Raw genomic sequence first — 72,089 nt, forward strand, 5'->3', positions numbered from 1 at the left:
GGAAAAAGGATACACATTAAATTTAGTAGATTTCTTGAAATGATTTCTGCTGTTTTTCTTTACATGGCTTCTTAGGATGAGTACATGATGGCTGTAGACCACTCAGGTCTATGTTTCTGAGACAGGCGTTCATTTAATATCCATGTAAAATTTTATTGACCTATTATCTCCATGTAGAGATAAGAAATGCTGTTCCCACTGTAAGGAACAATGGCATTTCAAAAGGGAATTATTTTAATCTTCATATGATTTCCATGCAATAATGGTGTGTATACAAAGAAAGACTAGAACCCACTATTATTTTCTTCATAACGCTTTGGAAAGCTGACAAAAATAGTGGGAATCTGTATGTACTACCATCCTAAACTTTCGGTTTTTAACGTGATTTTCTCCTTAATATAGATATTTGAGTATTTCTTGGTCTACAAAAAGATATGGTTGGTGTCTTCCAAATGCTATCAGGCTGCTAACTACAATCCAGTTCTTTCATTGAATTTTCTTTTCTATATCTTTAGGAACATGAGACAGAAAAGATAGATGATTATATGAATTTCTCTAGTCTTTCATATCACTCAGATATTACATACCAATGCTAGTATTTCTCTTTAAATAAAATGTTTTATCAATACAAAAGCATTTTCTATATCTCTTTCTCTCCCCCATCTACTTATCTCTTTTTCTCTATATACGATATATGATAGTCACCACTGAATACTACACTAAGTGACTTCAGTGTTAAAAGTAACCCTTCTTTCTTCCCACAGTAGCAGAGAATTCTGGAATCTTTCTAAGGTCTTGCCTATCTTTAACATCCTCATTCTCCTCACCTACATGCCAGGAAAAGAAAAAAAGAATACTGCATTACTGCCATAGCATGAGCACTCTAGTAGGACCAACAAATGCCATTTTATAATTTGAAAATTGCTGTGAATGGCACAATCATATCTCAAGAGAAAAAATTTACATTACTAAAGACAACACCTTTCATGAAAGAGATTTTGCTGAGAATTCTTGTTATGGTGCAGGCAGCATATCAACAATAGTTCTGAAATCTAGTACCAACAAACTCAGAAAGAAACCGTAACAAGAACAGAAGAGAAACATGTGCTGTGAAACCTCGCACCACTAAATATATTTTACTCAAGTTGCAGCGTAGATGTCTAAGACTTCACATAGGTGAATTCTTTCTGTTTTACTTTAATAAGTCAAAATAATAATAATAATAAATTAATATTAATAAATTAACATATTTCAGTACAGTCAAAAGTATATATTACTAGTCACTTTAAGTAGACTCCTTTAAACATTTGGTTTGTGCCTCTTCAAAAAAATCAGAAAAGAAAATCAACTGAAAACCAAAAATCACATATTATAAAACATGAGACCAAGTTTTATCAGAATTTTGGGGCTTCACATTGTTCTTCTAGGAAATGATTAGATGAACATAATGAGTTGTGTCATTTTATATTTATCTATCTCTATCAATCTGTGATCTAATAAACTTGACAATGTTACTTGAAGTTTTTCATTATTTTTTCTTGATTCTACATATGAAAAATAAGCGCCTGATTTCATCATATCATTTAATGGCAAAAGTACCAGAGAAAAGTTTCGCACTTCTATCTGATGTTTATAAATTTTCATTGATTTGAAAATGATAGTCCACCTTCTTCCTAAGTTTAGTGGTAGCTTTCTGGAGCCTCTATGTAATTCTCTGTAATTTCTTTCTCACTTTACCTTCATATTGCCAAAATGACCACTGAGCAGTGGACCTTACCACTTTGGGAATAATGAAGCTGATAAAGAGTTGGAGGCTAAGAAAAAAAGTGACTACAATTGTTCTAATTTCTCTTCACACTTCCTATGAGTTGTAGTAGAGGTCACAAAGAAGAGTTACTGGAAGTAGGAGGTCTGCTAGTTTTAAAGGAATAAGAAATTTTATTCCCTGAGATTGTCAAAATGTACTGGAAAGCGAACTCACAACTGTGGTCTGAAAAATGTTTGCTTCTACGTACAGTTGTATACTGGGTGAAGCGGATATTTTCAATATCTCTGGCATGAAAATGTAACCTATGTATGTTCTTTTCAACCTTTTAATACTGGTCTGGAATTAAATCATCTGTCATATATTACAAGTTGTTTACAAGATATGTTTTCTTTCTTTCCAGTTACATTTTATACCATTCTCCTTTCCTTGGTCTCAGTAGTTTCATTTCCTATAGTCTATAAGCTTGCTCACTGGTACTGTTTTCTCCTACAGCACAATGATGAACATTGCCCGTGGGGCATTAAAAAGCCTGTAATAAGGTTTCCATAACCATTTTATTCAGATAAATCTTGTATGCTCTTTGTTCTCAAGTTGTCAGCATTTTTACAACCTGCCTACCACTATGACGTGAATAACTCTCAGTTACATTGTTGTATTTCCTAATGTATTTTTATCATAGGAGTCATCCTCTTCTGCATTAGGTTAAGCGACATGAACATCAAATATCATGGCCTTCAATTCTAGCCATACTTCTATGAGTCTTCATTTCTTATCATCTACCCTGTCCTCATTCTTCAAGACAGACTCGTTACCTAGCTACCTAATAGAAATGTCCTATGGAGAAGTTAACACATACATAAAAATTAGCATGCCATCAAGCTGGCTTTTCTCCTTCTTTCCAATGTCAATTGGTGACACAGTCAGTTCTTCCAGTTTTCTGGGACAAAACCTCTGAGGCCATCATTGGCTTATCACTTAATTTTAGCTTACATGCAATCAGTAAAATCTCCTGACTCTAATTGCAAATATTTGTAAATATTGATTTCTTCTTACCATTTCCATTGTTACTATATGGCTTATATAATTTTTACCTCTTAGCAAGATCTCTGCAAAACAGCCCCAATTCATTTCCTTGTTTTCACCCTTTTCTTACCTGGAAAAAATCTGTAGCAACAATGACAAGATTAAAATACAAATATGATGGTGTCACTAGTCTATTCTTTTAATTAATATTGAAAATGAAAAGCCATGAGTTAACAATGACCACCAAGGCATTGTTGTCATCTTCTTTTATTTAATGTTTTATTAAGTGACACTTCTTTCACTGGCATTGCAGAAACACTGACCTAAAAACTAACTTGTTCTTTAGGTATGCCAGACATTTTCTCCCTTCAGGCTTCATATTTGCTGTTCCGTTCACCTTAAAGCAGCCCTCCTCTAATAGCTTCTTGTTTCAAACTCATTTTGGTTTGAAAACTAAACTCACTAAAATCACAATTATATTCCATATCTGAGGACATCTGTGGCAAATAGTTAATGAAAAAAATGAACAAACAACTTGAATATTTTCAAGGTAGTATTTTAAAATCAAATAGATACTATAGGTGGCATTTAGTTAGGTGAATATCTTTTCCCCCCTGAAATAGAGAGTAAGTTCCTTAAACATAAGTGTACATTCTGAAAATTAAGAAAAAACAACAATATTTCATTTCTAGAAAGAAACATTGACATATATATTGGTTAGATTCAAGAGAAGCATTTGTATTTAACTTCAGGAACAAAAGCAGATGAATTAGTTTTTAATTATATTAAGTTTTTTAGAAGTTTCATATGTTCACTATTGATAACATTATATCTAGTGTGAATTCAATCTGGAAGTCAACAAAATAACATTTGAGGATATAATTCATTCATAAAATGAGATGCTATTCGCCCTCAGGAAAAAAATTAGAATATTTTTTAAAGAGCACAGGGTTTATTAAATATAACTGTCAATATCTCTGGCCTGCTGAGCTGCTGGGGCCACTCCCAAGGGAGCTGCAGGCATCTCAGGTTGTGGTTCTCCCTTAAGAATTATCTAGGGCAGATCCTTCTCTCAGGCAGCATGCAAATGGGGAGCCACTGTACTGATGACAAAGTTCCCCTGTCCTTAGCCTTCATCTCAAGGATCAAGTAATGGGCACAGGATGAAAGTCTCCTATATAAACAAGTAAGATGCAGTGATTCCAGCAGCATGGTCCCAAGAAGGGAGGCATGGAGAGGAAGGGAAAGAGGCTGGTAGGTAGGAAGGGAGAACATACAAGAGGGAATCACTTGTCCTGGGCAGTGTCTGCTGGGTCTCAGGCAACAAATAGGTCAGTGTTTGGGCTGAACTACCAGCTAAAAAGTCTTAGGTTAAGGGGCAACCAGGATGGTAGAAGTGTATGTGGCCTGTGTTTTTGAGTATGGCAAAGGCACCAGCTCTGACCTCTCTTATACTCTCTTTAGTGTAGTGCTGGCAGCCCTCCCTTCCAGGAACAAAGGAGAGGATTTCAGAGTTGACTTTGGGAAGTTAAACAATCCGTGTCTCCAACTCCTCTACCATTCCATCCTCTTGCCAGTCTGCAATAAATACCTAGTCCATGTCTAAATAAATAGTAAAATATCTCCCAAATATTGTGTGTTGTGGGAGAATGTAGCAAAAAGGCAATTAGAGTCCCAGCAGCACTTGGATCAAGCTTCTGACAGCAAAGGACTGGGAAGGCAGGAAGCCCTGTCCACTGGTATTAGGAAGCCTTCAGGTGGCAGCTGATGGAGCCAACTCCTGCTGGCTAGTCTGAGGAAAGGAGAAAAAACTTTTCTGTTAACCTGCCTTTATGACTTCCACATGAAAGGAGGGAAGGGATATGGTTAGAAACATCTACTTGCTGAACAGGGAGCAACGCAAGGCATCCAGCCCCAAAGCCATGACATAGCTGACCAGAAGGAGGAAGTCAGAGCAGTTGTCATCAGCAAAGAGAGTCCCATATTTGGACTACATAAGGCAGCAAGAAGCTCTGCAACAACAGCAGTGTCAGTCATTGAAAGACAAAGAACTGAGGCTTAATATTTTGCTCTTGCAGGTTCCGGTAGAGTTCCTCATCCTTACCTTTCAAGGTGGAGTACACCTTTTTCATCTTGTGCGTGGTGCTGCACTGGGAGTCATCCAGGCTCTTGATGAACTTGTCCTACATCTCAGCCATAGGTTGTTTTTTATTCTCTATTTCTATTTTTATTAATATGTATGTTATTAATTTATTCATATTACATCTAAATGGTTATCCCCTCCCTTGTATCTTCCCATTCCTCCCGCCCTCCCATTTTCCCCTTACTTCCCTCCCCTATGACTGTGACTGAGGGGGAACTCCTCCCCCTGTATATGTTCATAGGGTATCAAGTCTCTTCTTGGTAGCTTGCTGTCCTTCCTCTGGGTGCCCCCAGGCCTCCCCATCCAGGAGACATGGTCAAATATGGGACACTAGAGTTGGTGTGAAGGTCTGTTTCAGTGTGCTCTTCCCATTTGCTTTTGGGATCAGTGGTAAAAGTATAGTGTGGTGGTGGTTTGGGGTACAACTCATTAATTCCCTGCACATAAATTATGTCAGGGTTTAGCTTGGCATAGATGAATAGGATCTGCTCTACCACCTCCCAGTGGGCTTCAAAGTCATTGGGTGGGACCTCATACTCATTCAGGTTTAGTGGTGTGTTGTTCTTGTGTAGGGAGCTCATTTTTGTGTTCCCACTCTGATTTCCAGCCATTGTCTGGGATTTTCGTGTCGTCTACTCCACCCACTTATGAAGGGTCTCAAACTCATTCTGGGGTTCAGGATGAGGAGGCAGTGGTACTAAGTGGCTCTTTGAAAGAAGGATATATCTGGGCACAACCCCTGGACATATTTGTAGGCTCAATTTTCTTAACACTTATATGTTATTTTGAACTTATTAACCGAGAATACCTCACTTATAACCCGACTAACCTAAACAATAGGAGAAGATTAAAGAATACAATAATGAAACCATAAGGATATCAGTTCCAAAGAACTATTCTTCTGGTGTAATCAGCAGCATTTCTTCTGCTAGAACCTGGAGCAATCAGAACCCGGAACCTCAGCTGGAGCCTGGAACCCCGGAACCTTCCCTTGAGCAGTTCTCTCTAGGAGTGTCTCAAAGTGGAGCAATGAATAGCCAAAACTATCCCATGTCTCCAAAGGCGCCCCAGCTCCTGTTCTTGGCTCACATTTATATCTTCTCTCAGAATTTGTTTAAAGATGTTTTTCAACTGGTTGACAACCAATTGCTCCCACACAGTGGTTTGACGTCTAAGGGGATAAATATCACCTGCTCTCTCACAAGTCTTTTTCTTATGCCCCACTTGTGATCTAAATAAAAAACATGTTTATCTCTCCTTCTCATCTTTGTCAATCTGTAGTAGCATGTTGTCCTTAAAACACATGTTCCATTCTTGTCAACGTTTGTGCTGAGTGGATGGCTCTCGAAGGTCATATCTTCCCTGGATACTCCCATGTTGGCCTTGGCAATGCCAGGCGACATAGTCATCTCTCTTAGCAACTGAGAATAGAGCCTCTCTTCTTGCCCAGGAGAAGTCCACAAAACTCTTTCCCAAAGGGACATAGTTCAGGAGGATCTACACAGAGAACAGCACAGCTCTGGACAGTAACAGTGGCCTCAGTCATATCCCAGCTCAGCTCCTTTCTTTGTTTTCCTGAACTGCTATTTCAGTAGAGGTATCACAGTCTGCCCTCACAGGGATTGCCACTAACACTGGCTTCTGGAAGCTTTTGCAACACAATGGCAGGCTCTTTCCGGACCTCCTGGAAGAATGCAATTAGGCCCTGCCACCATTCCCTTCTCTCTAGGGACACAGGGTGCTCAAAAAATTGTAGGTGTTAACACTAAGCTAAAGTTTCAAGGGAAATGGGTTTGCATAATTCCAGAAAACACAGCAATAAGTATACCAGACCTCATCAAACCGCCAAGCCTTGCCTAGGTCCTGCATCCTTTGCTCAGGTTCACTCTGGTGAGTTTCTTGAATCTTACTTAGCCTGTCATCAACCTCCCTAATCCCCAGATATAACCCAGGTCACACAGTATATGCTACCTCAGTCTGATCAGTTCTGCCTACATTGCTGCCAACCTTTAGGTTTTGCCCAGGTGATACACTCTATGCCTAGTCCATTCTATAGTGTCCTCCAGAACCTAGTCTGCTTGTACCCCAGCCAAAATTCAGTCATAGCCAGGCATATACATCTGTTTATGAATGCAGGGTGGTCAATTCCTAGAACCTCGCCTGCCTGCACTATCCCCAACCCTAACGGCTTGCTTTGTATACATACACTTTTAATTAGCCTAGCCAGAGACAGCCTAGAATATCAGACACAAAAAAGTAAAAGAAATTGACATGTCCAGGTCTCATCATAAAAACACAAACAACATCAAAGACAAAGACAGCATATCTTGCCCCTAAATCTACCAGTATTATAATAATATTAACCCTCAAGAATTGCCTCAATGAACTCATGGACAAAGAACTTAAGTGAATAATCACAACCTCTATCAAAGAATACATGGAGTTTAAAGAAGACAAGAATAAACAGCTCAAAGATCTCAATGAGAATAGCAATACATGTCTGAATGATGTTCAAGAAAACACAAACATACAGCTGAGTAATATGACAGACAATCCACTAGTAGAAAACTGGGAACTCATTGGACTGAGAATTACCAATTTTTATTTTAGTCCACTGCTTGAGTTTTCTACAAAAGTGTGAATTTTTTCAGTATTTAAATGAAGTTTCCAAGGCTTTGTGGGTTATGCTAACTTTCAGTGATGAACAAACTCATATCAGCTAAAGAAAAAGGGAGATATTGAAAGTTCAAAGTTTCAGGATGTAGAACATTGAATTAAAAAGAATGTATCCCTATACCCACACAGAAGAAAAAGAATCATGGAATACATTTCTTAAGCTCATACAATGACCTGCTCGAAAACTTCTGTTTTCCTTTTTCATTCATTTTGTTTTAATTGAACCACATAAAAAGCAAGCATATTTCTTGTAAGGCAAAAAAACAACAAAAAAAAAAACAAAAAAAAAACAAAAACAAAAAAACAACAAAAAAAAAACCAACCACAAAAAAAGCTCCATAAAGGTTTTGGGCTTAAAGTCTGCGCCTTTAGCATGCACAGCAAGAACTCTCTTGGAAAATATTTGTCAGCGCGTGGGTATATTTAGAATGGAATTTGAAGGACCTTCTTCACTGAATACTGAAGTCTCTTGTTAGACTTATTCTTGTTTTCTGGAGATAAAAACTGTTTATGATTATTATTTCTGTCTGTTCACCATGTATTTGAATAAAGCTGTATGGTTGAGAGCTGCTGGGAAAGGAAGAGTCATTATTCTTTAATGATGTGACCTCTAGAAGGCCCCAATATCAAGACTAGCTGAACAACACATGCTGAACTCTATAGTGAAAGAAAAAAAGAAAATGAAAAAAGATATCTTAAAGTTGGGTGAGAAGGCATAAAAGGAAGAGAAGATGGTTAGGGGAGGAGTTGGAGTATGGGGCTGAATATATTTAACGTACACAGTGTGAAATTCTTTTTTATTTAATCACTTTACAGCCTGATCACAGCTCTTCCCTCCTTTGCTCTCAGTCTCACCCTCCTGCCTAGCCTCCTCTTTCTCTCCATTTCTTCTTAGAGAAAAGGAAGCCCCTAGGGGCTACCAACCCACCCTGGCACTTCAAGTACTGGCAGAATTAAGCTACTCTTCACCTGCTGAGGCCACGAAGGTACACGAAGGCACTCTGCATGCTAACAAACAAGAAATATAAATACAATGCCAGCCAAAAATACTTTTTTGTTCAATGGTGCCCTACTTTCAAGATATGCTAGTGCCAGGGTGGCACAAAGCTTGTGGGAGTAACCAAGCAATAACTGATTTGAGTTAAAGACCCTTCTATGACAAAGAATCTATATCTGACACTGCTTGGATGACCAAGAAACTGAGACTAGATAGCCCAGGAGTATAGGAGAAAACAAATTTCTACTGTTCTTAAAAAAAAATCTAAGTGCAATAACATTACTTCTAATGGAATTCTGCTGTACTTGCAGATCATTGCCTTGTTCAGCTATCATAAAATCTTTCTCCCTGCAGCAGACAGGAACAACAACAACAAACAAACAAACAAAAACAAAACAAAAGAAAACAAACAAACAGAAAACCCCAAAAGCCAGATGTTATGCAGAGAGTGAGAGACCTTAGAACACTTAGCTTAAATGGGCTATCTCCATCAAGTCTCTCCCCTCAGGGATCAAAGAACACTGTGGAAGAGGAGGCAGGAAGCATATAAGAGCCAAAGGAGATGAAGGACACCAAGAAAACAAGGCCCTTAAAGTCAACACGATCAAAGCTCATATGAACTCATAGATTCTGAAGTAGCCTACACAGTGCCTTCACAGTTCAGCATCAGGACCTCTGCATATTATTATTATGGATTCTAGTTTTGTCTTTTTATGGGATTCCCTGGGATCCATCGGGAGGCACCCGATGGAGACTTCTAATTTATACTCTCTCCACACAATGTCTGGCTGTGTGTCTCTGTACCTGCTCCCATCTGCTGCTGGAGGCAGCCTCTCTGATAATGACTGTAGAAAGCACTGATCTATGAATATAGCAGAATATCATTAGGTATCATTTCTAGTCTCTTTGGTGTGGGAAGGTACTCCTGGAGACTACAGAAAGAGAAACCTGGACGTGAACCCAGTCACAAAACCTTAGACCGGCAAGCTGTCCTGACTGCGAGATGTGCTGGGACAATGGTGGCACAGAACTTATGAGAATGATTTTCCAATGTCTGGTTTAACTTGAGGCCCATGTTATGAGAGGGAGCCCATACCTTACACTTCCTGGGTAGTAGGAATTGGAAATTGGATAGCCCAGAGACAGAGGATAGAACCAAACACGACTGGCAAAAAAAGAAAAAGAGAGAGAGAGGGAGAGAGAGAAGAGGAGAGAGAGAGAGAGAGAGAGAGAGAGAGAGAGAGAGAGAGAGAGAGGGAGGGAGAGAGAAAGACCATAGATTTGTTTCAGAGAGAGAGAGAGAGAGAGAGAGAGAGAGAGAGAGAGAGAGAGAGACCATAGATTTGTTTCAGCTTTGGAAATGCCTTTGTCTAGACCTAGTGCTACCTCTTGTTCATAGCATATCAGAGAACAGCGGAGATGACAGGTAACTTGTCAGCCAGATAGCATAATGTCGCCTAGCTGAAGGGGGACAAGAGCTTCACAAAAGGGTCTTCATTATTTTGTGAAATTTGAAAAGAGCCCTTCAGACTCAGACCTCTGGGGATATTCTATCCTCACAGGGATGATATAAGAAAAAGATGAAAACAAAAACCTGTTTGTTGTTTTATCCTTTTTCACATACCAAAAAGAAGAAACAATTTCTATCAGGCAAGGTACACATACATTGGATGAGAATCTTTAGTTAAAATCCAAAGGTATGTCAGATATAGCTGTTTTCGAATTCCAGTGTTACATCTGCTCTAAAATAAGGCAATTTGTCACTGAATTGAGGTGAAGTGCTTCTGACCTTTGAGCAGACAAGAAATACAAGCACACTTTCTCTCCTACACACACACACACACACACACACACACACACACACACACACACACACACACACACTTTTAAAATTCTGGAAATATATCAAGAATAATGTTTTAGAAAAACAACACTCTGGCTTTTTAAGCACAGAACAAAGCAACTTGCAAAAGTAACATAAATGATCCAACGAAAATAAACAACAATGAAGTCATTGCATTGTTCTAATTTTAGTGATGTTAACAAGATATGAACTCCGAACTGCAGGTGGCTGAGGGATGTTGCTAGGCAACTTTGTTTTTTATATAGGAAATTGCAACTTTTGGCTTAAAACTGTTTTTGTTTTACATCTTTATTTTGAGCAAATAGAAGGTGGGCCTACCTAACATGATAATGAAAAATGGATGAGACAGTTACAGCTGTACACATTGTTTGGTATTCTCTTTAAGAATCCACATAGGTACACAACTACATTGTTACAAATAAAAAAAAGATGACAACATGAAATATAGCAGCCATTTTTCTCTCAAGAAAAGGAGCTTGTAAATTTACTTGGTCCAAAGTATCTCCTGCTTCAGCAATACATCAAACTGTGCAGTCCCATCAGTCTGAATCAATTAGAAATTACTCACAAAGTAAATTACAGTGAGAAGCTTTGACTTTTTACCTGAGTTTGTTACCTTTGTCTTCAATCTTAAAAGACTGAAAGCAAAACTAAGAATGTAACTGTGATAGTGAAATGAAACTTTTATAGAGATTGATGATAACCTATTTGGTACAATATCTGCTTTTAATAATTTAATTTTTCAAACACTCCAGGGAGAGCTATAAATATTTGATTATGAAGTTTCTAGAATAAACTCTGGCTTGTGCTGCTTCTTGATGGTTTGAAAATACCTATATCACTCTTTGTAATAACCTCATTGACAGTGGCTTTAATTACTTAATTGCTTCCTTCCATTTGAGTAGCATATACTTTCAGGACCATGTGCTTTATGTACTTGTGAAATATATTATGGAAAGATATCTGAATTTTGAAAAGAACTAATTGAATGATGGCACTTGATACTAGTTTTCATCTACACAGAAATTTGTTGGAAAGTTTCCTTTAACTAGGTGAATTTGTGACCATTTAACAAACATTGTTTGGTGCTACCTGCAACATATGAGATCTAACAAACAGAAAGATTCTTATAGCTAGTAGACTGCACCGTGCATGCCACTCAGGTATTTACATAGATACAGATCTTTAAATTCAACACGTCTGAAACATGCAATAGTCATTATTCTATGACCATTTCTTGAGGACTAAAATACCTCACCCTGGGAGGCATAAGGTAGGTCATAAGAACTGGGAATCTACTACACTAACACAGGGTTCGAAGAACTCAGAAATCTCAAAAGCTTGGGGAAATTCAAAGGGTCATAAGTTTCACAAGGCATTGCCCTGATGTGGAGAGGGGGCTGTATCATCAGAAGTGTATTCCTGGGGAAAATTAAAGGTGCATTTAAATGAAAACCCAGAACTTCAGACAATATTCTAGACAACCACTTTAAGTCAGCAGTTGACAGCTGCCAGGACTCCTGGCAGCAGGTGGTCAGCACTGGTATGCAAGCAGGCACTCTCCTTCTATGATGGGTGCAGACATGAAGTGATGCCAGCCTACTTGATCCAGGCTCAGCTGGATTACTTTGGGGCTCACACCTATGAACTCTGAGACAAACCAGGAGATTTATCCACACCAACTGGACATCCTCTTCATATAATGCCCAGAAGGCCTATGACTTTGCTCTCTCTTCCCAAACCAGGACAGCCCCTGTGGCACACAGCACTCCTTTTTGCCCTAGTTCCTGCTGCGATCTTTTAGCCAAGTGTTGGCTGTGATCGCTGAAGATGGGACCAAGGTCTAGTGTCCAGTAGTTGCTAAACTACCATGTATTCCACTTGACTTTTCGTACTGCCAGGAACTAACCTAGTCCGCCACTGCATGACCGCTCCCTGACAGCTGTGCCATGTGGGTCAGACAGGCTGCAGCTCTTAGAACACAGAGCGGACCAGTGTGTGGGATTGTACAACCTGGACCTTGGCTCATGTGTGTGGGTTCTGATGTCCTCCACTCAGTAAAGACTATATGTTGTTACATTCTTCTCCACCAGCTTCTGGGTGTGCCTGGATATACCAACTGCTGTCCCACTAGCAGAAAGTTCTGCTTTGAGTTCACTATATGGGAATTGGTTTGTTTTATTTTTGAAGGCGATGATTATATCTGGAGAGAGGTGAGGAGGCACGGAGAAGTAGGTGGCCAGGGGCTCTCAAGCTGGGTCTTTTTTCCTGGGCACAGTAGGTTCCTGGATGTTTTTGTAGCATCCACCCTGTCACACACTTGTAATAAACTTTTTAGACTGGCTTGGTCAAAAACTCGATTGACCAAATAAGAAAAACAGATATACAAATAAGCAATATTACTAGTCTTATTGGGGTCTTGTATGACTCTTTCTGAAGTCAAAATGCTCCATAGGGAAAGAGTGAAGAAGGATTTTCATGGAATATTTCACACAATTGTGTTGTATAGCTATTGTAGGTTGTGCACGTTGTAAACTTTGTTTATGTGTGAGTACTGGATAGACAGTCCAATAAAAAGCTAACTTATCAATGAGCACTGACTTTCTATATCACTTCTATATTGACTATTATTTGTACTATGCTTTTTCCGTTTTACATGAAATCTCGAACTTTCAAGCTACTAACTGCAGAATTGTTATCAAGACATAGTTATGTTCTGTTGGTCTTAGATTCAGCTTGACGTTTTAAGACATGTTTCTATTCCTTTTGGTTTGTTTTTTCAAGTAACAGGGCTTTCATTTAACGATAAACCAAAAACACAGAACAAACATTCTGCAAGTGAGCATAGGCTGCTGAATAGGAGTGTTCAGCACAGCGGGTTGCTGTATTTGTTTTTGTCCTAGTTGTTGCTGTTTTGAGAATGATTTTTCAAAATTACTGTGATTTTTGAGGTTATATATAATTACAACATTTCTTCTCTCCGTTTCTTCCCCCCAAACACTCTCATACACCCTCCTTGCTCTATTCCCAATACATGTCTTCTTTTAATTGTTATCATATGCATATTTGTACTTTTTATTTTTATTAATTTATTCAGGTTACATCTCAACTGTTATCCCATAACTTGTATCCTCCTGTTCTTCTCTCCCTCCAGCTTTCACCCTATTCCCCTGACCTAGGTCTATGACCGGGTAGGAGGCACCTCCTCCCCCACTATATGGTCATAGGCTATCAAGTCTCATCTTGGTAACCTGCTTATTCTTTCTCCAGGTGCCACTAGGCCTCCCCACCAAGGGGAGGTGGTCAAATATAGGGCACCAGAGTTCAATTCCTAAACATTAACTGTTTAGTCCATATCCTGTTACTTATATATTTTTTCAGGACCGATCTTTTGGTATTGTATAACCAATTTATGTTCACTTTCCTGGTAAAGGCCACCTTTTGTCCTCCCCATCTTGCTCATTTGCATATAGCTCTTTGTGTATGTCACAGGCTTTATAAAAATTTCCCTATCCATCTCAGCATGCATGAGATATGTCTATATTATGTCATTTCTTATAGTCTAAAGGTGATGTATTTAAGGGTCTACATCATAAAGAAATATAAGCAGTATGGTTTTGGATAAACTAGTTGTTTGTAATAAAGTTGATAACTACTCTATTACTTCATGGATTATTGTTATTCTAAATTACTTTCACTTAGAAATGATTCTTCAGTGCTTTGTATTTGAAAATATTAGGTTAAATATTACAGTAACAAAGCTTGGGGGCTGGAATAACTGCTCAGTGATTAAGAGCATTTGATGCTCTAAAAGAGGATCCAGATTTGATTCCCATTACACACACACACACACACACACACACACACACACACACACACACACATATATACATGGTATAAAAAACATACATATTTCTCATTCTAGGCATCCTCTTCTTTCCTCCATGGTACATACATTTAGGCAAACACATATGGAACAATAAAATATAAAATATAAAACAGTAAATATAAATTATAAAAAATACAAAAATGTAAAACAATAAATAAATACATCAAAACCCTTTTTAATGATATAAAGCCTTAATGCAAATTTTAAGTTTTGCATGTATAGAGAAAGATAATATTTCAAATTCAGCACTTAGGGTGGCAAATTTTAAATACATCTTAAGTGTGGAAGAAGATGAGGAACGAACTGCTGGAAATGGGATGATATCTGAATGACCAAAAGGAATCGAAGAAGTCTACTTTGAGAAGAGAAAGTTTGATAAAAAAAATATACCATTTATTTTTCCAGAAAATATATTACCATTATTATTCAGTATTTAATATATTAAAGCATAAATAAATAGATGGAAATTCGGAAGTTGAAAAGAAATAGATTTCAGCTGAGTATAAATAAAATGTCTTAAAATTTAGCTGTAAAACATTATAGTTCCCATCTCATAGAAGCTTATCCTTGTTCATGATTTAATTGAAGTTGCATGATTTCTAAGGGGTGTCTGATAGATTTTAATGTTGTATGGATAAATATTTAATTTGGATCACCTTTGAGATCACCTTAGGCTCTCAGAGTTTAATAAAATAGACCACATTTATTTTCAAAGTATATTGATAGTCTTGACTCTTTCATCATTATTTAATAAAACATTTTAATCACAACAAAATATAGAGAGAAACAATTGCACAGGTCAGAATGTCTTTGGTTTGTTTGTTGTCCAAGATAAATTTATCCTGGGTAAATGCCTATTTTGAAAGTGTGTTACTATTATTATTGTTGTTGTTGTTGTTGTTGTGGTTTTTTGAGAACAGGTTTTCTCTGTAGCTTTGCCTGTCTTGGACTCATTTTGTAGACTAAGCTGGCCTTGAACTCACAGAGATCCTCCTCCTTTTGCCTCCCAGAGTGCTGGGATTATGGACATGTGAAAGTGTGCCTATTATAAAGAAAAATAGGAAATGAAAGACAATAGGCAAGGAAATTAATGAGGTCAAGGTCTTAAATATGAGAAAGTAAATAACCAATACAATACAAGAATAATGAGGTATGAGTGACTTAGGGCATTAAATTGGTAAAATTCAACAGAATGAATGAATAAGACAACACAGAGAATAGAGTTGGGCAAGTGGAGTAGTGGTAGAAAGGATCTGAGAGTAGTTGGAAGAGGATAAATCATGATAAGAATATATTGCAAGAAAATTATTTTTAAAAGAAAGTTTAAAATATAGGAATCAGGTCTCCCCCTGCAGGGGACATAGTCAAATATGAGGTACCAGAGAGGAAGGACAGCAGGCTACCAAGAAGAAACTTGATACCCTATGAACATATACAGGGGGAGGAGGTCCCCCTCAGGAACAGTCATAGGGGAGGGGAATAAGGGGAAAATGGGAGGGAGGGAGGGAAGAATGGGAGGATACAAAGGATGGGATGACCATTGAGATGTAACAAGAATAAACTAATAAAAATTTAAAAAATATATATAATAATCAGCAAAGTAAAAAAAAAAAAGAACTCGACTTTATTGCATAGTTTCATAATTACATAGACAACTCAATGTAAAAAATGGACATGAAAGCTATCCAGTCACATAAATTATATTTCTGGATACATGACATTTTTTATTTTTCTTTCTTATTATGTTTCTTTTTTAATGTATACATTTATATTACTACACATGAATAAAATAAACTACATACAGCAGGAAGAACAATGAGACAATCAGGAATTATATAAATGTTATATTCCTAGTGATTAGCTATTTGTATTTACCAAACTTGAAGTAAACATCTTTCCTATCTTTTTGGGTCTAAATTTCTGAATGTAGATCAATATCTATCATATCTCTATTATCTTAAAACATCTATCTTGATCTAAAAACATCTTAACCCCGCACCAAGTAAGCTTAATTGTAAGACTAAATATCTGGTTTTCAGCACCATCAGCGACTTGAGAAGGAATAAAACTTAAATACCTGTGTGAATAAGAATTGCAGGTTAGCAGCTTCTAAAATGAAAACATAAGACAGAGACAGTTTTCTACCTGAACAGTCACCTGACAATCTATATAACATTGGAGCTCTATCTTCGGCCTTCTAGCCCAATATATCTGATAGGCATATTTGTGAAACAGGAACTGTTGAGGACTTGGTTACCCTGTCTTGGCAGAATTTGGCCAATGACTCTGCCTGCATCCAAGCTTGCCCATTTTTAGGAAGAATTCTGTCTCTGGCAGAAATGAGGACTTTTTGCCCACTGGCTAGTTTGCCACATTTGAAGCCAACTCCATAAGGGGATACTTTGATGTTCATAATCGTCTTTGAGGCAAGGTGGGTGTTGCCAGGAATTAACTTCTCTTGTTGTCAAAGATTCTTTAGAATAATAAAAACATATTCTATAGGTCTCTGAGGTTTTGGAAGACATTATTTAACTATTTTACCTGTATATCTATAGAACATATCTATCTGTTAGACCTAGGATATAGAGTCTTGTGATAAAATTAGACTAGTATTTGAGTATAACATATTTTTATTCCACTCCCAGTCTCTTAATTTTTTTCTATTGTTCAATGCAATTATTTCATAAGTATACTCCATAATTGGATACACCACAATTAACTTGGATTCATTTTCTTAGAAGCTTTATTATTGATAAATTAAATCCTACTAAAGGGTTAATGGATGCCAAATTCTTAATTTGTTATATATCCCTGGCAACATACCTCATTTTACAAGAGGCCTTTAGGACACAGAGGCATTATCTGTTAACTATACTTTACACATCTGTAAAAGCATAAAGACTAATTCCATCTTATAACACTGTTGCAAGATTAGGCATATTTATAATATTTTCATAACTATGGTGTTCTATAAAATGTAAAGGCTGAAATTTATCATATAAGGCAAAGGAATAAAAGTTGGGAGGTTAATATAGGAATTCTGATGAAGAAAAATAGTGCTGAGTAAAAGGAAGAAAAATTCATTATCAGAAGATAATGTATGAAAAATATGTTCATATGAAAATATGTTTCATGTTCACATGAAAAATATAAAAGGACTTTAACAGTAGTGATAAAAAAGTCATCTGAATCTAGACAATATTTTGAAGATAGATTTAATTGGCCTATATGGCTGGTTAGATATGAAGTACATAAGCTAACAATGATTCAAAAAATTTTAGTTCGGCAACAGGAAGGACAATATTGTCTTTAATTGGTGGCAAATGAGTACTTAATCTCAAAACAAAACAAAACAAAACAAAACAAAACAACCAAAAACAAAAAGCCACAGAATGTGATTGATTACAATTTGGAAGTTGAACTACATAGTAGAAACCAAAATGAAGATGCTTAGTAGATAGTCAGATAAGACTGGAACTGGAAATGAATATAGTGTCAGCAGAGGATTAAAAAATATACAATGTATAACCCTGAAGAAATTAACCAAAACATAATAAGCAAATAAATAAATAAAGCATGATGATAGAAATTGTCCATCAAAGAAAAGTTGACAACTTAAAATTTAGACTATTAATTGTTGGAGCAAAGTGCCAGAGTTGGTGAGAGGGGAAGAGATCTAGTAAGAAATGAGGGACTGACCTTAAACAAAAGTGGATCTAGTTCTGCCATAGTAACATTTGGGACAAGAGAATATTAATATTTCAGACAAAAGATTCTGACCTTTGGAACATCAAATTCTTCAGAAAGCTGTGCAGGAAAATTTTTTGGAGCATAGGGTCTTGCAGTAATTCTTGTAACCTACTATGTAGAAAAACTAGGCCAGCGGTTCCACCAACTAGTTGGGTAACTTTTGATTTTTATATTTTACTTTCAAAACTCTGGTCTCATTCAAATAAAGGGACAAGACTCTAAGATGCATATCTTCTCCTAAGTTTGTAATGATATCATGTCTACTGGTTTGTGTTTAGCAGCTAGAAAATAGTCTTAACCCTCCCTAAAGCACTCACATGTGCTCTCTCTCTGTCTCTGTCTCTGTCTCTGTCTCTGTCTGTCTCTGTCTCTGTCTCTGTCTCTGTCTCTGTCTCTGTCTCTGTCTCTGTCTCTCTCTCTCTCTCTCTCTCTCTCTCTCTCTCTCTCTCTCTCTCTCTCTCTTTCTCTTACACACACACACAGGAAACAAAGATAGATTCTCCTCTCATATAAATATGGAATAACTTTTATGGAATAATTTTTAAAAGATGTATGAAGTATATTCAGAGATATTTAACTGCATTTAGAAAAGTGGAAAGTTAACTCTATGGAATTTGCAGGCCATCTGGTCTTTTGTCCCTCACACAGTGTACTCTCAATTCAGAGTTGCTTCTTTCTTATGCATTTTGGGTCGTGTGTGTGTGTGTGTGTGTGTGTGTGTGTGTGCGAACTTGATCTAATTACATTGGTGTTTAGTTGCTTTCCTGAAGAATTTATTCCAAATAGTGTTTCCCTTTGCATAAAATAGCTTGACTTTTGTTTGTTTACTCTAAAATATCTAATTTTACATGTAATCCCTAGAGACAGTGGATACCATCAACTCAAGCCAATTTAGCTCCCAGCTACATTTATAATCCACTCCACAATTTCAATATCTCACTATGGGTTCTTGAGGCTTTGCTTTTTTTAATTTTTTCAAATTTGAAACAAAATCTATTCATCCAAATTCTCAAATCTAAGGGAAATTGTTAGGATGTGATCTTGTCTGCTTTCTTATATACTTTAATTTGAACTCAAGCTTGATACATTAACATCACTGGCCATCCCTTTTCTGGAACTGGGATTGCTTTGCTTCACATATAAAACTAAAGACAAGGGAAAAAGCAGAGAAACCTTTCTTAACTGCAGTCAGAGCAGAGACAGATGCTGCATACACTTGAAGGGTTGCTCAGATCTATTGCTGGGTCCTCCTCAAAGAAAACACTGTTGACCTTGAGATTCTTCACCATTAGTCTTCCTGCAGACAATTCATTAAGTGGCGCTGTTAAAACCTGACCACTGTGTTTCTCACTCAGGTTGTTCCTGTGATGACAGTGGGAATCAGTGCCCTCTTGTGCAAAACAAAGTACAGGTGCAGACTCCCTGAAGTCTCAGAACATTTTTGTGTAAGTCGGTTGGTCTGACAAAATGAAGTGTGGGAATTGTCATTATTAGGAAATACCATTACATGTATTTACTTGTAATAGATATAAACCAAGTTTATTTGCTGAACTTAGGAAACTGATCCTGGTTTGGATGTTTTCAAAAGATATTAATACACCCAAAAGAAAATATAATGGATAGTTCATCATTTCCTCATAACTCTGGGATCCTATTATTATAAAGAAGGAATAATAGTATAAACAATTTATAAAATAATATGGTAGCACACTATGCAAAAGTTAATTGTTAACTAAATCCTTATCAACTGCTTAATTTATATGCTCAAAAATCCTTACAAGTAACTCTGCATCGGATAGATTGAAGTGCTTGAAGTAGATATGCTATGTTAACTTGAGAAAGCTTTCATAATAGTTTAGTTGGTGAGTAAAGTTATTTATTGAATACCATAACAGCACAATCCCACTTCTTATATACGTATATAGATATGGATATATATATATATATATATATATATATATATATATATATATGTATACATTTATGTGAACAAGAATAGAAAAGCAGCATAACAATTACTGTGTTTAAGACAAAGTTGGAACTAAAATAAAAACCGGGCTAATTTATGTTTAAAATGTATTTTAAACAATTTGTAAAAGTTGACATTCACTAGACTATGTTTTGTACTCTTTTACATGTGGTATCATTATATTTAATGAAATAACAAATTGATCCAAACATAGTTATTTGTTGAAAATCTTTTCATCTTAGCCATAGACTTTAAAAGATAAAGACAGCTTGCTTTCTATTGTTATGATAAACATCATGACCAAAAGCAATTTGAGGAGGAACACTGCTTACTGCCTCAATTCTCATAGCTTGTTCATTCTGTTTTCTTATAGCACCCAGGAACAGTGCCCTGGGGGCCTCTGCCCAGAGTGACATGAACCCTCCCACACCAATCCGTAATCAAGAAATTGTCCTACAGACATGATCATAGGCCAGTTTATGGAAGTGTTTTCTCAATTGAACTTTCCTACTCCAAATTAATCTTAATATGTAACAAGTTAATAAAACCAACCAATGCAAAATGCACAGTATGTGAAATAAGTAGGTGTATTACTGCTCTGCTCTGCAGAAATTCGCGGTAGGCAAGCATTTGTAGAGTGGAGGAAGTATGAATCCACGAGGGATTCAAAGCAGGGAATGTGAGCTGGCATTCTCAACATTTTTATGGAATTAAGATAAATTTAAAGATAAAGGTAACTTTCTTTGGGGAAAGCAGATAATGTGTTGTATAATCAGTTATTTTACGGATAAAATGTTACAGTTGAATATATTTCCATTGTAGTATAAAACACCAAATTTTCTAAAGAAAATTAGAACATGTCTACTGTATGTTTTCTTCTTAAACTAGTTTTCTTAGGTAACCTCAGGAGCCCAGCTGATTGAACCTATAAACAGAGCCTTGTTTTAAATGTGAAAAAGGACACCAATTTTAATTATGTTCTTATAGAGATCTCTAAAGTGGTTTTGGGCACCATTTTCACTACTGATCTTACTGTGTTACATTTGAGTATTCTCTCTAGCTGAGTAAAAGCTCTGGAGCTAAAACCTAAGATTATGCTTTCCCACTGTGCAAAAAAGTTCCTTTTTTAGAGAAGGAAAAATTCTGCAGGACCCCTTTTGAAGGAATGTTCAGTTGATTGGAAAGGAAGTAAGTAAAAAATGAGAGCCCCAGTGAACACTATTTTAACACAGGCCAAATACATACCCTGAAACTTCTGGCACAGCTTCTGATCTTCTGTTATGAGTGATTATATCTGACTGGAGAACTGAGTGGGAACATGTTTCCTCTTGGTAATGAGCCTAACTGATATGTGCAGGACAATTGAATTTTGGAAGTAGAGTCTAAACAACTTGTAGAATAATATAAAGTTTTAAACTCAGAACACAAAGCTTGTGGAAATTTTTACCTATTCTGGGGCACAACATATTATTTGAGAATTTTTAATGCTATTTGAAAACCATACACATTGTGTGGTTTTGGCTTCTTTGTCAAAAATCAACTATCCATTGGTGTGTGGTGTATTTCTGTGTCTTAAATTTGATTCTATTCATCAGCAAGTTTGTTTCTATGCTAGTATGAGGCAGTTTTTATTACTATTTCTGTGTAGTACAGCTTGAAAACACAGATTGAGATGACTCCAGAAGTTATTTTATTGTGCAGTATTGTTTTAGCTATTCTGCTTTTTTTTCATATAAAGTTGAGAATTGTTCTTTCAAGGTCTGTAAATAATTGTGGGATATGCATTGAATCTGTAGATTGCTTTTGTTATGAAGGCTAGTTTTACTATGGTAATCCTACTGATCCATGAGCATGGGAAATCTTTACTTCTTCTGATGTCTTCTTCAACTTCTTTCTTCAGAGACTTGAGGTTCTTGTCATACATATCTTTCACTTCCTTGGTTAGAATTACACCAAGATACTTTATATTATTTGTGGCTACTGTAAAGATTTTTAAGATTTCTAGAAACCTGGATTTGACCAAATACTACATTAGTGTTTTTCTACCTTTTGTTTCCCATATCAACATCTATATCTATGTCTACATCTATATATCCATATTTATCTATCTCACACAAACATATACACACTTTCATAGTTTTAATTAATGACTTTTATATTTTAGCTTCATGGTATTAGAGCTAATTGGACTCACTGTTGAAATGGGAATACTTAATAGGAGAACCACATCAAAATGTAGGAGATAATGAAGATTTTTAATTACTTTGTAGCAATAATGATGTATCTTACAATGATATTTAATAATTTCAGGGATATAAAATTATTCAAATGAATATGGTAATGTGAGATGTTCATGTTTAATGCTTTCCATTTTAGTAGTTAAAAATTTCAGTATTGTCTTGGACTCCTATGAGGGAATATTTGTGTGGGTTTCATTCTTAAGTGAGTAATGTTCTTGTTCTAATATCAAGATACTTACCTCCCAATGGTGCTGAAGTTTTATGTATTGTTATTATTGTTGATAATTAATAGTAGCAACAGCAGTAGTAGTAGTAGTAGTTGTATAGCAAAGTATTATGATATCACAGTATTTATGTATGTGGAATATAGGGAATTCTACTATCTTCACTAGTAATTCTGATAAAGTTATGTTTCTTGGCTGTCCTATGATATGCTAAGAGATGTACATACTGAACAGTTAGTGATATTATTGAGATATTTTTCAAGGTCATTTGTCTTCTTGTAGCTTCACTTGAATTAGTGCTATTTTGATAAAGCTATTTTTATATAGCCTTCCTTCATCTTTTACCAACATATTTACTTTTCTAAAATAAAATTTGTTACCCAGTAAGAAATATCTGCTGGGAGTTGGTATATACGTGCTTTCTTATTATAGGTTTTGTGGAATGACTGGACATTAATAGATGCTAAATCACTTTTTAATCCAGACGCAAGAGTTCATTTCATCTAAAGTTTTGTTCTGTTTTGGATTTTTAAAGCTGCCATGTCAAGTATAAACACAACTCTGTCACTTCTGCATTTTGTGAGGGAATTTCAGTATTAGCTTAATGTTTCTTCCCTACTAAATCTGTTCTTCTCTTTGAATATTATTTTATGCTATTTTTAATTCTAAATCTACAGAAAAATAATACAGTGAAATATCACCCAAGATGAAATAATGAGACAGGATTAAGGAAGACAAATTTACAAGACAAGTCAGTCAATATGAGATGAATGTGTTAGCTTTTCCTCTTTACAATACTCAGTTTCTGTTAGTTTAATATTTAGTGTAATCTCAATATTGATTACCTTGATTATGTTCTCTAAACACATTAATTTGTGCTAAATGTAGTAAAATGTTCTTTCCCACTCCTTTGTATTTATCTTTTAAGTTACTGTTATGTCTTCAGATATTCTTGAATGTTGAGTGCATTTTGGAAAACAGAGAAGCAAATATATAATTTTATAATGAAAAGCCAGTAAGTAAAAGGATTAGGGCATATATATTCACATTAAGACAATATTTAGATGTTACATCTATTTCTCTTTGAAGTTTTACTGAATGATTTGAATAGATAATTCTAATGTTTGAGTGAGAGCAAAATATTTTGCAGTTCTTATGTTTTATTAGTTCATTTTTGTTATAAATATAATTAGGAAGAATACTTAAAAGCATATGAGTGTAAACAAATATCACATTAGACTGAAAAAACTGGACATTTGAGGTTTTAAAATTCATTGGGTTTAAAAGTGGTTCATTAGAATCCAAAACCAAATGTCAATTGAGTCATCACTCCATTAATCCACAGTGCCAAGCTTTAATAATGCTCATTAGTCCTGGAATGGACCTTTTAAACCATAAAGTGTTTTGTCAATATTAACACATTTTACTAGCATGAAATTGTGATTGAGTTAGTATTTGTAGTCCCCATTTACAGAGTAAAGAAAAGAGGAAGTGTGTGTTATACAGAGTGATTGAATCACTTTGGAGAGAGTAAAACGTCATTAACTACATTGAAAGACTAATATAAACCATTAAAAAACACTTGATAATGTAAATTTCTGTGAGATATTCAACATTCCCAGGGTTATTATTAGGAGCAAAAAAATAAGAAAAGAGGTTATTCCAATGCAGAATTAGGGTTATTTACATGTTATTGAATCCTCACTGTAGAATACTACATGTTGCATAGTGTAGATACATATTCATTTTAAAAAGACGATGACAGTGATGAAGAATATGTGTATATCTGCCTGTATGTGCCCATGTATGCACATAAACACACAAGTATGCATGAGCATGCACACATATTTACTCATGCCACTGTATACTTGTGCATGTTAGAAAACAACACTGTAGAGTTGGCTTCTCTCCTTCCATCTTTGCGTTGGTTCTAGAGAAAAAAAATCCAGGATGGTTTCATCAATATTTACCATGGTTGTTGTATGGGGCCTATGAAGACCCGCCTCTCCCTTAAATACTATTGATTGTTAAATGTTATTGAGGCTAAGTTAGTCATTCTTTTTCATGGTGTAGGCATGCATATATTGTCCTTTCCACAGTAAATAACATCCTAAGAAAGCTTGGTCAAGAAATTGTAATTATACTCAGTGGGCCACATAGAAAAAGAAAATATGAAAGTTGCAGGGGAGTTTATTGATGATTATACTATGAGTGAGAAGGAGTTTGAGAGGGAAATAGGTGGTATTGAAAAGACAAAAATTTGTTCTGTAGAATATGAACCTATGTAACAATAAAAAATTAAAAATTTAGTATTCAGTTTTTCCTTGATTGAGGATTATAGGACATTTAAGAATTGGAAGTTAAAAGGAATAAGTTAGGCATCTGGGATCCCACCCCATCTCATTCTCTTTCTCTTTCATATCTGAAATATCTATTCCTGTTTCTTTATTTTTATGTAATATAAAGAACAGCTCTTTCTTCTATGTGCTTCTTCCATTATGTACAGTGCTATTACAGGCCCCAAAACAAGAATGACAAAAACTGTACAACTTAAATCTAAGAAATTATTAACCAGAATAAAAACGTCCCTTAAAATTTGTTTTCTTCTGATATTTGTTACATTAATAATATATGGCTAATTCACAATGCCAATTTTACTGTTATAGTTTGCTTTTGTAAATGACATATTATTCGAAAAATGAATAATTACTGACCTTGACACAACAATTAGAGGTAACCTGCAAGCTCTCCCCCAGCTTCATCATTCCTGAAAAGGCATGTAGAGCCCCCAGTAACATACAGTTTAGACATCCCCACCACATCCCCCAGGCTCCAACATTACAGGTCCAACTGGGGCACAGACAACAGGGATGAGCTACATGCTGCCCTCCAAGCCTCATCACCCACCTTCCTAAAGAGGACTTCAGTGCTCCAGTAACATCAAGCCTAGACCCTTCTCCATCTTGCACAATGGATCCTTCTGAAGCATAGATAGCAGAGGTGAGCTGTGCCCTGAGTGCCACTGTCAGGCTCGTAACTCTGCCTCCCTTCCTATGTAGGCCTTCAGAAACCCAGGAACATTCAGGACCACTGAGGCACAGCCAGAAAAGGTGAGCAGCTACCTGTTCTCTGAGCCTCATTGTCAGGCTCAAGGCTCTTTCTGTCTCCCCAAAGAGTCCTTCTTGCATCAGTAATATCCAGCCAATATCAAAGACAACCATATTGTGAAAGGTCAGTAAAAGAACATAATCAACAAGAACCATGACAATATGGCACCACCAGAGCCCAAGTATCCTACTATATCAACCCCTGGATATCCAAATACATGCAAAACACAAGAAGATGGCCTTAAATAGTACATTTTAAAGAGGAAATTCATAAATTACTTATGGAAATATAGGACAATACAATCAACAGATGAAAGAAATGAAGAAAACAAAAACTGAGGGAATCTTGGAGACAGAAAGCTTAAGCACTGAACAGAAACTACAGACACAAGCATCAGAAAAAGAATACAAGAGATGGAAGAGAATCTCATGCATAGAAGATACAATTGAAGAAATTGATAAATCTGTCAAGGAAAATTATAAATCTAAAAAGTTCCTGACATAAAACGTCCAAGAAATCTGGGACACTCCGAAAAGACAAAACCTAAGATAAATAGGAATATAAGAAGAAGAGTTTTATTTCTAAAACCCAGAAAATATTTTCAGCAATTCCTATAAAAAGAAAACTTCCCTAACCTAAAGAAGTAGATGCTGGTAAACATACAAGAAACACCAAATAGTTAGGATCAGAAAAGAAACCCACCATACACTAATCAAAACATTAAATGTACAGAACAAAGAAAGAATATTTAAAAAGTGACAAGGGGAAAAGGCTAAGTAAAATATAAAAGCAATTCTATCAGAATTATACCTGACTTTTCAACAGAGGCTCAAAAACCCAACAGATCCTGGGCAGATAGTGTTCACTCAAAGACACCAAAGATGTCAGCCCAGACAACTATACAGAAAATCTTTTAATCACTACAGATAAAGAAAACAATATATTCTACAAAATCCCTCAAATATAAACATATCTATCCACGAATCCAGGCCTACACAAGATAATAGAATGAAAACTCCAACACAAGGAGGTTACCTACACCCAACACACCAAAGGACATAAATATCTCTAAATAAGACCACACTAGCAAAACCAATAGAAGATAATCTCTCTCTGTCTCTCTGTCTCTCTGTCTCTCTGTCTCTGTCTCTGTCTCTGTCTCTGTGTCTATCTGTCTGTCTGTCTGTCTGTCTGTCTCTCTCTCTTTCCCCAACCACCAACATAATAACATAATAATAACAGGAACTAATAACCATTGGTTATTAACATCTCTCAACATCAATGTAATCAACTTCCCACTTCCCATAAAATAGATACAGGCAGAATGGATATGAAAATAGAATCTGTCACTCACCTGCATACAAGAAACATACCTCAGCAACAAAAACTACATTACCTCAGAGTAAAGGCCTGGAAAAAGCTTTTCTAAGCAAATGGACCAAAGAAGCAAGATGGAGTAGCCATTCTCATATCTAGTAAAATAGGCTTTCAACAAAATTTAATCAAAAGAGATGGGGAAGGATACTTTATACTTATCAAAAGAAAAATCCCCCAAAATGATGTCTCAACTCTGAACCCTTATACCACAATTGCAAGAGCATCCATATTTGTAAAAGAAATATTACTAAAGTTTAAATTACACATAAAACCCCATACATTAATAGCAGGAGACTTCAACACCCCTCTCTCACCAATAGACACATCATCAATACAGAAACTAAGAAGAGAAATAATGAAAATAACTGACATTAGGAATCAAATGGACCCAACTGATATCTACAGAGAATTCTAGCCATACACAAAATAATATCCCTTCTCAGCATCTTACAGAACTTTCTCCAAGATTGACCATATAGGTGGTCACAAATCAAGCCTCAACAGATACAAGAAAATTGAAATAAATTCTTGTATTTTATCAGATTACCATGGATTAAAGCTGGATTTCAACAACAACAGAAACAACAGAAAGGCTACAAACTCATGGACACTGAAAGACTTTCTATGCAATGACCACTGGATCAGGGAACAAGTAAGGAAAAAGAGTTAAAGGCTTTCCAGAGTTCAATGAAAATTAATGCACAGCATTTCCAAACTTATGGCATACAATGTAAGCAGTTCTAAGAGGAAAGTTTATAGTACTAATTGTCTTCATAAAGAACAACTGAAAGCTCTAGAACAAAAAGAAGTAAATACACCCAAGAAAATAATCAAACTTATGTCTAAAATCAATAAATTAGAAACAAAGAGAATAATATAAATAATCAACAAAAGCAAGATCTGAGTCTTTAAAAAAAATCGACAAGATAGACAATCTCACAGCCAAACTAACTAAAAGGCAGAGTGGCAGCATCCAAATTAACAAAATCGGAAATGAAAAGGGAGACACAACAGACATCAAAGAATTCCAAAGAAACTTTAAGTCTTAAATTACAAACCTGTACCCCACAAAATTGAAAAATCTAAATTAAAAGGAAGATTTTCAGTATACATATCAGTTAACAAAGTTAAATAAAGATCATATGCACAATTTCGATATACCTATAACCATTAAGTAGATAGAAGCAGTCAATAAAATGTTCCAACCAAAAACAAAACAAACAAAGAAACAAAAACATACCTTGGTCCAGGTAGTTTTGGTGGAAAATTCTATCAGACATTCAAAGAAGAGTGAATACCAGTACTCCTCAAACTATTCCACAAAACAGAAACAGACAAACATTGTCAAACTCATCCTATGAGACCACATTCATCCTGATACATAAACCACACAAAGACTCAACAAAGAAAGAAAATTTCAGACCAGTTTCTTTAGTGAACATCAATGCTAAAATGCTCAATAAAATACATGCAAACAGAATCTAAGAACCCATCAAATACATCATCCACCATGATCAAGTAGACCTCATCCCAGGTATCCATGATGGCTCAATATATGAAAATCTATCATTGTAATCCACAATATAAATAAGCTGCAAGGAAAAACATACAGACATGATCATCTCATTAAATACTGAATAGACCTTTGATTAAAAAAAAAACAACACTCCTTCATGTTACAAGTCTTGAAGAGATCAGGGACACAAGGCACATACCTAAACACAATAAAAGCAATATACAGCAAGCCAACAGTCAACATCAATTAAATGGAGAGAAAATTAAAGAATTCCACCAAAATCAGAGACAAGAAAAGGATGCTCACTCTCTTGATATCTATTCAATATAGTACTTTAATTTCTAGCTAGAGCAAGATGACAACTAAAGGACATCAAGAAGATACAACTTAGGAGGAAGTTAAAATATGTTTTCTTACATAACGATAGTGTACATAATGATAGTGTACATAATAAGCCCCAAAATTTGTACCAGAGAATGTCTATAACTCATTAAAAACCTTCAGCAATGTGGCTGGATAAAAAATTTAACTAAAACACAAAACAAAACAAAACAAAACAAAACAAAACAAAACAAAACAGTAACTCTCCTGTATACAAATAAAAAATGGGCTGAGTTGAAGAATGGATAAAAAACTGTGGTACATTTATACTATGGAATACTACTCAGTGATTAAAAACAAGGAAATCTCAAAATTTGTGGATAAAGAAATGGAACTAGAAATTATCATACTGAGTGAGTTATCCCAGAAGCAGAAAGACTCACATGGTTTATACTCACATATAATTGAGCACTAGCCCAAACCACACATCCCACGAAAGTCTTCACTTACTAGGAGATTGGGAGAGATGTGAGCACATCCTACTAAGACTCTAGGTAAGAGATGGGGAAAGAGAAGAACCCAGATGGTCCTAGAAACCTACAAGAAGAACATCATGATGAGTGGATCGGGGCCCAGGGGGGTCTACTCAAATTATTGCACTAACCAAGGACAATACAATAGTAAACATCGAACCCCTACTCTGATCTAGCCAATAGACAGGACATTCTCCACAGTTTTGTGGAGCATGGGGACTGACTTTGACATGAACTGTGGTGCTCCATAATTGACCACCTCTCCTTGGTGGGGAAGCCTGTTGGCACTCAAAAAAAGTGGAACATTGTCTGGGTTTATTCCAAGGAGTGGAATAGCTGGGTCTTGAGGAAGCCCTATTTCCATTTTTCTGAGAAAGTGCCAAATAGATTTCCAAAGTCTTTGTACCAGTTTGCATTACCACCAGCAATGAAGGAGTGCTCCTCTTTCTCCACATCCTTGCCAGCATGTGTTGTCACTTGAAATTATGATCTTAGTCATTCTGATGGGTGTAAGATGGAATCTCAGAGTCATTTTGATTTGCACTTCTAAAGAGTGTGATTTTTAAAAATCAATGAAACAAAGAGCTGTTTTTATTTGAGAAAATCAATAAGAAAGAAAAACCCTTAGCCAAACTAACTAAAAAGCAGAAGCAGAGTATTCAAATCAACAAATTCAGAGAAGAAAAGGGAGACATAACTACAGACACCAAGGAAATCTAAAGAATCATTAGGGCTTACTTCAAAACCCAAATGCCACAAAATTTGAAAATCTAAATGAAATGGAAATTTTTCTTGATAGATTCCAGTACCAAAATTGAATCAAGATCAGGTGAACAAATTAAATATTCCTATAATATCTAAGGAAATAGAGGCAGTCATCAAAGGTATCCCAACCAAATAAAGCCCAGTACCAAATGGATTCAGCACAGAATTCTCCCAGACCTTCAGAGAGGAGCTAATTCCCATTCTCTTCAAACTATCCCACAAAATAGAATCAGAAGGATACAAAAATAACTCAAAAAATCAGTAACCCACCTGTATACAAATGATAAAAGGGCTGAGAATGAAATTAAGGAAACCATACCCTTCATAATAGCTATAAATAATATAAAGTATGTTGGGGTAACTCTAACATCACAAGTGAAAGACCTGTGTGGGAAAAAATTGAAGTCTCTAACATAGGAAATTGAAGAAGATATCAGAAGATGAAAAGATCTCCCATGCTCCTGGATCGAGATAATCAATAATGGTCACATTCCCAAAAACAAACTATATATTCAGTACAATCTCTACCAAAACACCTACAAAATTCTTTACAGACCTTGAAAGATCAGTTCTCAACTTATATGGAAAAACAAACAAAAAACAGAATAGATAAAACAATCTTATAAAATAATAAAAAAAATTCTTCTGGAGGAATCTCCATCACGGATTTAAAGCTGTACCCTAGAGCAACAGTAATAAAAACAGCATGGTACTGGCATAGAAATAGGTTGGTTGATCAATGGAATTGAATCAAAGACCCAGAAGTAACCCACACACCTATGGACACTTGATTTTTCACAAAGAAGCCAAAACCATACATTGGAAAAAAGAAAGCATCTTACAAAAATGGATGTCCATATGTAGAAAAAGGCAAAAAGATCTGTATTTATGTCCCTGCATGAAACTAAAGTCCAAGTGAAATAAAGCCATCAACTTAAAACCAGATAACACTAAATGTATTAGAAAAAAAAAAGTGGGGAAGAGCATTGAAGTCATTGGTATAGGCGACAATTTCCTAACAGAACACCATAGCTCAAGATCTAAGGTCAAAAGTTAATAAATGGGACTTCATGAAACTGTAAAGCTTCTGTAAGACAATGGACACTGTCAGTAGAACAAAATGATAGCCTAAGACTTGGCAAAAGACCTTCACCAACCCTACATCCGAAAAAGGGTTAATATCCAAAATATATAAAGACAGCAACAAAGGAGTTAATCCTCTTTAAAATGGACTACAGAGCTTAACAGAGAATTATCAACAGTGGAACATAGAGTGGCTGACAAATACTTAAAGAAATGCTCAATGTCATTAGTTTTCAGCATTATGGAAATAAAAATGACTCTCAAATTCCATCTTACACCTGTCAGAATGGATAAGATAAAAAACTAAAGTGACAGCACATGCAGGTGAGGATGTGGAGAAAAGGGAACATTCCTCCATTGCTGGTGGGAGTGAAAACTTGTACAATAACTTCAGAAATCAATCTGATCCTTTTCAGAAACTTAGGACTAATTCTACCTCAAGATCCAGCTATACCATTCCTGGGCATATACCCAAAAAATTCCGTCATATAAGGGCATTTTCATGGCTATATTCATAGGAACTTTATTCGTAATTGCCAGAATCTGGATACAACCTAGATGTCCCTCAACTGAAGAATGAATAAAGAAAATGTGGTACATTTACACAATGGAATACAATTCAACCATAAAAAACAAGGAAGTGTTGAAATTTGCAGGCAACTTGATGGAACTAGAAATGATCATCTTGAGTGAGTTAATTGAGATCCCGAAATACAGGCATGACATATACTCACTTATAAGTGGATATTAGGCCAACATAGATGTCTTCTGAGAGACTCCACTCAGGGAAGGCTCAGGACAATTACTAAGATTAGTAACAGGACTCTGAGTGCACAGAGGAAGAGGATGCAGGCTATACAAATGAGACCTGACAGGCTGTTGTCAGAAGGAGGGGAAGGAGAGCTCCAACTGTCAGAGATCTAGGGGAATGGAATATGGCAGAAGAGGAAAGGAAGGTGGGAATGGGAAGACCAGAGTGAGTAGATAACAATTGAGATTTAATGTGATTAAATTATAATAAAAATGAAACAATAATAGAAATTAAAGATCTTTATGTCAAATGATAAATAAGAAAATATTCATTTTCAAGGATATTGGCAATCAATAACAATTTAAAAATAGCAGCTTGTTAACAGATTTTGAAAATGGGGGTGAATAGAAGTAGAACAATGTTAAACTATAGTCAAAGGCAAAATAATTGAAAGGTATTAATGTTTAGAATAACACACACATTAGCATTTTGTGTCATACATATTAAAGTTACAAGATTCCATATGGAACTATTTAAATCACAATTTCTGGCCAAGGGGTTGAGAGCAAAGAAAAATATTCAGGACAAGGCAATTATATATAAAATACATAAATGTGGTCATTCTACAGATGATGTTGTGAGTTACAATGCTTAAAGGAGGTTGTCTACCAATTAGTGACAAAGAATGGGTATGAAAAACCAAAGCTAATAGAAGAAATATTTCATGCATATAAAGACAAAGAGAAAAAGGTTAGGGGAATCAAAATCTATCATCTGAGTTTTTCTTGAGATAATGATGTAACAAAAGGAAGAGAGAGCTGGAATTATGGTTCAGTGACTATGAACATATGATGGTCTTTCAGAGAAGCTGCTTTGAAATTCAGTATCTATAGTAGGTGGTTCAAAGCTACCAGTAAATCCCACTTCCATGGAGTCACCACATCTGGCATCAGTGAGCATCTGCACTCATGTAAACACCATGCACACACACACACACACACACACACACACACACACACACACACACACAAACACAAACACACACACAAACACACACACACACACACACACACACACACACACGCCTACACGCACTAATATATAATTTAGAATAATTTGAGGAATAGAAACAGAAATATGGATGTCATATTTGTTTCATTTTATCTATAGTTCAAAACACTGTGGCATTCAAAGTACCTTGTATATCCCTAAGCAGCAGTTTCAGAAGCTATGTTATTAAGAAGCCATCTTTAGTCAGAGACCTGCAGCGTTCCTTCATGGAAAAAAATCAACCTTTTATTGCCACAAAATTAGCAAATAATCACCACCAAATCATGTGAACATCCAGTATTCTCAATGACCAGAAACAGACTTATTTTAAAGTCACTGACCACCAGTTTTTCAGTAGTCTCTTAAGCTCATTATAAAAATGAAGGAAAAAAAACTTGTACACTGCAAAAAGAAAAAAGTAAACTCATTTTAACAAGTTTTCCAAATTTAATAAAAAGCATTTCTGAAAAATCACAGTCTCTAGGGCTTATTCAATCCCTTGCTTTGCACTTTAGGTGAATTACTTTAGCTCTTCTCTAAAAAAAAAAGAGAGGAAAGATATTTTTGGTGTTAGGTCATAAATGTGTAAAACTATTAATATTTTATAGAAACTCTTTCTAACCCTTGCCTCTTGGGATAAGACTAAAACCGCATTATTGGCTAGACGTATTCTAGCCTTCCTTTACTGTATGTAGTTATATTTTGGGAAACATGATTTGACCATCAGTCAGTGTCTTTCTGAGCTATGTACCTACTTGGCTCAAAAATAGTGTATCAAACACAAAGCTGTGGTTTCATGTATACCACATTGCTGATTCCTAAACATGGTCGGAGATTCTACCTGCTGGTTCAGGAGCTGTCAGTATTCATTTGTTCAGTCTGACCAAAGAAAATGAGAAGGAAGGTTTCACAGTAGAATTTGCTTATTTCACAATTTCACCTGACCATAAAGCTCTTTCAGCAAGTAAACAGACAAAAGTGACTCTCTCTACCCACTGGGATACATTATTCATGGTCCTCCTCCGAACACAGATCAAATGTAAATGCGACAATGTACATGAATTGAGTAGATCATTTCCTGGCACTCAGGAGGCAAAATATTTCTTCCCTGGCCTACTTCCATTTCTTTTACTATGATGTTTGGAAACATAATAGTCGCAGTCTAAGCTTTTTTGAAACAATAATTTAAACTTGTTGTATTTTTCCATAATTTATAAAACACAGATTAGAGGAAGTAACTGTCAGAAACACATAACCTAGGTCCTAGGAGGAACTGAATAACTTTCATGGATCAACGTCATAATTTCTAATTGCTAAAAGTAGACTCATAGAATTATATCTGATTTGAATTTATGTCACAGGACATATGATTGATTTATTTGATTTAAATATGAAAAATAATCCCTTTCATACAAGATGCATATGTGATATTTTGAATTAAGGTTCTTAATTTTGTATGTATGCACATGGTGTGCTGTCACTGAGTCTACAACGGACTTTCCAGTTCATGATAATGTATCTGACTATTATATCTTATTGATATATAGAATATTGTAAATATTTAACTACGAGTATTATTTTACTATTGAAAGTGTCCAAATCTGCGTGTTAGGCATAATGAGAATTTCCTGTGTTATTTCACTTTTGGAAGGCACAATATAGTGACTTTAAAAGGAAGTTTCTACAGTTGGACTGTCTTGGTTGAGAACTCTAGATATGCATTTACTACCTTTGGGAGCAAAGAACTTTAATCCATAAAAGCCATTTTTCCCTTAATATTCAATTGGTTAAAATGGTAATAGTTCCTTCCATATTGTATATAGGGAAGATTAAATGTATTACCATACATATGCAGTTTAATATAGGACAGAGATAGTTATGCTTATGTTATAGTTCTATGTTTGTATTATAAAAACAAAATAATTATGTTTATTTTACATTAGATAAAAAATTAAGTTACGATGTTGGTGGCAATGAAGATAATCAAACAATTGGAGACTTTTTTTTTAAGAGCACTGGAATTTGATGGTAGAAGGCAAACGTGGCCTTTGATCTTTAAATATTTTGGGTTTTAGTTTTGATGTTTTCATATTAAGACAGCAATCTGTTGTTTAGCCTCCCTAAAAGAAGGTCTTGCCCTTTTAATTTAGTGTTCCATTTCCTTGACAATCAGAGCATTCCAAAATAATATACCCCTCTATGTAACAGAACATCGTGACAAATGTTAGTACTTCATTGCCAGTGGGAATTGCTGTGTGGTTCATGAGAATATGGCCTTTGCTGGCCTTTTTTCCTTTCTTAGCACTCATGGGAATATATAAAATATGAAAGCAACTTTTTTACCACAGAATTAACTTTGAAAAATGTAATTACCACTTTAAAAATCCATTCAGCTAGTATTTTCACACAGAAACTAGTATTTCCTCGGCTTAGGAAACGAACTCCAAAGTGTGCCTATTAAGGTAGTAAAAGTTAAGTATTTTCTTGGATTGTGTAAATACCATATGGGGTTATGGGTCATTCTTTTTGTTTTGGAAATTTCACCAATATGATACAGTTGTTAGAACTCCTTCCTGAAGTTTATACACTTGAAAAGTATTTTCAGAAACCTGGTTTTAAATGTTGTCCCTACCATTTCCCTGAATAATCTGCATGCAATCAGACATCCTTAAATCTTTCATCTCTTATTTTCATACTAGGAAAGAAACAACATAAGATAATGCTCATAGTGTAACTGAACAGGAGGTCTCATATGTAATAAGTACTCAGTAAATAATTATTAATATTTTTATAAAAATCTTTATATGTTCTGCTTCCTGGATTCCCTCTCTATTTCACAAACACTTTATATAGCAAGGCAAAAAACAAAGAGATAGAGATTCATTCTGTTTTCTGGTTTATTATCAATTACTTTCTATTTCTTCTCTGTTTTTGTTTCCTTCAAAAGGGCCACTGAGTCACCCTTACTCCTATTTCCTGATGCATTTCCATCCCATTTCTGGTATGTATACACGTCATTGTAAAATAACATCTTTTTAATTATTGTAGCTATTATAGAATTGATTATTATCTAATAAGCAGGTTCATTTGACCATTCAGAATAGTTAGAAAGATCTTACAATCATATAGACTAGAATTCTTGTTTTTTAAATCCAGTTTAATTGTTTATATAATACAGATTAAACAGTAGATTCAAACTACATGTATCTTCACTTCATTTTATTCTTCAGCTTGAATGTAGAATGTAAAGATAGTTTTCAATGCAATTACCCAATGGCAATAATCTACCTGCTCTTTCTTTGATCTGTTATTTAGCATAGACTATAACTATGACTCAGTGTATGAGCCTCAAATTCCACTGTGAGTAGGAAGAACAGGATTTAATATATACTACAGGACCATATAGAGTGAGAATAGTTTTCAAATATCTTTTGTTCATTCACTTTCATGGTACAAATGCAGACATTTGAATGTCAGCTGAGTAAAACTGGAAATGATCTAATTCTTGCCTACCAAGAGTGTGAAATGAATATGTTCTGACAATTTCAATGATTTTATCAGCCATATAAGGTTTTCTAATCATCAATAAATAATGTTAATATTAACAAGATCATGAACATAATATCACAAATACAAATATACCATGGCTTTTTTTTTCATTGATTCAATTTTCAGTTGAATTCATTCATTTAGATAAGTTATCTGTTTGGTTCATATGTGCTCAAGTTCAGACTCTTCCACCAGATGACATTTTGCCTGCAGCATCACTACTATCTTCAAAGGAGCCACCAAAGTAGCAAAGATTTTTCAAAGACTCATCTAAGTACCACCCAAAAGGGTAGCTGCCTTTGGCCTTGACTTAAACAATAGATAGTAGCACCTGCAGGGTCCTGCCCCTCCTGCTGGCTATAAACAGTTCCTAAAAAGCCTGCTTAACTCTACACAACAGGGAGTTAAAATAGAGAGAAGGAAAATAGCCTACTAAGAACAGTTTGACTTTTGGAGTTTATTTCAGGAATTCTTCTCTTGTCAGTTCCAGACACCAATTCCTGTGTTTTCATGCTCTAGTTGGCTCTTCAGCTTTAAATTCCTCATTTTCACTTCTTTCTAATATCACTCATATTAAAAATGTGGAGTTAAGTGAAAGAAAGTAAAGCTTCCTTCAGTACACTCCGAATTTTTGTGAGGTTAAAAAAATAATGAAGTCAGTCATAAAATTGCTTTCATTTCAAACAAATTCATGTCTAGCCAGCCCGCTTGATAGTTCACAAAGGGTTATCCTCTTTTTGGAAGCACATATATAAATTATCCCTCTCTCTTAACCAAGAATTGGCCACAAGCACGAAGAAACTATACTTCATGTACAAAACTCAGATGAGCACTGTTATTAATCAACAATTCTTCAATTTGATATGTTACTTATGTTCCTAACAGTTTCTTTAAGTCAACCAACAAGACTGGGTATATAAAAGGACAATATAGTGACAATTTTAAATTTAAGTTTAACTTAGTGATAATTACCAAGAGCACCATAAAACTATGCAGAGTTTTACTATTCAATATACAGTCTAAGGCAGTATTTTCAGATAAGGAACCATATTTTATTTATCTCTGGAGCTCTTATAATATACAGAAGGCACCACTCAGGAGGATATTGTTTGAAGAAGCAATGAACAAATAATATATACTTCCATTTGGCAAACTTCCTGTGTAATAATCTGTAAGATATTTTAATGAATTCCAACGTAATACTTCTTGAAGTGAATGTTAGGCTATGAAAAATGCAGATTACACTCCATTTCCAAGCAATCATTTTTTATTTTTAACAGGAAAATTATTCTAAAATTATAGCAGGCAATAATAAAACATGATTTAATATATAGAAGCACATTCTGAGACATTTTCACAGCTATGTTCAATATGTTAAATGAGGTCAAACCTTAAAACAATGGATGGTACTAATGACATTACTATGTAAAGATATTGTTGATTATTCAAGGGAGACATTCTTTTCTCTGCTTAATAATGCCAACTACAAAAATTCAATAGCTGTAGGACACAATCAAAACAATTATGTCTTTTGTACTATGATAAAGTTCCAGAATTCTAAATTTGCTGTATATTTTATTTTAAATTCTCTAAGGCAGATCTTACATGAAAGTCTAAACAGTAAGTACTAATAAACTTGTGTAAATTTATACAACAACTTTTGGATCTTAATCTACAAATTTTCTTTGGCTAAAGTTGTGTTGTATTTTTACTTGATCAAATAAGAAAAGAAACAAGGTGTGGTGGTGATACACACTTTTAATCATCCCAGCACATGGGAAACAGAGGCAGGCAGATCTTTGAATTTATGGCCAGCCTGATCTACAAAGCAAGTTCTTAGACAGCCAGTACTACACAGAGAAACCCTGTTCAAAAAAAAAAAAAAAAAAAAAAAAAGGAAAGAGCTTGATACTATGAGTATATCCCTCTCAAATAAAACTAGAGTTTGATTTAAATTAGCTTCTGTTGTGCAGAAATGAAGATTATGGTTCTGTAATGCCTGCATAAACTAGGAATGTTTTGAACAAAACCCAATTATTAAATGGCATTCAACATAAAACATATTTTTCAATTTTTCAGGATACTTGCAGCTAGTGAATTATAAGTCACTAGTAGGAAATGGAAAATATAAATATGGTACATCTTAATATTTTAAGGAGTTCATTTGAAACTAGTATAGGTCAGTTTTTCTTCAAATTTTAACACTTCAATCAAGTCTCAGCCAAAGTTTACTCCAAAAGGACGGAGGAAAAAAACTTATTTAAGATTCTGTCTCATTCTAATCAAAATTGTTATCATCAATGGAAAATAATGACAGTGAAGATGTTTGGAAAAATGGAGTCCTATACACTCTTGGTAAAAATGTAAACTTATACAGTCACTATGAGCATCAGTATCATTTAGAAACTGACACATGACCCGGCTATATCTGCTTAATGTGTTCCCAGATAACATGCCATCTCAGAAACACTTGCAGAGCCTTAATTGCAAATATACTACTCAAAATAGCTAAGAAGAAGAACTAGACTAGATATTCATCAATCAATGGCTATCTAAAGAAAGTGTGCATAAAGGCAAAGGAATTTTGTATATTTGTGAAGAACAGGGACATCATGACATTTCTAGGAAAATTAATGCAACTGCTACACAAAATAAGCCAGATTCAGATTAAAAAAAAACCACCACATTTTTTTGTCTAAATGTAGAAACTAAATTTCAATGTATACTTGTATGTGTGTTTATATATGTGCATTTTAGGTCATACACCCACATGAAGTGTCATTAGAAGGGAATCTAGAAGTGTCATTAGAAGGGAATCTATCTTTTAAAATATTTTATTACAATTTATTCATAACCTATCCCAATTGTTATCCCTGCACTTATATCTTCCCATTCCCACCCTGACTTCTTCTTTCTATTCCCCTCCCCTAGACCTCTGATAAAAGGGGCCCTTTTCCCCCCACCCTATGACAACATCCTATCAAGTTTCATTTGGATATCCTTTACCTGTTTCTTCTGTGTGCTTGCAGGGTCTTCCCAACAAGGAGAATTGATCAACCTGGGTAATCCAGAGTTCATGTCAGATGTAGTCCCAACTCCCTGACCAACAACCACGGAGAATGAGCTGTCCATTGGCTGTATCTGAATGGGGAGTCTAGGTTCACTGTATGCATTGTTATTGGTTGGTGCAACAGTTGTGCAGGCTCGCTGTGTACAGATCATCAGGTTCAGAGCTTCTGACCCTCTGGGACCTTCCACCCCACCACTCCTCCATACCAATTTCAGCTCTCTGTCCAGAGTACAGCTGTGAGTCCCAGCATCTGCTCTGTTCCCCGACTAGGTGGAGTCACTCAGAGGACTTCTAGGTTGGGCTAATATCCACTTATAAATGGGTATACACCAAGCATGTCTTTCTGGGTATGGTTTACCTCATTCAAGATGATCTTTTCTAGTATCATCCACTTGCATGAAAATGTCAAAAATTCCTTGTTTTTAATGGTTGGGCAATATTCCATTGTGCCAATGTACCACAGTTTCTTCATCCATTCTTTGATTGAGGGACATCTAGGTTGTTCCAGACTCTGGCTATTATGAAAAAGCTGCTATAATGATAGTTGAGCAAAAGTTCTTGTAGTAAGGTAGAACACCTTTTGGGTATATGCCCAGGGGTGGTATGGCTGGGTCTTGAGGTAACATTATTCCCAACTTTCTGAGGAAGCACCAGATTGATTTCCAAAGTGGTACAAGTTTTCAAACCCACCGGCAATGGAGGAGTGCTCCCCTTTTTCCACAGCCTTACCTGCATGTGCTGTCTCTTGAGTTTTTTTTATTATTAATTTATTCTTGTTACATCTCAATGGTTATCCCATCCCTTGTATCCTCCCATTCTTCCCTCCCTCCCATTTTCTCCTTATTCCCCTCCCCTATGACTGTTCCTGAGGGGGATTTCCTCCCCCTGTATATGCTCAAAGGGTATCAAGTCTCTTCTTTGTAACCTGCTGTCCTTCCTCTGAGTGCCACCAAGTCTCCCCCTCCAGGGGACATGGTCAAATGTGAGGCACCAGAGTATGCGAGAAAGTCATATCCCATTCTCCACTCAAGTGTAGAGACTGTTCTGACCATTGGCTAGATCTGGGTAGGGGTTTAAAGTTTATGGCCTGTATTGTCCTTGGCTGGTGCCTTAGGCTGGGACCCCTGGGCCCAAATCTGCCTATCATAATGTTCTACTTGTAGGCTTCTAGGACCCTCTGGATCCTTCTACTTTGTCATTCTCCCATGCTTTTCTCATCTAGAGTCCCAATACGATGTCCTCCCCTCTGTCCCAGTTTCCTGGTAACTGGAGGCTTTTGTGGAACATGCCCCTTGGGCTAATATGCAGATATAAGTGAGTATATACCATTTGAGTCTTTCTGCTTCTGGGTTAACTCACTCATTATGATCATTTCTAGCTCAATCCATTTATCCACAAATTTTGGGAATTCCTTGTTTTTAATAGCTGAATAGTATTCCATAGTGTATATGTACCACAGTTTCTTTATACATTCTTCTACTGATGGACACTTAGGCTGTTTCTATGTCCTGGCTATTATGAATAAGGCTGCTATGAACATGGTTGAGTTTTCTTGTTGTGTGCTAGAGCATCCTCTGGGTATATTGCAAGGAGTGGAATAGGTGGGTCTTGAGGAAGCCCTATTCCCATTTTTCTGAGATAGCACCAGATAGATTTCCAAAGTGGCTGTACTAGTTTGCATTCCCGCTAGCAATGAAGGAGTGTTCCTCTCTCCCCACATCCTCGCCAGCATGTGGTATCGCTTGAATTTTTGACCTTAGCCCTTCTGATAGGTGTAAGGTGGAATCTCAGAGTTGTTTTGATTTGCATTTCCCTGATGATTAAGGAGGTTGAACATTTCTTTAAGTGTTTCTCAGCCATTTGATATTCCTCTGTTGAGAATTCTCTGTTTAGTTCCAAGTCCCAATTCTCAATTGGGTTATTTGGTTTGGTGGTGTTTAATTTCTTGAGTTCTCTATATATTTTGCATATTAGACCTTTGTCAGATGTAGGGTTGGTGAAGATCTTTTCCCAGTCTGTAGGCTGTAGCTTTGTTCTGCTGACAGTGTCTCCAGCCATACAGAAGCTACTCAGCCTCATGAGGTCCCATTTATTAATTGTTGACATTAACGCCTGGGCCGTTGGTGTTCTCTTCAGGAAGTTGTCTCCTGTGCCAATATGTTCCAGGATCTTCCCCACTTTTTTTTCTAAGTGACTTAGTTATCTTGAGATTTTTTATCTTAGCCATTCTGATAGGTGTAAGGGGGAATCTCAGGGTCGTTTTGATTTGCATTCCTCTGATGACTAAGGGCATTGATAATTTCTTTAAATGTTTCTCAGACATTTGATATTACTATGTTGAGAATTCTCTGTTTAGCTCTGTACCTCATTTTTTAATTTGGGTATTTTGTTTGGTGTTGCTTAATTTCTTGAGTTCTTTATATATCTTTTGATACTTGTCATTTATCAGATATAGAGTTAGTGAAGATCTTTTCCCAGTCTGTAGGCTGTCGTTTTGTTCTGTTGACAGTGACTTTTACCTTACAGAAGCTTTTCAGTTTCATGAAGTCCCATTTATTAATTGTGGGTCTTGAATCCTGAGCTACTGGTGTTCTCTGTCCAGAAAGTTGTCTCCTGTACCAATGAGTTCAAGAATCTTCCCTGCTTTTTCTTCTAATAGATTTAGTGTGTCTGGGTTTTTAATTTTTTTTTTACATATACATTTATATAAATTCTTACATGTATACACAATAAACTACCTACAGCAAAAAGAACTGTGAAACAAATCAGGAATTATATAAATGTTACATTCTTAGTGTTTTGGCTATTTGTATTTGACAGCCTTGAAGAAAACATCTCTCCTATCTTGGTGTATCTAACATTCTGAGTATAAATCAATCTCCATCACATTTTGTAATTATCAGCTTAAAACATCTATCTAGACCTAAAACCATCTTAACCCCTAAACAACTATGCTTCATTGTAAAACTAAGCTACCTGGTCTTCAACTTCATCAGAGACATGAGAAGGAATAAACTTGATTACCTGAATATGCCGGGAGTTCAGGTTAACAGCTTTCCAAATGAGAAGATGACAGAGACAGTTTGCTACCTGAATAGTCACCCAAAACTCTCTATTATGTTGGAACATCATCTTCAGCCTTCTGGCCCAATACATCTGACAGACATATTTGTGAGGCAGGAACTATTGAGGATTTGCTTACCCTGTCTTGGCAGAGTTTGGCCATCGACTCTGCCTGTATCCAAGCTTTCCCTTTTTTAGGCAGATTTTTGTCTGTGGTAGAAATGAGGACATTTTGCTCAGTGGTTTGTTTGCCATATTTTAAGCCATCTCTATAAGGAGATTCTTTGATGCTCTTTATCCACTTTGAGGTAGGCTGGGTGTTGCTAGGAGTTAACCTGTCTCATTGTCAGTGAGTCTTTAAAATAATAAAAACATTTTTAAATGTCAGGTTCTGTATGTCTCTGAGGTTTTAGAAGACCTTATCTAACTATCTTATTTTATCTTTCTATAGAATCATATCTATCTGCTGCACCTAAGATGTATATTCTTCTGATAAAAGTAGACCAGTGATTGACATGACCATGATTTGATCAGCTAACAATTAACTTGTAGAACTTATTTATCCTAAACAGCGTGCATTAGCACTTTCAAAGTCATGGAAGTAAATGTTGTTTTATAATTGAGTTATATGGGTATAATATCTCATATTAGAGCAGAAATATTTATATATAATGTATGAAGAATAAACTTACCTTTAAATTCTATACAACTGTATCTAGACTTAAATTTATTTTGCATCTATATACATAATACTCTACCAGTGAATAAAAAATAACCTTGTGAGTGACAATTGAGGCATTAAGCTGAGTGGTAGATTCACTAATCTACCTTTTGTTCTATCTTCCCTATATATTTCCATATTCCCCCTTCTTTCTTTTCAACCCCGATCTCCAAATCTAAGAATGTAATATAAGGGAAAAGAGAGACATCACTGAAATTAACCTTGTTTTCTTTCTAAACAAGACCAATAATAACTTGTAACCAATTCCCATCTATAATAACCCTTTATAGCTCAAGAAAGCAACCAAAATCCTACCCAATCCCCCCTTAAAACAAATTGGGCATGCTATCTTAAGGTATTTTCTGGCTGATTTGGGGCAAATAATACCTAGTAGGGGTCTATATAAAATTGGGGAATGGTTATACAAGCTAAGAATCACATTTGTGGTCCAGTTTCTCAATGTTGAGAAATTCCAGGTTTAATTAGAGTCCTGTGTGGGACAGTCTGAAATGCCAGACCAATTGAGATTGGAAGCTTTCTTTGAAAGTGTCCTAGGAACTCTCTTGTTCTGATGAGGAACAGCAATTGAAGCACTTGGTGATAGACAATAAAGGATACAGGATATCAATGTCCAGTATGCTGAGAGGAATTAATCCTGTGAGGTCTGGTGCAATGTCAGTGTCTAGTTCTCTTGTTCTGTAAGCATATAATTTCTTTAAAACATAATACAGTCTTAAAATAATAAGTGTATGAGGTGTACATGATGCACAGAACAATTCAGGTTGGCTTTCTGCTCTTTGTATGAGCAGGAAAGAAAGACATCTGGAAATCTTCAATCATGGCATAAGAAGAATGGCATCTGATAGTAATTCATAGGGGCTCTGTAGTCAACAAGAAGCATTGTCTATGCCTAGACATTCATGTCTCATCCAGTCTCAGAGCTATTCCCATATAGTAGGATTAGCAATGTAGGTTACTTGCTTTTTCTACAGTTTAAAGTATTTACATCCTGATTGTAGTCCTCTTCCTCATTCTCTCCCAATCCCCCTTTTCTCCCTCATACCCTCTCCCTCCCTCCCTTAGTACTCAGAAATGGGAGACCTCTTCCCCTAACAGCTGACCTCAGCCTATCAAGACTCATCTATACTACCTGTAACCTCTTCCTCTATAGCTGGGCAAGGCTGTTGTGCCAGGGAGAAATGATCGAAGTTCAGTGACAAGGGCACATGCCCAAAGTAGTCCCTACTCTCCAGACATGGCTTCCACAAGGAGACTGTGCTACTCCATCTGAGCAGAGAGTCTAGGTCCACATCATACATGGTCCTTGGTTGATGTTTTAGTCTCTGTGTTGTAGTGTAGTTATCCTATATTATGTGGCTAATATCTGCTTATGAGTGAGTATATGCCATGTGTGTCTTTCTGGGTCTGGGTTACCTCACTCAGGATGATCTTTTCTAGTTCCATTTATTTGCCTGCAAATTTCAAGATTTCCTTGTTTTTAATAGCTGAATAGTATTCCATTGTGTAAATTGGTGTGTCTGGTTTTATGCTGGGGTCTTTAATTGACTTGGACTTTAGTTTTGTGCCAGGAGATAAATATGGACCTATTTGCAATTTTCTACATATAGACTTTCAGTTAGACCAGCATCATTTGTTGAAGATGCTCTCTTTTTTCACTGTATGAATTTGGCTTCTTTGTCAAAAATCAAGTGTCCATATGTGTTTGGGTTTATTTCTATGTCTTCAATTAGATTCCATTTATCAACCAAAATATTAAGAGAAGTAAGAATAGAGATGGTGAAATACATATAACATAAAATCATAAAGAAAGACTAACTGGAGGGAGATACAGAATGTAGTTAGAGTGAGTAAGGAATGAAGGAGGAAATTGGGATAGGGAACAAGTAAAGATAATGCATAACTACAGCTGTGTATGAAGGTGCCATGAAAAAAAGTTGTTTTTTATTCTAATCTAAAAGCAAAGTTATAAAATAGACACATTCCTTTATGCTGGTACTTGGGAGAAAAAGGCAGGCTATTTTCTGTGACTTCCAGGCTAACTTGATCTATAGTGAGAGTGCCGAGGACAGCCAGAGTTACTTAGTAGTTGGGCTCTATCATCATATATATTATAATATTCCTTTTTCTCCTTAAGTTATTATGGCACAAAATGTTTCTTTACTATTTATTTGACTAATATCTATTGTATTTCTTCTATGATTATGAAATACCCTGAACCCAGAAACAATGATTTGTTATCTAGAATGCATGTTGAACATTAAAATTCATCATAGCTAGTTGATGACTTCAGACATTCTCACCATGCTTCCATTAAAAAACTATGATATTTCTTAAATTATCTTCAGTTATATTGAGGCAGTTTAGAGAGCAAAGACTGACAAAGGTCATCATTACATCATTGTGTAGGCTATTACCTGATATAATCTATTTTCCTCTATCAAGATAACTTAACAAGTAACTTCTACTGAGTTTTAAAAATTTCATTTCCACCTCCTTCCACTCCTATCTTGTAATCAGCCATCTGCTTAATAAATGATAACATCAAGGGTTCAGTTTTAAATTTTAAGTGCTTAATTACATTGCTAACCTACTGTGTAGGGTGTGCTTTGAACTGCTTTAAATTCTATGAGTACCTCAAGAAATAACGTACATTGTAGTTGTTATTCAGTACTTTAATTTGATAACCCAGATATGGAGTTGACTATCTGTGCTCCTATTTGGGCAATGAATAGTAGGCTATTAGTAGTTGGAGAATATTGTATATAGATTGCCCTTGAACAATATAACAGCAAGTTTTCAAAGATCTCACAAAGTAAATACACGAATAGGTGTACTTAGTGCCATTTTATGGGTATAACTTTTTGGCACACTTTTGCCAATTTTGAATCTATGCACCTTTCTCAATGGACTTAGAAAATATTTCTTTGAATATCTCTAAATATATTAATGTCATCAACTCAAGATAACAATAAGTCTGGATAGCAATAAACATCAGTAGTATATAATCCATTATAACTTCAGCTACAAGTAAAATTACATTGAATATGATGATAATGTGATTCAGTCTCTACTGACTGCTTTGAGATGATCAGCACTTTCCAGTAACAAATTTCTAGACATAAATTATCATCCACTCCAAGTTTTCTAAAAAATGTATCACTCTAAAACCATGTAAGAACAATTTACATTTAAGAATTTAAAATGAAGCCACCATTTGTTAGTTTATATAAAGATTATAAAAAAGTATAACAATGGATTTTTATTTAAACTAATTAATCATTGCAAAATATTTGCAAAACTCTTTTCCCAGTCTTAGCTTTTGTACATTTCTCTGTACTTTGTTCAATGTAAACTTTATTGGATTTAATTTTTGGTGAATTTGTTTATACTTGGAGATTTTGCTTAATGCTAGAAATCAACCATTGCCAAAACTTATTAAACACTTTTTCTAACCCATTGGCTAAAGCAGCAGACAGTATTGTGGTTAGATTCCCATGAATGCTTCTTTGATGTTGAGGCAATAATAGGAGCAGTGTAGATATGCTTGTGTATATTTATTAATTTCTATTATATTAAATGGGAGAATGAGCCTTCTGACACTACTTAGTTAAAGAAAATCTAAACTGTGGTTGTTCAAGCACTGCAGATCTACCATACTCTCTGGATAAAGGGTCAGTATTAGTGACCTTAGTTAATTGTAAGCTTGATGTATATTACAGTAACTATTGGCTAAAGGTGTTGCTATAAACACAGACATCATATTTCTTTCTTTGCATGGTTAAAAATGCTGGGGTAAAACAAAGTTTATATAACTAGCTCTAGCAAAGTAGGAAAAAAGAACCATAAATTCTCCATGTTCACATCATCTTAATGTGCTTCAAAGGTTGGATAATATATATATATAATTTCACTCAATTCATATAACAACTTTGTGGAGTATATTATGCTACCATTCTCTCTTGATGTGTAAAGAATTTGAGTATTTTGGAAGTTATTGAAATTAACCTATATTATGAATACAGTACCTAATCTATATATATATTTCAACCTTGAACTCTTTATTCATAAAGTGTTTTTCTAAACCAGTGTAATTTGTGGTTGGCAGTTTAAAATATAAGGTCACTAATTTCTAATTGAAAATAGGAAATCCTTGAATATTAATAGGGTTCTTTAAAACTGTAAAATGTATTGAGGATGAATTAATTTCCTTTCTCTATATATAGGACAGACAACTTATAAATGGTACCACCATACACACATCCTCAAAATAACTCCCACATGATACTTGGGATTTTGAATAATGTCAAAGTATATAAATTACCCCATGATTAGGTTATACTACATAACACTTATTATTTAGATTGGAAAATAATGTGTGTGACTAACACAATCACAAAGACTTTTCAAAACTATCACTTAAAAATAAGTTTGGCTAGTTGAAGAAAAGGATACCTGAAGTTTAAAACATAGAATTGTACATATTGTTGCTAGTTTTACCCTTGTTTGGCAGTCTACCTTTTGTAATGAATGAAGGTAAGCTTTAGTAATCTGAAAGTGGCCCTTAGTTGACAACTAGTAAAGCAACAAAGTTGCCTGTTTACAATTGCATAGAATTAAATTTGGTGTGCAAGAATGAACTCAGGAGACAATTTTCTGCTATTCCCTCAGGATAAGAAATCCCATAGCATTTATGCCTTGTGATACAATAAACTAAGAACAACAGTTATTTGTTACAACACCTGTAATCTCTATAATTATGAGAAAATAAAGTGCTATATTATCTATTAAATGTGGAATGACTTATGTAGCAATAGAAAATTAGCGTGCTGATATTTATTAGATATTTGTACAGCATGTGATCTTTATTTTATTATGAGAAGTGGCTTTTTTTCCTGGAAGACGGCTGAACAAGAGCTTTAAAGTTTTGTGCATGAAGAATATCAAATCTAAGGAGAGTTTTTTTTATTGCTAATCTTCCTTACATTTCTGAAAACACCTCAGTGTTTTCTTAGTCAACAGCAAATTAAAAGGATTATATTTACCTTTTTCTTTAACTCTTGCTTTTCCTTAACCAGTATACTCCCTCTGCTCTTTCACCAAGGTAGTATGACTCAATTATATTAATCATTATGTTCTACAATATCTTGTACAGATATTTTGAGAAGTTAAAAATCACATGTCCAGATATAACTTTATTAACTGCATCTTTGGTTGCTATTTCTGTAATTCATGATATACAGCTTAAGAACTACTAATAAATATAGTTATGTGTAATAATGAGAATTTGTTTGAAGTTATAGAACAAATAATCTATGTGATTAAATTGGTGTTTGATCTTCTCTCTCTCCAATTCCCCCCACACACTTACTCACACACACACACACACACACACACATACACACACACACACACACACACACACACACACACACACACACACACACACACACCCAGGCACTCACTCACGCATGCATGTATGCACATGCACACAAACATACTCACATACATTTAGTAGCATTAGGATTTTTAACAGTTATGAAAGCAGTAAATATTTTGGGAATGGTGAAGGTAACGCTAATGAAACTTTTGGCTGAAACTTCCATTTGACATAATAAGTGATAGTATAAGAGGTTAAGTGAATGCAGTGTGATTTTACTCTGTTGGGAATTTTCTGGACTGAGTTCTGGGAAGAAAATCTTTTATCTCTTAAAAAAGAGCAAATTATTCTGGAATTATTTCAAGAGGATAAATATAGAGCCTCCTATATACCATATTTTGTAGTTATTGCTTTTTCTTAAACACACTTTGTAAAATATGAAAATGCAGTAGCTTTACTGACCATTGTAGCTATACCCCTTCAGTGTTCTTTCTCCACAAACACCAGTTTCATTAAAAGCAGAAGATGTGTTCTTGTTGTTGTAGGACTAGTTTAATCAAAGGTCCTGACCATGACCAGAAAGTAATTGAGATAATAGACTTATTTCACAATCTGGATAATGTTTTCCAAATAAAAAATACACACTTTCAGCATTTCTTAGCCTCAATGCCATTATTATCTTTTCTTCTGGGAAGTTTGGTGTTTTTTTTTATCAGTTTATGTTACACAAGTTTGAATTTCATACATTTAAGCTGAACCCAGGGACAGTACACTTGGTCATATGATCTATATTTTGCAGAGTAAGGTCACCACATGGTTTCAGTAAAATAAATTATTCAGAAAACAGTTTAGGCTCTCTGAGAATTCTCAGCATCTCTATCTCCTTCAATGACCCATGTCTTCTGACCTGCATTACTCAAAGCTTCAAAAATAAGAAGTAGTTTTAATTTTCTATGGGAACATTTTCCTACTAACACAGTCATCTGGAATTTATAGGAGAAGGCTATACAGAAAGGATTACCCTGAGCTGTAGCCATAAAAGAAATAGAAAAAAAAACAGGTACTTGTAGGGAGGAAGTTAAATATCAATAGGTCCTGGCATTAATTTTGGCTCAACAATTTTCTTAGATAATGTGATATTGACTTGGCAATATTTCATATTTATCTAAGTATTGTACAAATGAATGCAACTGTATTCAATTAGAAAGTGTTACTAGGGGCATTTAAGAGTACTGTTTAGCTCGATTGAGGAAAGGAGATGATTAGAAGTAGAAACGGCTGACTCTGTAATTCCAATTTGTTACATAAAATAAGCAGAATGTCTGGCCCTAGCTTTTGCTTTGCTTTCTTAAAATTTTTTCACCCTTCACTTGAAATCATTAAAATACTTTCTTCCTCCAACATAATTAACCAATTAAAGCCACTCTTCTACTTATTTTTTAGCACAGTATAAATCATTTAATACCTAGAGTTCCTTTACCATTTAAATGAGAATAAAGTAATGGTATTGTTTTCAAGGCTAAAATGTTTTTAAAATTCATTATAGAAAAGTCTTGAATTCTGTATTTAAAAGTTAGCTTTCCTTTATGTTACTTCTGAACATTTTCTTCTTTACTTTAATCAACTCTTCTGCACTCAATTAAAAGCATAAGTTATCTGTTTAAGTAGATGGTATTCAATACTTTGCCACCAAGTATTAGATTGTCTATAACTAAAGTTCTATTATTCTATATTGATAAGTTTCTAGGTGTATTGTTTAGTTTTTACACTAGGATTCAGATAATATAGATATGTAACATGGTTCAAATGTAACTATCTAGGTTTATGTTGTATTCTTCATCATTACCATGTTCCAATTCCTATGAGCAAACCTAATACAATAATTACAGTTTTACTCTCCACTGGGCAGAATTAATTCCTCTTTTTTTCTTACCACTTCATACCTGTTATTTACCCATGCACACCATGTCCTCTATCATAGCCAACATTTCAAAGTATAACTATTTTAACTTTTAATGAAATGCATTGGATGGTGTATTAGGCTCAGAGTAGTCCTTGACTGAACTTATATAAATGAGTCTTACTAATCTAGGTATATAATTCAGCTTCAGCAGACTCATCTGCCATAATAGTCATTTTAAAAATATTTATGTTAGAAATTTTGGAGTTATGATCTACTGGAGTCATGTTCATTACTTTAAAAACTTTGTCTTTGTGCAATTTGTACATTGATTGTGAAGCGTTCTCTTTTTCTTTACAATTTAGAACACGTAATTTGTAGTTAGCAGCCTTCAATTAAGAGACCGATCTCTAGTCTTCTTAAGAGAAGGGAATGCATACATTAAACACTAACAACATGGAACAAAAATAAGTAAATATATTTTAAATTCAACAATTAAATAATGAATGACCATAGATTACAAAAGAACAAAAATAAGGTACCATGTTTTGACTATCAATTTTCAAATTAATTTATGTTGTTACATTCTGGAACACTCTGTGAGTCAATGGGTACTGTCTTTCCCTCAAGGAACTTTCCCTAATGTCCTATGGGAAGAACTAAATGTCACCTTAACAATACTAATCTCTTTTAAATAACAGCCACTTTATCAATACTAGCCACATTTTCAATATTAACAGGGCTCAAACTCTTTTCCTTCCCAAACTGAATATTATTGCTTACAACAGTATGTTCACATGATTTTCCCCACCAAACTGCATGGTTTTCATATTTTTATAATATGTTTCCTTTCACTATGAATTAGTGTGAAATAAAAGTCTGTGAGCAATAATTATTTCACAGCCTAAACACTATGAAGCCTTAAACTATTCTTGACCAAAGGAATTGTCCATTACTTCTTCATTCACCATTATTTAATTTTTGATTAGCTGAATGTAGTATTATATATTGCCAGGATATGAGTAGCTTTTACACTATTAGTGTATTTTTTCTCTTCTAAACTTCCATGACTCTTACTTCCATTTTCTACATCTCCATCAGTATTCTGGTCTTTTGAACTCCCATGGGAATAATCCATTGCATTATGATTGCAACATTCTTGGGCTTCTTTGACTGGCAATTCAAAGCTCATGTTCCCAAGCAGCTACAACTTCCTTGGAAAATAATACATAGGAAAGGGTTATCACAGCAATAAGTCCATCAACAACAATGCTCTCTCTTAATTATCTTTCTTATTTGAATGAACATGTGCCTGACAAGAAAGCAACTTAGGGAGGATGTATTTATTTCATGAAGCCACAGATTGAAGGTATTTTCATCATGACAAGGAAGGCAGTACAGAAGGAATGGTTCATAGTTGTGGTAGTAATGGTTTTCTCACATCTGGGTGGATCAAGATGAAGAAAATGTTGGATGGCTGTACTCAACTTACCTTCCAATTTTTCCTTTTATATTCATTTTGTTTATGGGCTAGTGTCACCTATATTCAGGGTTAGTGTTTCTTTCAACAGACATTCTTTCTGTTAAAGTTCTTACAGATATTGCTAGTGGTATTCTTCCTATATAATTATAAATTTAGTCACATTGATGATGAAAGAACTTTGTTTATACAACCTACTGAGTTTATTTAGTGTTGCTAATTTGTGCATGTGTTTAGGGCTAATCGCTTGGAGTTAGATAGTTTTATGGAACTGTGCAAAAGAGGAGACGGAAAGACTGTGAGAATCAGAGGGCATAGAAACCCAGTATGATATACTGTCTTTTAAACATGACAGAGAATTCACATCCATGAAATCTCAAATATATGTTATCTAAAAAGATCTGCATGACAAACCAATCAATGTTACAACATATAAGGGGGCAATTTCAAAAGCTATCATGCATGACTTGAGGAAGAGCTACAGGCCTTTGATGGCTACTTAGAGAGAGAGGATCAGATTTTTCCATCACAAATAATAAGAATATAATAAGAGAAGAAACCTATAGAGTCAAGGCAGTAAATAAACAATAAACCCCTTATCAGAAAAGCAGTTTCTTTATGAGAATGTTTTAATATTAGAGGTTAACAGATAGAATGAATGGTGAGTTTATGTGGGAGACTGTTTTAGCCCATTAAACTAGTTCTGATCACAGTCCCTGTTGTTTAACAGTGCATCAGTCACTACAATATTTTCACTTATTTGCATAACAGGAAGTAGTTTTGACTACCAGTAGCTTTGTAGTCTTTAGGGTCAAAGGTTCTCATGTATTCCAGAGACTTCCTGGTTTTTACATATTGTGGTAGCTAATGTTTAAGCTAAGGAGTTTTTTTCAACTGTGTTGGGGTACAGCTGGGGCAGGTGGAATACTAAGTTATGTTATTAGAGGATTCATTTAAATGTTTTATGATCTAGCTGTTTCTTAAACACTGTGTAGGAAAGAGGAGGCTCTTGAGAATTGACTTCCAATTTGCATTAGTGAAAAATTACGAGACAGAGAGAAAATCATAGAGGTATTGACACTTACTTGCTAAATTTTCTTTAGGGGCTTTCAGTTGCCTCCAGTTACCTAGAGTATCAACCCCAAAACAGTAGAACTAATGAACATCAGGCTGCTAGACACTTGGCCTATTCTGAGCTTTTCTGCATGTCCAGACCCCTTCTTCGTTAACAACTGCCATACTTACTTGTCACTCACATAGAGGCTATGGCTGGAAATATCCCAGATACTGGATTTGTCACAATATCTTAATTTTAGTTACTTACTTTTAAGACAGCACTTGAAATACAAAAGAGACAAAATAGTCTTCTCCAAGGCAAATGTGTTATACATGCATGAGTCACAATGAATGTGAATTCATTATGTGGATTTAATAGCCAGACTTTGGGCAGAGGGCTGAGAGTTGTATGGAGGAGTGGAGGGATGGAAGGACCCTGAGGAGTCAGGAGTCACATAAGGAGACCATCAAGATTATCTGCAGATCTGGACACAGAGGGACCTGCACAAATTATACCCAGCTAAGGACAATGCAAGCAGAGAACCTAGACCTCCTGTTTCGATGTAGTCCACGGATAGCTAATTCTCCATGTGGGGAGCAGAGGTGGTAGTGGGAAGGGGGACTGAAGAGACCCTCTGATGTATACTCTGGTCTACAATTTGATCACTGCTTTTTGGCAGGGTGGCCTTACTGGCACACAGAGGAAGGGGATGCAGGCTTTCCTGATAAAACCTGATGGACTGTGATCAAAGGTTGGGGGATGAGCATCCCCCTGTTGGAGGTCTCAGGGATGGAGAAGAAGCAGAAGGGGGAGGGAGTGTGGGAACTGGAAGATAAGAGCAATTGGATAATAATTGGGATGCAATGTGAATGAATTATAATTTAAAGAAAATTTAAAAATAATTACGAAGTTTGTCTTATGGTTAGAAATGATGATGAGTCTCTTTTTAAGTCAGAATTACATGGCTTGCCTTGTGAAAGAGTATTTTTTTCCTTTTCTTTATTTCTTGCTTTCTTTTATTACATTTTTATTGCTATGCCTTTTCCTCTTTACTTTCTATGGATATTTTATCTGTTAAAAAACCCTTTGTGACTTCTGAAGTTCCATTTGTGGAACATCTTTTAATATTTGCAATGATATTGTAGGTTATATCATAATTCTAAGAGATTTCATAGTCCAGGTTGTCTCTTTCTTCCTAAAATTGATAATTCTATAATCCTACATAAAAATGAAACTTTTGAAGGATTATGAAGATATTCTTACAAACATTAATGGAAGTCTCCCATCATAAGTTATATGAGAATTTATCCTCAACTTGATTATCAAATGGATCCATATCATTTAGCAAAATTACATATTGCTATGTCATTTCAATCTTACCATGTTGTAGGTGATTTCTATAAGTACATTATTATTTGTATACCGCTATATTCTCTATTTTCTACTCCTTGAGTCAATATCACACTTTCAGAATGCCTATAAAAGATGAAGACCCTGATAACATAAATGATAATACATCATTATTCAGAATTTTCTTACTTATCATTTGCTATTTGCATTTCTATGTAAATTTTAAATTCAGCTCATCACATATCAATAGAAAAACTTGTTGCAATTTTGACTGATTTATTTTTAATAGATAGGTTTTTGGGAAGTGATTTCTTACCAATATGAAATTCTCTTATTCATGACTTCATGTTAGTTCACAATGCTATAACCTATTCTCAGTGAAAGTTTGCAATTTTTAGTGAAGACTTATGGATTGTTCTTTAGAATTATTGTAAGGTTTCTAGTACTATAATAACCTAAGTAAATTTGTATTCAAAACATATTGCAAGTATTTGGAAAAAGGATATTTATGTTGATATTTTTATTCACCAGCATTTCTAAATATTTTTATTAATTCTAACAATTTCTAGATATTTTAGATGATATATAAACATACACACACACACATATATATACATATATGGATACTTTACGAATGATTTTTAAAAATAATTTTATTATATTTTTGTTGATTTTTATTATATTTATATTAGAACATATTTTTATCATGATACTAATATTTATTTTATTTGATAAAATGTTCTTTTAACAACAAATAATGGTAATAGTTATGGCCAACTTTCACTAGTCAAAACCTCATGAGTATTTTTTTGAGTATTCTGTTTTATTTTTAAAATGTTTATTTTTTACATATACACTTATATTATTACACATATGTGCAATAAATTACCTATTGTAAGAAAAACATGACACAATCAGAAATTATGTGAATGTTATATTCTTAGTGTTTTGGCTATTTGTATTTGACAGCCTTGAAGAAAACATCTTTCCTATCTTGGTGCATCTAAAATTCTGAATGTAAATCAATATCATCTCTTGTCATTATCAACTTAACACATCTATCTAGACCTAAAAACATTTTAATCCCTAAACAACTAAGCTTAATTGTAAAGCTAAACTGTCTAGTCTTCAACCCCATAGATACTTGAGAAGGAATAAAATTGATTACCTGAGTATACTAGGAGTGCAGGTTAGTAGCTTTCCAAATGAAAAGATGACAGACACAGTTTCATTAACCTACCATAATTAACACAGATATTTATACATTTCAATCAACAATAATTACATTACAAAAGCTCCTTCCTTTTCCTAATTTTCTTGAGACATTTCCCATTAATAGGCACTCAATTGACTCAGTTGCTGACAAATATTTAAGTTATTGAAAACAATTATATCCTATATTAAAGAAAAATTGTTAGTTTATTTTTGAAATCTTTATCAGAACCATCATATTTTAGCTGATTTGCATCTTAACTAAATTATGGATATCTGTTCTGTAATTCATATAGTGTATCTATTTGATACCTGTATGCTCTTAATATGAATATTTATATCCTCAATGTTAATGTAGTGTATCTTCCAAAAAGCTAGAAGGAGTCATTGTGTACTTCTCCTTAGTCAATATTTTAAATACACCTATGTTAAGGCAACTTCATTCTGCTTTAATTGTATTTTCTTCAACAATGTATACATTCATGATACTTGCATTGATATTTTCTGTCTGTTACCATATTCATTGTTTGGGTTTTCAAAACATAGGATAGTACCACTTCATAGCCTATATTTCATAGACAGATGTTTTATGGTTCCAACCATCACCACTGAATTATTCCTATAAGTCCTTGCTTCAGGTCTTGTATCAGTTCATCTGTGCTTACACTGTTAAAAGCACTGAAACATACATGATATCATATACAACTATAGTTAAGATGACATGTCTTACATTAAGTATGCTATAATTAGGAGAGGGATAATACACAAATGAAAGTGACAATGAATAAAACATAGAAGAAATCCAAAGAACAGCCTATCGTTTCAAGCATAATTGAATGGAAAAAATTAAATTTTACTTGAGGCCAAGTAGATGTGTTATTTATGATAGACCTCAAGAATATAATGTGTTGCATTTAGACATAAATAGAATAAGGGCATTTGATGTGACTTTGTAACATTATCAATTTTATGGTGCACTTGCCATTCCATCTCACTTCATTGACTATGTAGAAAAGCTTCTGATCCTTAGATCATCTCCAATTTTATGATGCTCACAGGTAATTTGGAGAAAAGTATGTAAATCTCTTAAATTTTTGATAGCACCAAAATGTTATATAAAAAAAACTGGAGAAAAAGGGATCCAATAGTCACTCAGTGATTCCATGTAACATTTTAGACATCTTCCAGTCCTGTATATGAAAATACAAAGCATAATATTATTCACCCCCTATGGTGTTTTTTAACCTTTGCAATCATCAATATAACTAATCCACTCTTAATTGTATAATACATTCATTTTACTTCCTTGAAATTATTATTTTAAAATGAACCTCAGAGATGATGCCACTAAAAAATTCTACAAAAGTTTTATACCTGCTGACAAATTGCTTATTAATTTAGTCAATTCTTTAATAATTACATAGGTATGTTTCTATGTACACTTATTCATAATTCATTTTGATTATGCACATTCTTACTGTTTCGTATCTGCCCAATACACTCCTTCCAAACACATTCTTCTTCATAGATCTCTTTTCCGTGTAACTTTTTCTTTTGTTTTGTGTCTCACAAGGTTTACCTGCGGTCATCTGTTTGTACCTGGGTTTTAAACTAACCCTCAGAGCCTGGTAAGATCACCAGTACATATTCCTTAAGATAGATATACACATTCTCACAATTCATTGTTAGGTAGATGGCTTTCTAAGATGGCTCCATTTTCCTAACTATTGGAAATACAGATTCAATGAACATAAATGTTCAAATTTCTTTGCAGTAGATGTTTTTAGAAGTTTCTTGTGAGATTAAAATCTTTTGTTGAAGGGTAAAGAAAGTTAAGACCAAGGAAATTTACAGGGAGATAAAAAAATAGGATGATTTAAGTGGAGGTGGATTATTCCATCTTTAAGTGAAGTTAAGATCAGAAAGTAATCTACTCAAAATTGTTTCAATAAGTTCCTGATTTATTGACCAGATTTACTAGACCATTCCCTATCCAAGCCTATATAAACAGTAAAAACTCCTTAGAGACACTCTGAGACACACTTAGTTGCTTAAAAGAGGCTCAGACAATCTGAATAGCCCAGTAAGGAAAAAAAAAAACTAGCCAAGCATCCTGGAAAAGGCAAAGAACATTTGAGCTGCCTAGAAGAACTAAAGACTACTTGTGCATCTAGTAATAAATTCAGACCTACTGCAATAGGATGTGACACTCTAACAAGTTGATATGTCTGTAAGTTGTGTAGTATGTTTTAGGTTTCCAATTTTCTTGAGTTGTCATTCATTCGACAGTGGCTTTTGTTTTTGCAGGTATCTTTGAATCATTTCTGTTCCTGTAAGTAACTCTTCACCAATATTCCTTTAAGTGATCCCAATAAAACTTATCGGCTCACCTACCTGGACTTTGATGTCCAGTTTTGGTATGTTACTAGTTTTCAATCTAGGGTGAGTATATTCTATTAATTCTAAACTACCTTACAACCAGGGAGTCCCCTTCTTCACTGAAAGTACTTTACCCATATTCAGACATATTTTAATTGATTAATTTTTTCATTATTTTATAGAATATATATGTTATGGTCTAATTACATTTACCTTTAAACCTTCTTTAACCTCCATTACAACCATGTCAACCTCACTTACTTATAAATTCCTTTTGCAAATTCATGTCTTTTGTTTTGTGACCCACTAAATTTAACTAAGACCATCTTAGTGATTATATATAAATGTAGTAGTGATTCAACACAATCTGATGGGCTTACTAATATATACACATCTGCAAAATAAAACATCAGGAAAGGAGGAGATGGCAAGATTGCTTACTGGTTAAGAATATTTGATATTCTTCTAGAGGACAGAAGTTCAGGCTCCCAAATCCACACCAGGCAACTCACAACTATGGATTAACACCAGCTCTAAGGGATCTGACACCTCTGGGCCACACTGATATCTATACACTTATACACAGGCCCACAAACATACACACACAAAAAAAAAATAGAAAAAGTCAATAAATTAAGCACATTAAACAAAACATGGGCTACAGATTTGAACATAGAGTGCTCAAAGAATAAGTTACAAATCACCAATAAGTGTTTTAAAAAGTGTTCCACATCAGTAGCCATAAGTGAAATACAAATAAAAAGTACTTTGAGATTCTATCTTATCCCAGTGAAGATGGCTGTCATCAAAGAATCTACTGACAACACTGTTTTAAAAGGGAATCCTCATTCTTTTATGGGTGGAATATAAGCTTGTATAGTTACTTTGTAAATCAGTGTTTAAATGACTCAAATTACTAGAAGTAGATCTACACTGTCACCCAAGCTTACCTCCATTGGCCATATATTCAAAGGATTCTATATCTTACTATAGAGTGTTTTGTTTATTCATGCTCATTACTTATCTATTCACAATAGTTAAGAATATGAATCAGTCCAGGAATCCATCAAGAGAAGGATAGAGAATTGAATTATTGATAATATCAAAATTACCATTTTGGGAGTTAGGACTCTTTAATCTACATGTTCACTAATGTTTTAATACTTTAACATTTGCATATGTTGACAGTGTGATCTTTTAGAACTTTTATACTCTTAAATTTTCCTGTGATTCATGTTGAGATACATTTTATGCATTATACGATGCAAAGTCAGGATGTAAAATAAAAATATCTAATTGTTCTAAATTTACTGAAAAACCATCAGTTGTTTCAGTGAATCACATTGACAACTTCACTAAGTACCCAGTGATCATATTATTATGGACTTGTTTAAGACAGTCTTTTTATTCAGATGAGATAGTTTTTGTTTTGTCTGGATGACAATAACTTTATAGCAAATATTAAAATCATGTAGCACATGACCTCCTCTTATTTTTTTCATCACAACCAGTGATATGGGGTATGATAAATCTGAATTCACTGCTGGTGAGAATGAAAGCCGGTACACTGACTGTAGGAATCAGTATTGAAGTTTGTAAACAAACAAAACATAGAGTGACATTATGACTAATTTATAACATTCTGGAATATATCCTACAGCTGTATGTGCACACTCATGTTCATTATTGCTCTGTTCCCAAAAGCTAGGAATGGAGTGAGCCTAGAAGCTGGCCCATGAATAATAAAATAAGATACATACAGAGAATAGGGTTTTATTGAACACTATAGGAAAATAAAATTATTTGTACTTATGTCTAGTTGCCACAGTCTTTTAGAGAGATATATTGATCTTTCTACTCATCTCTGTTTTTTTTTTTTGGTTTGGCCTTTCAAACTTTAAATTATTTTAAAATCTATTTAAAGTTATATTCTCTGATATAGAGTTAAGATATTATGACTTATTGATGAAATTAAATTTTAGTCATCAGAAAGAAGCTTTCTTTATCTCTGATAATATTCCTTCTATAGAAATTTGTAATTTTATAATGTTAGTATAGCCAGTCCTTTGTTACTATGAGTAGTATATTTTTTAACAATTTGTTTCCTCCACTTTTGTGCGTATAAAAGAGCAGAATCTTTTTCTTCTTTCTGATAACTATTATTTTAAGCTCAGTGTTTAAACAATTCAGATTTAATGCACTTGTGTTTAAATCTCCCAGCTTTAATATGTTTACACATATTACTACTTGGTTTCTAGCCATTTTACAGCCATTTTTAATCTTAATTGAATATATTAGAGATGTTGACTCATTCACGACTTCATTAAGCATGTTTGATGCAATGCTAATAATTGATTATACTATCCTTTGTTGTTTGCTACTATGATTTGTTTTATTGAAAAACAAAACAATTCTTAATGTAGAATTTCTCAATATCAGTAATTTCTTGTATTTAACTTAAATGTGTCCTCTGTGCTTTTTTTTCAAACATAGAGAATTGACTCAATAACTGCTATGTAGGTTGATTGTGTACTAGTCTTCCATACTCTGGCAGAAAACATGTATTTTACATTTAGTACAGTGTTATCAGTATTTGATGCGAGGTTTATTCAGGATGGTCAATATTAACAACATTGTCAGGTCAGTACAAATATTAGCATTCTTCATGTGCTATACTGTATGTATGTTGTTTTGTGTATAAGTTTATATTGTTAAGGTTTTTCTAGAAAGTTATATATATATACTTTTTAAATTATGTTTTAATTAAACATTTTTACATATATATTTATATTATTATACATAAATACAGTAAACTACCTATAGCAAGAAGAACCATGAGACAGTCAGGAATTACATAAATGTTATATTCTTAGTGTTTTGGCTATTTGTATTTCCCAGACTTGAAGAAAACATCTTTCCTATTTTGGTGCATCTAAAATTCGGACTGTAAATCATCCTCCATCATATCCTATCATTATCAATTTAAAACATCTATCTAGACATAAAAACACCTTAACCACTAAAAAACTAAGATTAATTGTAAAACTACACTATCTGGTCTTCAATCCCATCAGACACTTGAGAAGGAATAAAATTAATTACCTGAGTATACTAGGAGAGCAGGTTAGCAGCCCCCCAAATGAGGTGACAGAGATAGTTTGCTACCTAAATAGTCACCCAGAACTCTCTATGACAATAATATATATACATATATATATATATATATATATATATATATATATATATATATATTTCTACTCTAATATGAGGTATTGTACACATATATCTCAATTGTAATACAATTTTTAGCTCCAATAATTTGAAAGTGCTAATGCAGGCTGTTTAGGATAAATAAGTTATACAAGTTAATTGTTAGTTGATGAAATAATGGTCATAGCAATTACTAGTCTACTTTTATCACAAGATTATAAATCTTAGGTGCAACAGATAGATATGATTCTATAGAAAGGATGTCTGTATGTTTTCATTATTTTAAAGTTTCATTGACAATAAGACAGGTTAATTCCTGGCAACACCCAGGCTATCTCAAAGAGGATGATGAGCATCAAAAAACCTTCTTTTGGAGATGGCTTCAAATGTGGCAAACAAGCCACTGGGCAAAAGGTCCTCATTTCTACCACAGACAGAATTCTGCCTTAAAAAGGGCCAGCTTGGATGCAGGCAGAGTCGACAGCCAACCTCTGCCAAGACAGGGTAAGCAAGTCCTCAATAGTTCCTGCCTCACAAATATATATACATATATATATACACATATATATACACATATATATTCTTATTCAATCATTTAAAAATAAGTATTCTATACTATACTTTGTCCTATTATTTAAAAATCTGATCTTTAGGTTATCTGATACATGGGATAGCTTTCAGTTTAATATTTTATGAGACTGCTGAATGTGTAAACAAGTAGATTTATGACTTTCTTCTTCCTCTTCCTATTATTATTATTATTATTATTATTATTATTATTATTATTAGTTTTTTATAGACAAGGTTTCTCTGTGTATCCTTGGCTGTCCTGGATTCACTTTGTAGACCATTCTGGTTTCAAACTCACAGAGACCCACCTGCTTCTGCCTCCCAGAGTGTTGGGATTACAAGCATCAGCCATCATGCCCAGTTAAGTTTTTTATTTCTGCACGTTCTCTTGGGGTTCTTTCTTTCTTTCTTTCTTTCTTTCTTTCTTTCTTTCTTTCTTTCTTTCTATTTTTTTGGTTGTCTTTTCTTGTCCAACTTTGATATAACAGTTTTCATTTTATCTTAGTTTTCTGTTATGCTTTGTTGTTATCTCCTAGAAACTTGTTTTTATGTAAAGGCAGAAAGGGCATACATGCAGGAGTAGAGGGAGGGGAACCTCTATTCAGATTATATTGTATGGGAATAGAATCTATGTTTAACAAAGGAAAAAAGAATAAAACTTAAAATCTGATCTTTCTACCTTTTCCATAATCAATTCTACTTTGTTGCTTATTCTTCTGCAAAATAGAACAAGATTTATTTGTCTAGTCCTATTTTGGTGAGTATTTAATTTGATTTATGGCATTGCACTAGTGTAAAATTACCAAGTACATACATGAGTATATATCTTGATGTAATTTTTTAAAAATTTCTTAGGAATGTGATGCTAGATCAAAGAAATTAGGAATATAAATGTCTATTTATATTCTTATGATCTTTGTATGAGAGTATTCTCCATGAAAGTACTGGATAATATATGTTTTGTGGCTGAGTGTGGTTGCGCACGCTTTTAATCCCAGCACTTGGGAGGCAGAGGCGGGCAGATCGCTGTGAGTTTGAGGCCAGCCTGGTCTACAAAGTGAGTCCAGGACAGCCAAGGCTAACACATAGAGACCTTGTCTTGAAAAACCAATACATATATATATATATATATATATATATATATATATATATATATATATATATATATATATGTTTTGTGTTTTTCATTTCTAATTGAGAGTGATTTTAGCTATTTGATGCAAAACAGCATCTTATATTACATTTTATTAGACTATTGATTTTCAGTTCAGACATTTTCTTCATAGTTATTTTGGATACATATTAGGTAAATATTTTTCTGATATTTATTTAATTTTTTACTGATATAGATCTTTGTATTGGCATATTACTTTCATTATATCTTTTTTTTCTGGTGACTATTCCACAGTCTGTTGGTTGTTGTGACTTTTCTTTACATTAAATTAAAGCCAAACATTGGGCAGAGTTTGGGGAATCTTGTGGAAGAGGGTGAGAAAGGGTTAAATGCATTTTTAGAGGTCAAGGATACTGTAAGCAAACATTCAGTATCAATAAACCTGGGCCTGTAGGTGCTCACAGAGGCTGAACCACCAACCAAAGAGCATTCATGGGACTTCCTAGGCTACTGATGCATAAGTATCAGATCTGCTGCTTGGTCTTCATGTGGGACATTTAACAGCAGGAACAGCAGCTGCCTTTGACTATATTGGATTTCTGTCTCCTAACTGGGTTGTCTTCTCTACCGTAAATAGAATAAAATGCATGTAGTTTCACTGCAACTTGATATGGCCGGGGTGTTGATACATATGAAATGTCTCCTCTTCTCTGAAAAGAAATGGAGGAGAATGGGGGACATGGGGGGAGAGGAGGGACGGTCTGGAGAGGAATGAGAGGGCACAATTTGTGTGTAAAGTAAATAAATAATGAAAACAGAAAAAAAAAAGAGGAAATCCTTGATCAGTTTCTTTAGTCTCATCTAATTTCCTTGCTATTCTCTTTTGTGTGTTCTTACAGATGAAGTTAAAACTGCTTCTGACCATTTCATAAATAATTAAATGTTTTACTTTGTTGGTGAAAAGTTCACATAGCCCAAATTTTAAATTATTCCAGGGAGCATCAACATAATTATGATATTGAATATTTTTCATTCAATTGTTTTCATTCTAAAAATTTAGGAGCTGAAGGTTAATGTCCACAGTTTCTACTAAGATAAATGAAATGAGTCTTGGTTACAGAATGTTTGTCAGTGAATTTGGTTTGAATATTTTTAAAGAGCTGTGGAAGATAATGGAGTGTGGGTGGAAGTGCAGCTGCATAATAACTCAGGAGAAAAAGAAGAAATTAAAATCCATTAAAGTTTGGAGCACCCAGGTGTCCATGGACCACACAGATTTTTAAAACAACTGTTATAAAATTAAACAAGAAAACAAAGAAAATCCTATTCATCTATCATGAGCAGAAGGTTATTGAGTTACATGATGTGTTTTTTAAACATGTTTGAAACCTGTTAGAGAATAAATTGGATGATTTTTTTTTACTTTGAAATGTATGTTTACTTTTCAAAAGTAATTTTTCCCAGAGTTAATGGTGCACTTTTCAAGAACTAGTTCATTTTCAAGTAAGGAAGTTACTAATTCATTTGGGCAGCCATGAGGAAAACTGAGTGACTTCTGAATGTGACACGTAAAAATGAAAGACATAGCGCATAGAATGAATATCATTTAGAAGCACACCCATAGAAAAGCATTTAAACAACTATTTTACTGGCATCTAGAAATATTAAATTGTTCAGTTTCCATCAATATAAGCTTCACTGTTTTTCCTTTTCTTTTTCGGATCTTTTTCTTTATTTATTTATTCAATTTACATCCTGGTCATAGCCCCATCCCTCTGCCCTCCCAGTCCCAGCCTCCCTCCCACTTTCCCTTCCTGCACCCCGATTCCTCATAAAAAGGGAGACCCCCTTCCCATCCACCCCAGTTAATCAACTTGCATCTGGACTGAGCCTGTCATTTTCTCCTGTTGCCTGGCAAGACAGCCCTGCCAGGAGGAAGTAATCAAAAAGTTTGGGAAGAAGTCCATGTCAGAGACAGCCCCTGCTCAAGTTATTAGAAGACCCACATGAAGCCTGAGTTGCCATTGGCTACATCTGTGTAGGGAGCCTAGGTCCAGTCCATGCATGGTCCTTGGTTGGTGCTTCAGTCTCAGCAAGGCCCTTTGGGCCCTGTTTAGCTGGCTCTGTTGGTCTCCTTGTGGAGTTCCTGTCCCCTCCAGGTCCTTTTCTCCTTACCCTCCACTTTTCTACAAGATTACTTAAGCATTGCCATATGTTTGGCTGTGAGTCTCAGCATCTGTTTCAAAGCCATGCTGGATGGAGTCTTTTAGAAGACAACTCTGCTGGGTTCCTGTCTTTAAGCATAGCAGAGTATTGTTAATAGTGTCAGAAGCTGCTTCTCCTCCAAGGGGTGGGTCTTGGGTTGGGCTAGGTATTGGTTTGACCTAACCTCAATCTCTGCTATGTCTGCTCTATCTTTATCTCTGTACATCTTGTAGACAGGGCAATTTTTTCCTCAAAGATTCTGTTTGTGGGTTGGTGTTCCCCTCCCTTTACTAGAAGTATTTTCAGTCTCTATGGCCTCAGATACTAGGAGTTTCTTTTAGAGTCTCCTTGTATTTTTCCAGGAGCCTACTCTGACTTAGGTTCCCAGCTTGTCACAGAGATGCTCCCACTCACAGTATCCTTTTGTTATAGGCCTTCTGTCCTCCTGGCCCTGCTTTCCCCTGGTCTATTCTCCACCCTCTTATTTCCATGCACTCCCTCTCCTATCTTGCCCCCTGTCTTCAACCACTACCTCTGTCTATTCTATTTCCCCTTCTGGGTGATATTTAAGCATCCTCCCTTGGATCCTCCTTACTACTTATCTTTTTTGAGTTTGTGCATTGAAGTATGTTAATCTCATATTATATGGCTAAAATCCACTTATCAATGAGCATATGCTATATATGTATTTCTAGATCTGAGTTACCTCACCCAGGATGATTTTTTCTAGTTCCAGTTGCCTGAAAATTTCACAATTGCTCAGTTTCCATCAATATAAGCTTCACTGGTTTTCAAACAGGCATAAGAATACCTATTTTTGTCAATTACATCAATTTTCAGAGACGCCTTTCTTATTTGTTTTTATCATCTCCAGGCTTCTAACATGAAATGTTAATTTCTATATTATTTGCTTTTTAAAAAATATTGTCATTTTCTCATAAAGAGAGCTGATAAATTATTTCTTTTGTAAACATTGCTTTGATGTTTAGACCAGAATTCAGACAAAAGTCTTCAAATTGTACCCAAAACTGATTTCTCATTACATTCATTTCATTTAGCATTAGGCCATGAGTGATAAGCAACTTTGTTCTGTGCCAATTTGTGGAAAGGCCACCTTAGACTAGAATAAGGAAAATTACAAGGGGATTAAAAATGAAAATAAGATACATTTGAGAACTGCTAAGGAGAAAGGAAGGAAAAATTTAAAGGAATCACAAAAAAAAGGAAAGAAAGAAAAAAGAAGAAAAGAAAGAAAGAAAGAAAGAAAGAAATTTTATGATGGATATTTCAAGTGAAAACTGTCTCAATTTAAATTTTTGAATACAAACTTTGCAACTTTTATGAGTAATTGAAAATATGTTAGCTGTACTGAAGCATATTAGTCCAGTTTTATTTTTGGTGATTTTGGAGGGTATTTATTCAATTATAAAATGCTTCAAAATTTATTACCAAAAAGAACAGGTCATATTTGGGTAGATTCAGTCATCAAAATTTATCACAATCTTATCTGCTAAAGTAAACTTGTATGATGCACAAAGATAATTCCACAGTCTTTACACCAGTTAGCCTGCTTTCATAGTTTTAGCAAGGCAACTTAAACTTAAAATATATATAGTATTCTTGAAGCAATCCCTGGCAGAAAATGGAATGTTGTCCACTTTAAGTTTTCTGAAGGATACAGAATAGAAGAAATTATTATTTTCTAGCAGCAAGGGTAATATTAAACATTAATGAAAAAATAGTGTAAAACAGGCTTTAATGAATTAATCTTTACATTTTGAAATTATAACATACTTCATCAGGAACAAAAATCATTAGGAAAAGAATAAAGGCTGTTCAGAGATAGAGGCATACCTTAAGATTGATGTAAGTATAAACTTCCAGTACTCATATAAAATTGGATTGTAGAAGATTTGCAGTAGTTTCTGAGATGAAGATCTAAGGTAACAATAAGCTTTTACAAAAGGAATGCATACCTTTTGCATATAGTTTCAAAGTGTTCTAAAATTGAACATTAAATATTTAATGTGCGAGATATCAATACTAGTCATATACAGCATGTTCAGGATTTTCTGTCAAAATCAGAGATGAGGAAACAGTTTCAACTTTTTTTACACTGACGTATTTCACAAAATAAACACTAATCAAAACTTTTAGTCAGAAATTGGAGTAAAAGCTCAGAAAACATCACTTTTTTTTTTCTTTTTGCTCTCCCAATCTCACATTTAACACAAATTTCTGGACAACTCATGCATCTTTTACAAAATCCAAAAGGTAGAAAAGGATAGAACAAAAATGTCATTTTTCTAGTATTCCACTCCTAGTAAATTCTATCTAGATGTAATCACTGTTTGAAGCTTATTGTGAAAACTTTTATGAGAAAACTTATGATTTTATTGACATATGTATACAGTAACTTCTTTTTTTTCATGAGTATGATTATGCATTTCAACTATAAGTTCTTTTGCTAAAGCAAGAAAGAACATGTTTTATACAATTCAATGCTAAATACATCAACAGCATTATATTGATTTCCTTTTATATACATGAGAATTAACTAAAGCAATGGTCTTTACTTTGTTTTACTTATATAAGATTTCACTAGAAAATCATTGTATATTAGCACTTAGAAAATAATTTTATAGTTTGGCATATTGGTAATGTAGTTATAGATCTGTCACAGATGACCAGGATGTTTTCAGTGGTTAGTTATTATTTTTATAGATATCATTTTCTTCGTTTTGAAATGTTGAATATAATAGTAGGTAAGGACTTTAAAATTGGAACAGGAGGGATTAAACAAAATGTGGAATTGGAGGGTAAAGTTTTATAGAGAGGAGAAAGATGGGAGCAAAAGTAAGAGGGGTAGGTGGATTGATTTTGATAAGATGGCCATTTTTACTATGTTGATCCTCCCTATGCATGAGCATGGGACATCTTTTCATCTTCTCATATTGTACTCAATTCTTTTTTTTTTTTTTTTTAGAGATTTAAAAGTTTTCCATAGAGGTCTTTCACTTGGTTAGTTAGAGTGACGCCAGGATACTTTATATTATTTGTGGATATTGTGAATGTTGTTGTTTCCCTAATTTCTTTCTCAGCCCATTTGCTATTTGTATACAGGAGGGATACTGATTTTTTAAAATTAATTTTGTATCCAGCCACTTTGTTGAAGATGTTTATCATCTGTTAGAGTTCTCTGGTGGAATTTTGGGTATCACTTATGTACACTATCATATCATCTGCAGATAGTGTTACTTTGATATCTTCCTTTCTGATGTGGATCCCCTTGGTCTTTTCTTTTGTTATTTCTCTAGCTAGAATTTCAAGTACTATATTGAAGAGATATGGAGAGAGTGGGCAACCTTGTCTCATTCCTGATTTTAGTGGAATTTCTTTAAGTTTCTGTCCATTTAGATTGATGATGGCTAGCTGCGTGCTATATATAGTTGCTATAATGTTTAGGCTGTCTCTTGTATCCCTGATCTCTTCAAGACTTTTAACATGAGTGAGTGCTGAATTTTGTCAAGTTCTTTTTAAACATTTAAGGAGATGATCATGTGGTTGTTTTTTGTGCTCAGTTTGGTTACCTGATGGATTACATTGATGGATTTCTGTACATTGAGTCAACCCTTCATGCATGGGATTAAGCCTATTTGTTATTGAGCAATATTTTTGATGTGTTCTTGGATCCGGTTTATGAGTAATTTATTGAGTATGCTTGTATCAATGTCCATAAGAGAAATTCATCTGAAATTCTCTTTCTTTGTTGGGATTTTGTGAAGTTTAAGTATCAAGGTCACCACGACCTCATAGAATGAGTTTGGTAATATTCCATCCATTTCTATTTTGTGGAGAGGATAAAGAGTATTGGTATTTGCTATTCTTTGATGGGCTGGTAGAATTCGTCACTGAATCATATCTATCTTTTACACCTAGGATGTATATTCTTGTGATAAAAATAGGCTGGTAATTGACAAGACAGTGATTTGATCACCTAACAGTTAATTTGTGTTACTTAATTATCCTAAGCATCTTGCAATAGTACTTTCAGAATGTTGGAAATAAGCCTTGTATTATAATTGAGTTGTATGGGTACAAAAGTAGGTAAAGTCTTCAAAAACCGATCTGCAGAATATGGCATTTCCTGATGTTTTTATTATTTTAAAGATTCTTTGACAATAAGACAGGTTCACTTTGGGCAACACTCAGTCTATCCCAAAGAAGATGATGAGCATCAATGAATCCCCTTAGAAAGAAAGCCTTAAATGTGAAAAACCAGCCACTGGGAAATATGTCCTTGTTTCATCCATAGACAGAATTCTGTCTAAGAATGGGCAACCTTGGATGCAGTCAGAGTCAATAGCTAAACTCTGTCAAGATAGGGTAAGCAAGCCCTCAATAATTCCTGCCTCACAAATATGTCTGTCAGATATAGTGGGCAATATGGCTAAAGATTATGCTCCAAAGTTATAGAGAGTTTTGGGTGACTTTTCAGGCAGCAAACTGTCTCTGTCATTTTCTCATTTTGGATGCTACTAACCTGTACTCCTTGTATACTCAGATGATTAATTTTATTCCTTCTCAAGTCTCTGATGTGGTTGAAGACCAGGTAGTTTAATTTTTACAATTAAGCACAGTTGCTTAGAGATTAAGATGTTTTTAGATAAAGATAGATTTTTAATTTTTTATTATGTTTCTTTTTTAACATACATTTACATTATTACACATGGGTAAAATAAACTATATACAGTTTGAGTTGATAAAGATACTGTTTTTCATTCAGAAGTTTAGATGCACCAAGATAGGAGAGATGTTTTTTCAAGATTGCCAAATATGAATAGCAAAAACACTATGAATGTAATATTTATATAATTACTGATGTTTTCATGTTCTTCTTGTTGTAGGTAGTTTATTGTATATATGTGTAATAATATAACTATATATGTAAAAAGTTAAATACAAAATTTAAAGAGAATTATATCTACAGCTTCAGTGCAATCCCTATCAATATAACTGAACAATTTTTTAAAAACCTTGAAAAATCAGTTCTCAACTTCATATAGAAGAACAAAAAACACCGAATAGCTAAAACAATCCTGTAAAATAAAATATCTTCTCAAGAATCATAGATCTCAAGCTGTACTATAGAGTAACAATAACAAAAATGGCATGGTACTGGCATAGAAATAGACTGGTTGATCAATGGAACTGAATTGAAGACCCAGAAATAAACCCACACACCTATGGACACTTGATTTTTAACAAAGAAACCAAATCCATATTATGGAAAAAAGGTAGCATCTTCAACAATTGGTACTAGTCTAATTGGATGTCTGCATGTAGAAAAATGAAAAGAGACCCTTAATTTTCACCCTACACAAACTAAAGTCCAAGTGGATTAAGACCTCAACATAAAACCAGACACACCAAATCTCTTAGAAAAAAGTAGGGAATAGCCTCAAACTCTGAGGGAATAGCACCTCGAACTCTTTGACACAGGAGACAACTTTCTGAACAGAATACCAATATCTCAGGCTCTAAGATCAAAAAATTAGTAAATGAGACCTCATGAAACTGAAATGTACTGAAAGGCAAATGATACTCTCAACAGAATAAAATGACAGCCTACAGACTTTGAAAAGATCTTCACCAACCCTGTATTTGACAAATAGCTTGTATCCAAAATTTATAAAGAACTCAAGAAATTAAACACCACCAAACCAAATAACTCAATTAAAACTGGGGTATAGGGCTAAACAGAGAATTCTAAGCAGAGGAATACCAAATGACAGAAATATTTAAAGAAATGTTCAGTGTCTTTAGTCATCAGAGAAGTGCAAATGAAAAGGAGTCTGAGATTCCATCATACAGCCATCAGAATGTCCTTAAGATACAAAATTCAAGTGACATTACATACTGGCAAGGATTGGGAGAAAAGGAAACACTCTTTCATTGCTTATGGGAGTGTGAACTTGTACAACTACTTTGGAAACCATTCACACACTTTCTCAGAAAATTGGGAATAGTGCTACATCAAAACCCAGCTATAGCACTCCTATGTATATACCCAAAAGATGCTCTACCATATAACAGGGACATTTGCTCAACTATATTCATATCAGCCTTATTTGTAATATCCCGAATCTGGAAAGAACCTAGATGCCCCTCAATCAAAGAATGGAAAAAAATTCTGGTGTGTTTATACAATAGAATACTACTCAGATATTAAGAACAAGAAAATCTTGAAAATTTTAGGGAAATCGATGGAACTAAAAAACATCAATCTGAGTGAGGTCACCAAGACCCAAAAAGACATGCATGGAACATACTTACTTATATGTAGATATTAGGCCAACATTGATGTCCTCTGAGAGATTCCACCCAGCACGGGTTTGGGATTGATGTTGAGACTCACTTCTAGGCTCTGAGTGAGAGTTGTATGATAGGATGGGGGTATGGAGGGACCCAGAAGTTCAGGAGTCCCACAAGGAGACCATGAAGTCCAGCACACCTGGACCCAAGGGTATCCTTCACAAACTGTTGCACCAACCAAGGACAATGCATGCAGTAAACCTTGACCCTCTGTTTGTATCTAGTCAAAGGGTCAGTCATTCTCCATGGTTGTAGGGAGAGTGGGGACTATCTCTTACTTGAATTCAGGTGCTCCTTATTTGATCACTTCCATTTGGGGAGGAGGACAGAGGCATACAGAGGGAGGAAAAGTAGACTATCTGGATGAGAACTCATATGCTGTGGTTATA

General features: G+C 34.7%; 1 pseudogene across 1 annotated transcript; it reads right to left on the reverse strand.

Moving 5' to 3' along the window:
* Nucleotides 1-4,667: 4,667 nt before the first annotated feature.
* Nucleotides 4,668-51,940, reverse strand: LOC311601183 (TBC1 domain family member 13-like; annotated as a pseudogene). The gene is made up of 5 exons: nt 51,826-51,940; nt 6,539-6,659; nt 6,192-6,451; nt 5,264-5,673; nt 4,668-4,781 (listed from the first exon to the last, which is right to left on the reverse strand). The product of its transcript is annotated as a TBC1 domain family member 13-like (transcript).
* Nucleotides 51,941-72,089: the final 20,149 nt, after the last annotated feature.

The sequence above is a fragment of the Acomys minous genome (genome assembly GCF_964271855.1).
Source record: "Acomys minous genome assembly, chromosome: 7".
NCBI classification, from domain to species: Eukaryota; Metazoa; Chordata; class Mammalia; order Rodentia; family Muridae; genus Acomys; species Acomys minous.